A 60,948-nucleotide genomic window follows, 5' to 3' on the forward strand; every position below is an offset into this window, starting at 1 on the left:
CCCTTATGGTAAAAGGGTATACCTCCCCTTCTTCTGAGGGGTGCGTCAGAAGATGCCTCTGGAAGAAACCAAAACATTGGCTGTGGTTGCCTCACCAGTTCTTCTGCAACCCAGCTTTGCATTCGGAAAAGCATTTGAGTCATAAAAGTCAATAGTTACAGAAACTGTGGTGCCTTGTGGGAAGGAGACAACAGTGAAACAGAACCGTGGGTGAGGGTGGGTGGGAGGGAGAAGCAGGATATGATCACTGGGGAACGGACTCTCTGAGTCCTCGCTGAGCACTGTGCAGGTTTTGGTGGATGGACCGTGTTTCTGTCAACACCACAGACTCTAATCTTATTGTCCACCCTGCTTATCAGATCCTGCATGCTAATACAATATAACTATCCTTAGATCGAACACACACAGATGAGTGGCTTTGCTAAAAAGAAAAAGGTCCAGCTGGGGCAGTTTCCTTCTGAGTTATTGCAGTGGTGGCAAACAGCTTCAGACATTTTTAATAAGAAAAGTTGTGAATCTCTACCCTAGCAATCCATCTACAAACAAGGACATAATCGGTCTGTGAAACTACTCGATTAAAATATATCAGCCATATTTATTGAACCGCCTGATCAAGTCACTGGGAATCGCTTGAGAGGCACTGCGCACACTGCTGCGGCTGTCAGCAGCACCTGCAGCCCAGCTCTGCCAAGTGCGAAGCTGGGGGGTCAGATTTCCCAGGTAAAAACAAAGACGTTCCAGATTACCAGACCCCTCGCAGAGCTAATATCCTTTCTTTTTATGTGCACAAACTCACCACTGAAACCTGACCCTTGAAATGTTACTATTTATTAGTACCTGAGGGGCTTGGTGTTAAGCAAATAGAACTAAGTACCTGAGACTGCCTGGTTCCTGCTAATATTTTTCTGGATTGGGTTAAGCTTTGTGAGCGTATCAGCTGCTTTCCCTTCAGGATAAGCATAAAAAAGCCACCAGCTCACATGGAACAGGAGGGACCCCTGCTCCTACTGAAGTGACAGTGGAGCTGGAGTGGGAATGCCCAAGGGGACGCTGATGCAAGACGACAGCACAGGAGATAACCTCAGTTGTGCCTACAGGGAATGCAGCAAGAAAGATCACAGAAATCCTGGAAGGACAGGAAAGGCACAAAGACCACAGGAAAAGCCCTGGATCCTTAAAAACAGCTGAGTAAGCAAGGTTTCCTGACTGACCATCTCAGGGTCGTGGGTGCACTAATAGCCTCACTGGCCCTGCCCAGCCTCACCAGGGACCAAACCTCTACCCATGGACCCCATTTCAGCCGAGGCCTTCAGACCATCACCTGAGCTGTGACGTTGGGGTGCCAGTCTCCAGTGCCACCACAGCTGTGCCCAGCCATGGACCCCCTTGATCCTGGCCTATGGACTGACTTTCTGGCTTGACCTTGGACCCACCTCACCACCACAGAAGTGCCCGATGATCTGGACTCTTGGTTGAACCCAGCTGCCCCCAGCTGCCCTGCTCCCTGCCTGAGGTGAAGTCCTGCCCTGCCTGTCCCCCTGGTGAGCCTCTGCAGCCCCCGGTCCCCAGGGAGGTGCTGGCCCACGCAGCACCCTGGCAAAGTCCTGGCCAGAAGCATGGGACTGCAACTCCCCTGCTTGATTGCAGCTGTGCTCAGGGAAGCATTGCTGGGTAGGATCTTTGTAAACAGGGACCTCTTCCATCTGCAGATGTCTGGTTTTGCCAGTAATTTCTCAGACAATGCACAAGACCCTGAATTTTGTGTAATTCAGAGTTGAGAAAGCAATGCAGAGCACATGGCTCTGGTTTCACCGAGGTGCTGTACGTGCATGCCGACAAGAACGCGAGAGGTGCCTGTTTCGATGGGAGCCCTTATTCTTTGTCTCACAATGCCCTTGCTTTGTACAGGCTCTTTCCCCAAAGGGATTTTCTCTTTTGCAATCTGATCCTTAGCTAGTAGCTTGGCATCAAAACCTCTCCATCACACAACACAGGACTACTAGGCACCAGCACAATGAAGCTTTGTTATTGGTCTGTCCTCACTGAAGAAACAGAGACCCCCAGCTCTTCTGCCTAACGTGACTAATAGCTGGTGAACAGCTCCTGACATAATGAAGTGGCTCCTGTTGCTCGCTATGGCCTTACAGAGTATGAAACACAGGCAGCGGCCAATCTTGAGGCTGGTCCTTCATTGCTCCTTTTCACAATTTGATTAAATTAGCAGGAAGTCCTACCTCCTTTTCTTCACATTTTCCTGTGGAAGTTCATGACATTTTGCCAAACTTTTGTAATTTTTTGTATTACTTTGTAGAAAAAGCTAGGGTTTTTTTGATAAATCAGGTCCTCTTTTTCTTTTTTCCAGTTGGAAGTGACCTTTAGATTTTCATGTATGTTACAAACTCCCACAGTCCTGAGGGTCTTCTTAGAGGGATTTGCTGGTGCCAATTGCATTGGTTCTTTGATGTCTTCCCCTACTACTTTATGTTTAGTAAACAAACTTTATAAAATCACGCTATGGGTGTTTTTAAAAGCTCTTTGGAGCTGGGAAAAAAAAGAGTGGGTCAGCAGTAAGGAGAAGAGGTGGAAATGGCAATGGTTGTCTGCTGTATTGCCAGGTAGTTCTGAGATACAAACCAGCAGATGTTAACAGCTGTCCCCAGGACACTTGGAGCCAAAGAAGCTGAGAGGAGGAGGGACAGGCAGATAGAGGGTGAAAGAGATGGTCAGAGCTGTTCAGTCGATCCATAATAGAAGAGCAAAAGGGGGATGTTGCCACTTTACTGCTGGCATCTAGAGCATTTCCTACCCCCTGACAGGGTGGGTACAAGCGCGAGGGAGCCTGCTGGACTCTCAGCTGCTGCTGCTGGGCAATTCTTGGCAGTTATTTAGTGTGCAGTGTGTTAGCTGGATTAAGGCATTTGGACAGAGATTTGTACGGTGCATTGTGTCAGAAGGCTTTTTTAAAAAACTGGTTGAAATATGTTGATACTAATTCTAGAAGAACTGGTTTCTGCAAATTTTGTCAGGGCAAATGGCCATAACTCTGGGAATTTTGCTTACTGCCTTAGGCTGGGTTTTGAAAGGTATTTAGGTGCTGAAAGATAGAGTTAGACTTCTACTAAGACTTTCAGAAATAGTGTCTGCTTCATAAAATTTTACTTGGCACATGTCTGATTTGTTTGGCACTTACATATCTTGGAAATCTGGCACTGTGCGGGTAATAAATACAGGAAAATAATGAGAGTTCAGATTAAAAAACAGCAATGTTGTTTTTTACAGTATCAGGATTGGCATGCTGTTAAACTGCTATTACAACAAAGTCAGAATCTCTCACAAGGTGCATGGAACTAAGAAGTAGAAAAAAACCCAACCACCTAAAAAAAGAAAGAGAATGAAGAAAATGCCGAAAATCTACTTTATAAAGCCCCCATCATGCAGATTCAGATGATTTACTTTTGTCTTCTCTTTTTTTTGGTAACCATTTCTCTAGAGAATTATATAGATGAATGTAGAATTGTAAACTGAGGATATAGATCTTTCTTTCTACATATTTGCAGAATGAAAGATCTGAAATAACATAACCAATGTTCTTAAAACTGCTAAGGACAGTCACTTGTTCAGGAAGGTTAAATATATCCTGCAACACTGAGCAAATCAAACTGCACAAAGAGGGGTGTCAGGAGATTGTAATGTGTCCTAATCATGAGTATAAGCCTCCAGTTTTTTCTTTTTTTTTTTTTTTTCCAAGGGTGAGAAATAGAATGGTTCTTGAATATGTAGATCAGTATAATTTAATTAGCTTTTATGACCAGGACTCCTCAGAGATAACCATAAAAGTCAATTAGACTGTATTAAAATGCAGCCATTTCCCTGAAGCTTCTGTGAAACAGCCCTTACTTCTTCAGGAAAATGGTAAAAATCTAGATATGTAATCTAATAAAAAGAATAGCCATGTAGAAAGAATGCTGTTGTCTATTTTAATATAAGAGATTTCCTTCTGCTCTTTCCCAGTGCCTGAAATGCATTGTAACGTACAGGTCATACCTTGAGCTTATGCATTTATATGCTGTACTGGCCAGCCAGTGTTACGGTATGATCTCACAGTCCGTTTAAAATTGGATTTGAAGAAGATGGTTAGCAAAGTGTAGTGCCTCAGGGCAAAAGCTGATTATCTGCAGGAATCGGAAAGGACTGTGTCCCAGCTGTACTCCCCCTCCTAATTCCAGATGTTGCACACACACAGCTGGCTGAGCACACAGGAAGATGTGCAAATAACTAACCACACAGCCAGATGATCACGTCTTAATTGATGCCTTCTTTCCTTACCCTTGCCTCTCTGTATTGTAATCAGACCTTCATCTACGCTATGTTTAAGAGCAGCTCTGAGGCGACACTTGGTGACCATCCAGCATTTACCTGCTTGGTCTGTCGCCACCTCCCCTACCACATGGCCACGGTCAGTCCATGCACAATGGCTGGCTGCCTGGAGATGAGGCTGTCTGTGGGCTTGGGCTCCAGCACACCCTGAACTTCAGGTTGCTGCGGAAGCGGAAGCTTTTGAGGGCAGGAATAACAATTACATTTCTGGTGTCTCTAATGAACATTACAGATATATATGACTATATTACAGAATATTAAACATTTAATTTTGGGGTTTGCTCTTTTTCCTTTGAACAACATGTTCTGGCCATTACGAAGAGCAGGACTCTACTTTTAATTGGCCTGCTCAAGTAGGCACTCTCTTAAATATTAGTATGACATGCCTATGAATGCCTGGAATGGCTTATATTATTCCTCTGGGTATAGATTACCCAGAGCACAGGTGGGAAGGGGTAAGCAGCCTAAAGCGATAGTATCTTGCCCACCAGCAGTTTGGTCTTGAGAGACGGAGTGGCAGAGCAGCTGGGCAGCTTCCCCATCACCGCCACACGCATCCGGCCCTGAATTCCAGCAGAGCCTTATTTATTTCAATTAGCTCATTAGACCTTTCAAGCCTCCATGCTTATCTCAAAAATAAATATTTGCTGTACATCACGTCACACTGCCTGGTATTATGTTCTCTGTGTAAAAAAAGTCCTTGCAAAACGTACCATAAAGAGCTTGTTGTAAATTTATTGTGAGAATCTTCATTCTGGCTTTACCTGATTTTTTTATAGGATTAAAGTCTCAGAGATGATGCTGCATTAGTGTGACGTTTCTGTGGAAATTATTGAATTTCATGATAATGTACTCAAGTTCTAAAGGAGAGAGACAAAGGTGAAGCAAACAGAACTCATATCAAACTTGTGGCAGATAATAACAAACCTTGTCTTGAAATCTCAAGTTCTTCTCTTCTTCTTTATGGCATAAGGAGAAATATTTGAGAGTTAGCAACCGTGGCACTGAGGTGATGTCCCTTGCATCGACGTAGTTAATCTGTCAGCAATTCCATCAGCAAACCTGTTTTTCAGACCTGTTAACTGAGGTCTGAAAATCAATTCCAGACTTAATCATGGACAAAGGGGTGTATTCCTCCATTCTGCATGCTGGTGATGCACACATATCATTGGGAGAATAGATTCCAAGGTCTCAGACCATGAGAAATTTTATGCTTACAATATTTATGACAGAATATCACTGTTGTGCTACCGAGTGCAGAAAACTAGACAGAATAAGTGATTCAAATGCAAAATAGTTTGATCCTCTGATGAAAATTGCTTGGCCTTTGGCCTTATCATACAATCCAAGGCATGTAAAAATTGTGCTGGAATTTGCCTCTTGTCATATCTCATTGCTTAATTATTAAACATGTTTGGAATGGTACAGTTGCTCTATAATAAAGTCTGTCATTACAAGAGCAAATAAAATTCCCTGTGCTATTGTCCTCCTAGATAGTCAATACCTGATAAGGACCAGGGCTGCAGCTCCTGGCTGAAGCAGGGCCACACAGCTTTGCAGTGTGAAACAGGATAATCTTGGGGCCGTGCTGGCACTCTGAGAGCAACCGGGTGCTGCATTTTCATATCTTTGCTTTGTTTTTCATGAAGGAGCAAATCCTGCGCCCTTCTCTCCAGCTGGAGGGACCAGGGGGAGAGGACAGGACTGTGACCCTTTGGCACTGGCAAGGGGGTGGAGATAAAACTGCCAGTGGTATCAGGTCAGGGCACCAAAATTACAGAGGTTGCTGCACTTTTCAGTACACAGACGAGAGGCAGACAGATGAGCACAGTTTAGAGAACATACTGCAGCAGCAGAGAAAGGACACCCTTCCTCCTCTGCCCCTGCTAGCCCAAACCCCGTTTCTCAGAAAGGGCCTGAGCAAGATCTGTCCGAGGCACATATGTGAAGCAGTTCTGTACCTGTTGATTTTTAGGCTTTCCACTTAAATATAACCAAGGACCACAAAACCAGCATTAGTGAGACAGGCGATGACAAAAATTTTCATCTCTATAACCTTCAATGCAAAGCACTGGGCTTAGTACCAGCGCAGCCCTCAGCAGACACAGCCTCCTTCAGTTTTGCCGTCACCACTGGCCCCTACTTTTTGGTTCTCAATTTGAATTGTTTGCCTGTTTTTCCAGGTAGGGTTCGTGAGGTGCCACCTTTCCACTGATGCTCATTGGAATAGTGCCAGCTCCTGACCGTGACTAATCGGGCACAGTTCAGCATCTCTGCTTAGGCACCCAAAAACTGAGACACTATACATCCAAGTTAATGGCTTTTCACTCTGTTGGTTTTATTATCATTTTCTGCACAAGAGCAAAACAGTCTCTTGAGTTAGTAAGGGAGTGAAAGAGGTGTGAGGCTCAAATACTGATGAGCCACACGTCCTCCGTCCACCCCCTCGGTCCCACTCCCAAGGTCTGACCCCCCTCACACGAACGCGCAGCCCAGCACCGGGCTGGGCAGCGATACCGGCAGTGGCTCTGAAGCAGCACGAGGCCATGAATACATAGCGACCTCGGGTCCTTGCAGCACCTTTGCCGAGGTGCCCTCCGCTGCAGGGCTAATGATTCTGCGTGGAGCTCTGCTGTGACGCAGGGAAGGTCTTGACCTGGAGAGGTGCTGAGCAGCCAGCAGCATGACTGGGCTAGCTATTGAATGCAGGTCTGCCTAAACAGAAAATTGTAGCTGGGGGCTGCCTTGGGAATATCTATAGGGTGCTTAGTTTTAATTTTGCTCCTCCAGATCTGCACTTGCCTGGGTTCAGCTTGGGCCAGGGTGAGCCTGAGGAGCCAGGCGGGACGGCAGCCCGGGAAGGGCAGCAAAGCATGCTGGTGCCGCAGGTGCTTCTGTGGATGCGATGCTGCTAATTTATCTTCATCTGCGGTTTGCGCCACACGCCAGCCTGCAAACTGGGGCAGCTGAGGCGCAGGCAGACCCTCTGCAGCGACGTGAGCAGCTACCTCTGGCGCAGAGCTGATGCTGGCGGCTGGGAGCGGTGACTGCTCCGGTGCTGCGGCCAGGCCTGCCGCATGGCGGGGGGTCCCGCTCCCCGCAATCGCCTCAGGCCCCTCGGGGCTGCTCCCACTCCCTGCTATCACCTCCAGCCCCTCGGGGCTGCTGTCGGCTGCCATCAGCACAGAGCGAGCTCTCTCCCTGCTGCTTCAGCTCCGAGCACCGCAGTGCGGGCACAGGTCTCTTCCTGACGACCTCTGTTGCAGAGGTGGCAAATTTTGGCAGAGGGCAAGGCAGAGAGCTGGAGGGGGCACTTATGGTCTGGGTCTTTTTTAAGCGGGGTATAGTTTTTCCAAGGCAGTCAAAAACCTCATATGGGTCTTCTACGGTTTACACCTCATCTCTAGTGCATGTTGTGCACAGCGATGCTGTAGCTTTATAGCCATATAGTCTAGCTATATTTTCTAAAAAAACAGACCGAGGCTATTTAAAAAAGAATCCTAGAAGGTCATTTCTTTTGAAGCCAACTAACTCAGCACTTGCAAACCTAACTTTATAAAAAGAGCTCTATGCTGAACCACGGGCCATCCCACCCCACAAAGCTTTTCAATGAATTGGAAATAATTTCTCTTTAATGTCTTGACCTCAGGGCTCAAAGGGGGATCTGGCAGCAGCCCTGTACAAAAGCCTGGGTGGGAAACATTTAATTTCCCAAGATGTTACTCCCACGGTACACATGAAGAGGAATTGGTTCAGACAGTGCAAGGTAAGTTTTATGGATCTCAAAACTCTGCCAAAGTAGGGGTGAAATATCAACAAATAATAAATGTGTCCTCTCTCTCCTTTATAATACAGGAGCTGGAAGGTAGTATGGGCAAAAATAAAGGTCCTATAGGAAAATGCTGATGCGAAAGCCTAGTTGAGGAGGTCCTTTAATTTTATCGCAGGATCTCTTGTCCAAATAGTAGAGGTCTGCGTAAGGCCTGGCTGTGTTTGCCATGCACAGGAGCCCTCTGTTTGCAGGGGGAGGAGAGGCTGCAATCTGTATCGCCTGGAGTGGGAGCACACAGGCTGCTGCAGTCCGCAGCCTAACACACTCTCCTGCCTCTCTGCGCAAATACGTTATCTCTTGGATTCACGTGTGACCTCTCGAGATATTCTGTCTTTACCACTTAGGCTTTCCCCATCCCTATTTCAGGAGGGAACCAGGAGTTTTCCCCATTGTGAATTAAATTAATGAGAAAAGAATCTAGGGAAAATTGGCTATTCTTTGGCTGATTACCTTTAGTTATCCTACTAGCCATTCAGCATTACTGAAAGAATGAACAGTAATCTAACTAATATGCTTACTATACTAGAATAGAATCTAAAGATGTATTCAGCTTGTCGCAGCATGCACTTTTAAATTTTTCACTCGGCAGTAACATTAAAACAGCCAGACTTTCAGCCCTGCAAACTGTGGGTAATGAATTTCTTTCATCCCAAACAATTTACTCCCCTGTGTATTAAAACACTTAACCAGATCGGTTGTATTTGTACCAATGCGTGCTCTGACGTGCAGAGCAATGGAAAAAATGAGCAATCAGTGTGTAGTAATGATTATTTTCTTGGTAAACGCTTTTTCTAAAAATGATAGAAAGAAAATCGCATATTTCTAAGTCAGAAGTGAACGCTGTTTACACAACCAACATGAATAATGAAAACAAGTATATTCCCTCCTGCCCTTGCTCTCTTTGGATGCTATCCAGCATTGACTGAAGTCAGGGAGAGCTCTGCTGTTGACTCTCTGGAGCAAGATGGGATCTGCTGCCTGCAGTCGGCATTCCCCTCAAATGAGCTCTGGAAACGCCGTGCAGATGGAAAAGTCCCACGGAGAAGGCAGATCTCATCGTACGCAGGGTTAGAAGGATCACCCTCCAGGCCTCAAAATAAGGTCAAAGTTGGAAGGAAAGGGAAAAAAGAAGAGGTTTAAAAGAAAGGTTTGCACGCTTTTTTCCTGCCATTCTAGTTTCTGAGGCATTTAGCTATATTTGGTTGTAGTTTTAGGCTCCATTCCAGGAGCAGATTGAAGAACTAAAAACTTTGTGAAATGAAAGTTAGGATTTCTGCATGATCACTTCACTTCAAAAATTAATGTTCTGAAAGAAATACCCCACCCTGCAACACTTGTTAAAATACAAATATCTTGTACAAATGCAATTTTAAGCTAGCCACATGAATCAGGTCTCAAGAATATAATTCTCTACTTTTTAAATTTGATACGACAGCACAGAAATGATGCCGTAAGGAGCCCATCCTTTCATCACGCATGTTTTGGGGTTGATTTCCGTGTTCTTTTACAAACTTGCGTGGGATTAGGCTTTTCAGTTACAATGCATGTGAACATTTTTCAGAGCAACGCCCAGCAATGCAGTTAATCGTTCCAGTAAAATGGAATTTAGGGAAAAGCTTTCTGTGCTTCAGAGAACCGAAAAGGAGCGGGGTTTGGCCTGTGGGGGTGGGATTCACCCTGAGCGCGGGGTGACGTGGACTTGAAACAGGCCCAGGTCATCAGCCACTGACTTCAGCGGCAGCTTTGCCTCAGCAAATACGGGCTCACACGAACTTTTCATTTGTGCATCCGTAAGGGAAGAGATTTGGCTTTGAGCACCAGCCTCTTCAATCTTCCTGGCTCTCTGGGGTGGTTCCTCTAGATTTCAAAGCGTATCGGCTGGGGCTATTCATGCAGTTGTAAAAACAATGCGGATTAATGAGGGTCACTCCCCACTAGGTGACCCCTGGAAATCCTGCTCCGCAGTCACTCAGCAGCAAGAATTTTTATTCCATTTTGGCTGGAGAGAGATGAAATCATTAGACTTTTTCCCATCATCAGCATCCTTGTTGTGGTAACACAGTGGTCAATTTTTATTGCGGTTCGGCAAGGCTGTCCTCAGCGCTGCATATTTCCTGCTCGGCATTCACCTTCCTCGCTTTTAAAATTCATTATGGGTAATCTGCTGCGAAAGAGAGTATCGAGCCTGTATGTCTCGACCACCCAGATCTATACACTCCTACTGTCAGATCTATATACTTCTGCTGTAATAAAAGCACCGGAGAGCAGAGCACATGAGAAAGTGCTCCTAAGGAGATCACTGAATCTTAATCTTTGCCTTACACCCTGTTTAGCACCATTTCTTCCGAAGCTGTGCACATATCTGTGGAGCTGTATATTTTCAGCAGATGTCACTGCAAAATAAATTATTCAGGATTGTTAGATTACTTATAAATGACACCAATCAATTAACACCACAGCCAGCAGTCTTTGGGGCTTTTGTCAGAGGCCAGGATGGTAAAGCTCTCAATTCCACATTTCCCAGTATGAAGGATTATGGTAATGACAGCTTATTTTTATTGAATTTTTAATTGATGAGTAATATCTCTGGACTTGCTGTGCTAACATTACGTCTCGGGAGAACTAATCTCTTGAAGGAGAACATGATACAAGCAGAGCTGCCCTTCCCCAAACAAAATCCCCATTTGAATGTGGCACCAAGCAATCACGGGAGCTTGCTGCTGTCAGTTGTCAGTGTTTCACAAACCTTTGCACTGAAGATTTGTGCTTTTTCCTTACACGGGGCTGCACAGGCCTTTGAGGAGACCATGCATTAACATGCGCTTCACTGCTGTCCTGTAATAAGGTGAAAAAAGTAGGGTGGTTCCAGGTTGCATGAATCAAAGCAAGCAGCAGCCTGTATTGATTCCTGAGCCAAAGACGCCACGTTTCTGTTTGCAGGCTGGAAAAGCCTCAGGTCTCCCTCCTCTGCACTGCTGACATTTCCAGCATTTCCATTGGCATTCCCAGCAAGGCCACCGGGTAGCAGGCTCTCCAGCCCTCTCACAAAGGAACAGATCCTACCGCTGGCTACAAAGCCACAGAGCTACAAAATTAAATATTCATTTCCCTTTCTTGATTGAAGGACAAAAACTGGGATCCCCTCCTTCTTCCAAAGTACCCAGCCCCCAGGCAGATTGCGCTAGTGTGTGCTCATGGTGTGCACAGGGTGAGCCGCGCAGAGAGCTGCGCTTCAATACTGGCAAAGAATAACACGGCTGAGCTGGTGTTTTCCATGTTGCTTTAAGGAGCAGTAAAGCTTCAGGATGATGGATAAACACTGTTATCATGCATTAAACATGTGCGGTTTAAGGACAGCGTGTAGCCTAATACTAAGTTTTTCAATACAAATTGAACATGCCATTCAACCGCTTGAGTGTTTTATATTTAAATCTTCCTTGTGGTCCCACGAACTGAAATCAGACTGTTCAGAGTCCAGCTGAATTCACTTCATAAAGTCACCAAGAACAGTTTAAAAACATATGCATTGTATGCTGACATGGATTGATTCATTAAGGGTGATGGTAGAGTCTGAATTGGAAGGTGCAGTGAAGACGATGATGAATTTTAATGTGGCCGGTGGCTACTGTTCAGCAGATATGAAATTGGAAATCAATGCTAGCTATTAAATACAAATGGATGCTACCTTTACATCTAAAGCAGTCTTCCATTCCCAGTCTTTCAGCGTGCCAGGGGAATGCCCAGCCTTGCAATGGTCTGCCAGTGCTGCTGTCTATACTTTCTGTTCATACCTGGGGTACATCTTACCCTCTGTGAAATGGGTCCACAGCAAATGGTCCCAACTCCCCCCATGCTAGGTGGGGTGCTAGCAGCTGTACTTTAAGTCTAAGCCTTGGTCTCTGGGTCCAGGAGTCGTGTGATTGCATCTGAACATAACGTCATACATATTTCTAGATCTCATGGTCAGGAGGAAAATCTTTGAAGGGTGACAAGCGTCTAATGGATGCAGTGATGCCTGAGCCTGCTGGCACCTGGAAGACTAGCCCAAGGCAAATTAGAGTGCAAACCCTAAAAGCCAAGAGCGACTGCACCCCAGCGGGGAGGTGTTGCTGGAGGAGTGTGACATCGCAGGCCACCCCAGCCAGGTGCAGGAAAATGCCGTCAGATGTCCCCCCGGCTTCTAGCATGGTGCCAGGAGTGGCTGGAAGGCAAGTCTCTGCCTGTCAGAGAAGCAAACTCCCCTGTCAACACTGCTCCACGTAGCGGTGGAGACATGGTGTGTCCTTGGGGGAGCAGCGAAAGCCTCAGGGAGCTCTGTGTTGTATTTTGCCTAGGGCATCAGTTTGCCATCATCCAGCTGTGCTCCCGTATAATGCAGAGACAAGGTGTTTTAGCCTCCCAAGTAGCGTCTGTTGCCTTGCTTTCTACCTCTCTCTCTTTTCAACACACAGCTGTGGATGATGGAAAAAACTTTACTTTGTTGCTTTGTAATAATAAAATATTAAATGGAAAGACAGAGAGCGAAGTGCCCCCTCCCCCAACAGCAAAGCAATGAAGAAATGAGTATCCCAATCTCATTTAAATATTTGCTGGCTCTGTTGACACTGGAACATAGAGCTAAGTTCCTAATTAAATGAGAAAACAATAAACACAGCTAGTAAACTATTGGTTTTCATTAATCCCCATCTAGAATGTTTTCAAACAGTGTCTAACAAAATGAGCACCATGTTTTAAATATTCACCCTCTAGATCTTTCGAGCGTAATGACTGATGTTTATTATGTCCTTTATGAAATGCCGTTTCTCTCTCCCCTTCTCCACTGCAGCAGCAGCAGAAGGAAGGGAAGCTGCTCCTAGGATGCGGGCAAGATGCAATAGGGATTTGTAGCACATGCACTGGAAACAAACACAAATTCTCCTGTGTGACCATGATAGTGGTATTGGTGTAATGAGCTCTTCTTGGGTAAGTAAACCTGATAAACTGATCTAATTCCCAGTGAAGGGTCTGAGTGACGTGCCCACTCAACACAGGAAAGCCAGGGGGGTGGAAACAGGACTATGGGAACCTCCAGCCCAGAGCCTGGCTTTAGCACCAACCAACATGGCCTTTTGCATTAAGTCTACAGGCAAGCCCCAGTCAACACAGCTGGTCCACAGAGCTCGCATGGGGCTGTTCACAAGACAGCAGCTCTAGTTAGGAGGGACAGAAATGCATCATCTTCGCTATCTTATGTTTTTCTTGTTGTCAAAACTTGCCTGACTCCTGAGAAACATCTCCCATTATGTATTTTAATTCGACCTTGCAGTGGCTCCTATATGACAGCACTATTTTTCTGATTTCCATGTTGTCCTTGACCTGCATTGGCAAGTGGGTACTTACCTCTCCTTGGCTAATGTGTATGAATTTAGCTGGTAAGGTTGAAATACTAATGATTTCCAGCCATTTTGGCCAACATTTTGACACTATTAGAGGAAGATTCCTGTTTGAAGTTTATTGGAGCTGGTGATCAAAAGGCGGGGGGAGGGGTGAAGTGTTGCTAAAGCATCTCCAGGAAGCATCCTTTTTGTGAATGTCTGAGATTTTTTTTAACTGATATTTGACATTTCAACCAAGTCTGAAACCTCCAGGATTTAATTGCAGTAAAATCAATGGTACACCAGAAGTAATGAGGTGTGCCTGAATTATCCTGAAATAGATATAATTGCTGTATAACTCCTCCAGCAGGTCCCAGTTTCCCCAGCCACAGTCAGTATCTCATTGTTTGCCAAGAGTAAAGACGTCAGGAGCCAGTGGGACAAAGCATAATTAGCCAGGGTGCTCTTGTTGCCTGTTTTGGTTTTGAATGACATGTAGTGAACAGTGTCTGAGAAGAGGAAAGGGTGCTGGAAGAAGATGTTGGTTTGTCGGCATCCTGAGGGTGCTTCACGCTTGAGCGGTGGGGAAGACAAGCATGGAAGTGTGACGCCACGGTGGAGCAAGCACTGGTGGGCTTTGTTCAGCTGGGAGGTCTGGGTAGAAATGAATAGTGTTCTCATTAGAACTGAGTTTTGACTTTCACTGCAGTATGGAAAAATCCCTGCTACAGGCCAAGATTAAATGCTCTGTAAATTATCAGGTGTCACCTATTAGAGCCACGGCTCTGAGCCATGGCACTGCATGGAGCTAGGGGACAATAAGGTACCTGGCCAGGGGAGCTATAAAAGCCACTGCAGCTAGGGAGTCTGGCCTCCTAAGGGACTCTGCGGTACAAGCGTCTCTGCTCAGGATTTCTTGCTGCATGATCTCTGCTGCCTTTCTTTCTCCTGGAGAGAAACATGCCTAAGATGTGATGAATGCAGGCTGGACATCTTCCACTGCCTGAGGATGCTTGACTCTACACCTCCTCTGCTGGAAACCAGCAAGACACCAGGTTTCAACTTATTTTACTGCACTGCCTCCTCTACCGCATAGGTTCCCTTATACACAGCGTAACTGTGCCTTAATTAAGGGCACTCAGCTGGGGAGGCAGGATGCGCAGGTGGGATTTCATGTGGGTCTTCCTGCTGCTGCAATCGCTGAGCTACAGCGGCAGCCTCCGTGGCCCCTCAGTGTTGTGCTGAATTGTGGATGAAACTTGTTTCTGAAAGAAAGATAACTTGATAAATTTGTATTAAGCTTTTTTTTTTTTTTTTTTTTACAAATAGATCATTTACAAGCCCAGGGAGATGTAATGGGGATACACAGGCATCTGGACTTTTACTAAAAATAATACAAGATAAATTTAGCTAATGAGTTCAGCGTGTATATGTTTTAATAGCTTTCCCCTGCTACAGCCTCATACTGGCTCCTATCATACATCAATGCTTCTTTCAACACATGTAAATAATACACAGGGCACAATTCAAATTCCCACAGAAAGCAACTTGTTTTAGTTACAAAAATAAATAAATGCAGCAGCAATCGCACAGATCCATTCAGGCAGTATATCAAAAATTGGGCCAAATTCTGCACCTTTTGCTCATGAAAATAATCCTTACTGACTTCCTAATGTCACTGTCATAAACAGGGCTAGATTTTCTGAAAGAACTTTACATTGCAATATATTTCATATTAGCTCCTAATGCCAAAGGCACTTTTAAAACCTTCCATATGTCTAGCTAAAGCATAGTGGATGAGCTCCCTACATTAATAGAGAACATAACCAATCAATTAGTATAAAGACTCTCTCCATAATCACCTGACTTAGTCGTACATCATCTAACTCCAGTGCTACTAACGCAAGACTTTTTTAATAGCCTATATTTGTCAATGAGGCCAAGATTTTAATGCAAGTCCCCTGCATCTATCAGTGTAGCTTACAAGAGCAGCTTGTCTAAAGTTCTCAACACTGGATACAAATTTGAGACCTAAGTTTAAATATGCTACATGTCTCTGAGTGGTGAGCTGGGCCCACTCTTTGGACTTATTAGAGAGTCCGGCCATGCCTATGTTGCTCCAAGAAGCAAGGCACAGCGTGTTACACGTGGCCATGTGCAACGTTTGCTCCCTGCAGGGACCATCTTAATTCACAAGAGTCACCGAGCACCACCACGTAACAACAGTCTCTGCTCCACAACAGCTATTGCTAATTTAAACCTAATCTTATTCTGTGGTCATGTTTTTCATTGCACTTGCAAGTTGCACTTGCAAAAATGTGTGAAGTAAATAATATTCTTGAATTAGGCCTTCTTGAATCTTGGTGGCCAAGGTGATGAAGGTACCAATAATAGCGTAACCCTTTGCTTCTGCCTTGGGATCAAAGTGATTGGGCTGTACGACATCTCCTTTCTTCTCACAGGACCATTATTTTGTTTCATTGTGTTCTCTATTTCTATGATGATGCCCCACTTCCTAATCTAGGAATCAGTTAAGAATGAACTGGTAGGGGTAATGGGTGAAGGACAGATGTTTGCTGGCCAAGCCTTTGCAACAACATGGCTTCTTCCAAAGTATTTTTATCTGGACAAAGCACTATATACAGTTTACTAGTGGAAAGGAGCTTTCATTGTGAAACTGTGAAGCAGAAGTAGTGTATGCCTCTCTCCTTCACCTTGGTCTTAATCTCCATCTTCGAGGTTTGAGCTTGTCCACATGAAGATGGCTGCTGTTGACTTCAGTGGGATTAGGTATTAGAAACATGCAGATGGGATGATACAAGAAAGTGCTTTACAGCAAGTCTGCATGGAAAGAACTGGAAATACCAGGTGCAAGTTCAGGGAGAAGAAAGATGCAGATGTTGCATTTTCTTCATTTAGAAATAGGCATCCAAAAATCAATATTCTTTATACATAGCTCTGAAATATGCTGCCTAAGGTGACTTGAACTCTACAGTGATGTGTGTCCTAGAAATCTGATCAATACAACATCTGCTCCAAAGGTCTACCTTAGTCAAAACAGGTATAACTCCTGACTCCTCAGAACATGGGCAGCTCCTGCAGAAAGTAAGCACAGACATAGCCTCCAATCAAGTGTGCTTATTGGGAACAACGCTTCAGGTACAGTTTGTCTGCTAACCCACTTATTGTAGTATGTTCTGCGAAGATCAGTCCTGTCTGGGAGATTTTCTGTAAGAAGTGGAAAATATATGCTGAATGCAGCAAACTGTGATGCCAAATGTATGCTATATTGCTTCATTCAAATGTATATGTTTGTTCTTTTTCTCCTCAAAACCTAAACTCATTGTGTAGGTATATGTAATAAATATACCAATTTAATACGGTATCTTTCCTAGTATCTCTTGCTTTCTAATATGACCTTATAAATTTTTCAAATTGAAGTACAGTGGGAAGCAGTGAGGCAGAGTTTACAGATTAACTGTTATGAGGGCAATGGCAAATTTCTCAGGCATTCCCAAAAATATTTCCATGTTCAAAGGAATTCCTTTTATCTTGAAGCTGATATTGTCCCTGAATATTTGCCATTTTATGCCATTTTTACTCATGTTCATCCAATCACCAGCTTTCCGAGGAAACCCACGCTTAACCCTGGGTGCTAGATTTGCTAGACCTGCAGAAATCATGGAGACGGAACCTGTAGGAGGACACTCACGTGTAAAGCCTTTCTGGCCCCTTGTGTTTTGGGTGAGGTGGACTAATACAGATATTGTCATCTTCCTACACCAAAGAAAGAAAAATATGCTAGAAATTCACATACTTGACACAATCATCAGAGAGAAATAGAAGAGGAATTTCAAAATTCACCACCAATCCCAACTGGAAGTACACAAATCCCAATTATTTCTACAGGACTGCTTCCTTTTTAAAAACCATTTACATCTGAACTCAATTAAAACCAAATCTGATCGGAGCAATCAGTTCAAAGGCAGGATTCCTTTAGCATCAGTTTTATTTATGGACACTGATTAGACATGTTCTGCGTATGCTTGGGATCTCCTTTCAGTTAAATATCTGCTTTCTTTAATTCAGACCTTTAATTCAAGGTCTTGGCACTACCAGCATACTGTGCAGTGACAGTCCCACAACAGCAAACTCCAAACCTCGGTACAGGAGGGAATGTCTGGTAGAAAGGAGACCATTTCTGTTAAAAAATACGGTTTTAGATGGTTTTTTTTTTTGAGGGGGTGAAGAAACAGCCTGTCCAAAAGCACCATTCAAATGCAGCATGGTGTCACCTAATACTTTTATATAATACATCAGCAAGATGGTATAGTTTGAAAGGAGTATCTGTGACTTTAAAGAGCCATTCCGCTCTCAGGAACTAAGGCAAACGCATTCGTTTTTTTAAAAAGGTTACCCTTAATGAGCCTGCGGGGAAGCTGTTTCTGAGAGGGGCATATTTGAGCACAGTGCTATTATTCCTAACAAATTAGTCATATTGCATCATCAACATGAAACAATGAAACTAAAGAGCCAGGGCCCTAATTTGCTCTCACGCATACTGGTGTAACTCCACTGGGCCTGATTTTCTGGCACGCCCGAGCTGGGAAGAGATGCCTTGGAAAAGCCAGTTACTGCCCAAAGACTGCTCCGCTCTCCAGAGGAGTGGGTGTCCCACCGGACAGGATAGCAGCTGGGGATGGGATGGGAGCACAGCGGGCTCGGCTACCCTCCCTCCCCGCCTTTCCTCTTCCCGGCGCCGAGGGGTACGTGGCAGCTTGGTGCTGGCCAGCCGGGAGCTCCCCAGGGAGAGGGCAGCCAGCTCAGGAGACCGGCCGTTTCCCACCTCCCTTTGTACTCCCGGGCTGATGCAAAGCAGGGAAGCAAATATTGAATCAGACGGAATCACTCCCCTTTCCTGGCATAAAGGAGTTGCAGAAGCCCATCGTTTCTTACGCTTGTTGAAAAGTCAGAAAGAAATCAGTATATTTTGGTAGAGTTTGGAGAAAGATGCCTTTCTACTTTGTTCAAATAATACAGTGGTCTGTGTCCTGATTGACCTTTGCAGTATTAACATTTTTAAAACATATTTTTTAATTAAAATGGGCTGGAACAAATTTCCGTTCTCAATTCTGGATTGCGCCAGAGTTCACGAGTGGGTTTCTTTCGCAACCCAAATCAAAACACTGAAGACTAAATACACGCACTTTGATTCAAGCTGTGCTCCCAGTGAGGTTTCCAACAAAACACTACATTTGACAAAGTATGGAGCTACTTCAGATTTCCATGCAGAGAATTAAGATCAAAATCTGCCCTGGACATTTGAGCCTGCCTCCAGTTTAGATCAGGAGTTTTGATTCTGATCCATATTTAAGGCTAGCATTTCATTCTACTTTTCCTATCAAAAAAAACTCTCCTGTGCTCTTTTTAGCATCTTTGCAACTTTGTGCTTGTGGATAAACTGCAGAGTAAAAAAGTAGAACTAGTAACTAAAACAGCAGGAACGTGATCTACTAAGCATCATCATCTGAGCAGTTCCCTCCCCTTCCCCCACGTGCCGGCTTGTTCTCAAGTATTAAATCACATTGTGAAGGCTGCCCTACAAAAAAAGCACCCGAGGAAAGCAGCTGTAGTACGCTAGGGCCGGTTTCATCTTTATGTGTGTATTTGTAACTGTGGCGGATGAGGGTGAGAAAGCTACGTGGACAGGGAAGTAATTGGAAGTAATCACAAAACAGACTTGCATAAGTGAAACAATGCTTACAAGTAGTCTTCAGAGATTAAAGATATTTGGGTTGGGAGAGAAGCTTTAATTGGAATTGACCTTGTAAAATATGCTCCCTTATGTTCAGGCTTATAATCATGGGTGGGCCGGCTGATCTATTTAAAAATGCCTGGTTCACATTAACCACCCAGTTTTTAGAGACAGTTTTTAGATGTTTGGTGGTATCGCAGAGAACAAATGGCCACGTTTGAATATTGATCCAGCGTGCCAGCAGTTAATGGAAACGAGTACAGATGTTTTGTGTAGCACCTCAGACAGCACTATCATGGAATGTTTTGACATAAGAAAACACTTTCCTTCGGGAAAATAAAATACTAATAATTCAACTGCTGCTACTAGGACAACAGATTTCCAGTTGCTGATCTCTCTCTCTATATTTTTAGAAGCAATAGACATTGGAAAAAAAGATCTAATAAGCAGGGAGATTCTCCCAGGAAGATCTGGTCAAGATTAGCTCCTTTGTAACACAGATCCAAATGCAACAGGCCCAGCAATAACAGACAAGCTGTTTTGCTCAGGAAAGGTGTGCAGAAAAGCGATGCTGTATCTTTTTGCACTCTGGGTGAGGGCGTGTGAAGGGCTGGGCTGGAAAGGGCCGAGGCAGATTTTTATGAGCAAGTCCAGGGCTGCGTATTTCGGGCTCTAGTGCATGGATGAGTGCCTCTCCTTGTCTCTTTTGGTGCTCTGAAATAGCACACCCTGATAGTCTGCGAACTAGCCCAAATTCCAGCCTCTCTTTAGAAAGAGAGAGCGGGAATACTGGGTGTTTTGAATTTGCAGAGTTTTGAATTTGCAGAGTTTTGATCGTACATCCCCGATGTGAGGTAGTAGGCTTATTCTTTCTTTTTTATTTGGCAAATACCGAGTCCCAGGAATTCACTGTCTGCCTTTCCAGGTACTGTTTCAAGGTTTTCCTCCGTGGGCTGTTCCCCTGCATTGCCTGCACCCCTGTAACTGCCGTGGGGCCGTGGGAGCCCGGTGCCTTGCAAGGGCCGGGCGCTGCCCATGGGGAATAGGGTGAGACCAAGCTCTGACCATGGAACAGGGGAAAAGGCTGGCGAAGCATCTCTGCCTGAGCGGAAAGCCCGCTCCAAGCAAAGACCCTCGAGCAAGCTTCTGCCCCTGTGCAAGCATCAAGCTTCAGGGCTTCTGTGGCTACTATCACGTGTTTCTAAGCGCTGTCCACAATAAATCTGTAGTGAAATTGCATATAACTGACAAGGGCACGTAAACTGCAGTCCTGCTCAGGCAAGGGACTTACAGTGCAAGAATCCACATACGTGCTTTAGAAATGGTTGAGAATCGTTGACTGAAACTTGTGCTGATGAAAAATCAGGTTTTGGCAAAGCGAAGATTTTTTCAGAATTAGTTTGCTTTCCTCTATGTTATATAAAAAAGAACATTTCCCCCTTTTTTTAACTCATTGGCCAAAATTGAGAACTAACTTTGTTTTCTGCCAAAAATCAAGTTTCCTGTAAGGAAACTCTTTCTTACCCCTGCACGTAGTTTCTGACTGGCTTCATGTGTATAACCTTCGTCACCATAGTGTCTGAGTGTAGCATCACACTTCCAGGAAACCAAACTAAATTCACATTTGACACGAATGACTCAGGAACTTATATAAAAGTAATGTATTAAAACACGCTGTCTGTATAAGAAATGGGAATTGTTAAAAGTATTTTTAAAGAAGTAGTCTCTCATCTTTTGCTTCCTGCAACCTCAGACTCCCTTAAAATCCTTTGACATGCCTCAATTTTTTTTCAGCCAATCTTCTATTGCGAACCTCTGCGCAGGCTTTCAAAGTGGATGCTGTCCAGAAATCCTATTACAATAAATTTACTGTATTAAAAAAATCCGAGGAGGAAATAAGATATGGTCATATTATTAAGTCTGACTGTTCACCATTGCCAGCCTTTCATCCAGCCCTTTGTTTATTGTCATCTTATCCTGCACTTAATCTCATTTAAAGCATAGGTGCTTTAGTACAAGGACCTTCTATTTTCTTTGAGTGTCTTCTGCATATAGGATACCACATTTAAAGCACATATTCTCTCTCTTTAAAGTGCTTTCTACATCTATGATGCTGTAGAAATAAAAAATTGTTACATAAGCTTAACCTAGGGTTATAAGCCTAACCAGAACATGTTTCTGTAGCTCTCAGTCTCCTTTGTCGTAAACAGCAAGGCCAGCTTTCCTGCATTTTAAGAGAGATTGATTATTGTATTTATATAAAAATGGTGCTTAAAGTAATGGATTAGATATTAGCATATCTGAATAAAAAATTGGCAGTATGTTAGAGTGCATATCCCTAAAGAAATCTTGAGGACCACTCGCTTTAACTGTAAGTATCTTGGGATCTCAAATACCTACCTGGAGAGCCATCCAAGGCTTCCAGGTTGACATCCCACTCAGAGGACGCCGTGAGAGCAGCTCTCCCCAGATCTGCAGTGCAGTGTCAGCGCTGGCCCGGAGGCAAAGCAGTGCTGAGACACTTCAATTTACAACCTTCAGGTCTAAAAGCAAGGTTGCACGGAGTGAGCTGTGTGGCCACAGACAGAGGGAATGGGACAGCAACGGCAGCCAGCTAGCCTCATTTTTATGGCGCGGTCCTAGCTGGCCACATCACTGTAGCTCCAAGTGGGAAAAAAAGTATGTGCTTTAAATATCTGCCTGCAGAAACAGAGAAAAAAACTTATTAGTAGCAATGGGTTTTCATTTTGTCCTGGGGGAAGGAGGCAACACAGCAGTTCTGTTCCAAACACATCCTCCTTCCCCCGTTATCTAGAAGACGGATGTGCAAAGCAGAATGAAGTGGGCTTTCCAGACGAGTCCTGTGCTGACGGCTAGCGTGGTGGTGGTAGTTTTTTCACTTACTGGATGGCAGCTGTTCAGCAAAGCATTAAATGTTTCAGCATTTTTTCAGACATGTTTTCTGCTGCATCAGGTTCGTGCCACCTAGTGGTGACTGTCCCACCGTGCCGAGTCCCATCCGTAACGCAGACATGGTTCTCACGTCTCTACATGAAAAACAATAATAATCAGCATATACTTTCAAGTGATAAAGCACAATTAATCCGTACCCTGGATGCTCAGGTAAGTTTTGCCTTTCACTTCCAAACTGCACGTTAGTCCTTAGAAGACTGCAGATGATATCCCAGACCTCGGTGAAAGAAAATGCCAAAGGCGAGCGTTAACATCTGTAAATTTGCCTGCCCACTCCAGCTGGCCTCTGCTTGGGTCTTGAAGCCAGAGGCAATGCAGTAATAAAACAGAAGAACAGAGAAGTGCTTCACTCGGGCAGTTCTCACTCACTGCCACTTCTTCATCTGCCCAAGTCATCATATAGTTGTCAATGGTCCATGCATTGCCTGGAAGCCTTGAAAGGTGTATCTTAAAAAATAAATGTTTCTAAATAGCTTTATTTAACTGATCTTGTATTTCACTTTGATTTATGATTATTGTCTAAACTTAACCTGGAATAGAGCTGCTTAACAACCAGTTGTCAGCAAACCTGCCATAAAATTTAAATTAAAATTCCTCCATTTGTCTTTGTTCAATGACATTTTCAGCCTCGCTTAAGCAAAGCACTTTTGAAGATCTCTCATCTTTTTGGTTGTACGATTTAACTCAGGGAGGGAGAAAAAAAGACATCATCTATTCACATTGCAGCATTGGAGTTGTACCAGGAATGAATCTGGACCAGCAGATTTATTGACCAAAACACAACAGAAGAAATTGTTGACTTCAATCCTTCTGCACTGAGCAAGCCACAGAACAGACTGCAGTTTTAATGACTAGATTGCAGTGGAAAATTTCTAGTATTGTGCATTCATGTACAATTTAATGGATTCAGGCCAATACTGAAAAGAAAGTCAGCACTCAAGTCTTCAGAGAAACCGTCGTGCCATAAAATCTGCATTGTCCCCATTCAGAGATCAAAGATTCGACTTGCCCTGGTGAGGAGGTAGGAAGCAATCAGAAACCCTGAGCTGCTGCACAAGTCACTCCCCAGGAGCACAGAAAAATATTGTGCTTCTCCCGCTTTTTTCTGGAAACTGTTACGAGATTAGCTTTAAATTAATACTGGGATCCCCTATGTGTTCTTCTGACAGAAACTGTCGATAAAAGCTCTTAATACGTAACCTTTACTCCAGCATCTCAGTAGTGGGTCCCGCTCTCTGTGTGATGCGTGGTCCCCGGTCTCTTTTTCTGCCATGCAGCCTTCTTCCAGCAAGTCTTTCTGCCGCTGGGATTAGTCAAAGTACCCAGGAAGCAAATACAACTTCTGAGTCTAATAGAAGTGATATTATGTCAATAAAGGCTTTTAGGCATTTTATCAGTGCTTCTTAAATAATCCAATTCAAAACACAACGAGAAGTATGGCTGAGAGATGAGCCATGGTTCTCAATGAATGTAAAAAATGGATTAGAAAAGCATTATTTATTGAGGATTAAATATTGTATAGACAGAAGAAATCTGAGAAATATGTCTTCTTTAAGCTGGCTTAATACCACGCTTTCAGTGTTCAGTGAGTGTCAGGGGTGGAGCAAGTGCAGATGTAAAAAGATTAGGAGGAAAATCACTTGGAAGAGCTGCTGCATTAGTGTTACATTTTAAAGTTAAAGTAAGGATGGATGCAGCATGTTACAACAGAAACGAATGTAACATCTTCTTTAACAGCAAATTTTTTATTTGAGGATGACTGTGTCCGGGAGGGAGATAATGCTGTGAACAGAAAAAAAAATCAAATATTAACTCTCAAATAATTTTTCTAAGCTTGAAAAGGCAACAACTTCACAGAGACTGCCAGCATGAGCCATGCTTAATGGAGAGACCCAAATTGGAGAGAAAAAAATAATACCCGTTTTCTCAAGCAAGACCAATACACCAGCTGTGATAATGCAATCAAGCTGGATTGCCTTCTTGGATCCTGTTGCTACTGTTCAATTAATATGTCAAATGATTTTCAAACTTCTTCCTGACATTATTTCTACAAAGTCTAATTTCTGATAAGACCAGAGCAGACCGAGATCCTCCTGCTTCTTTTATTTTTTTTCCCCCAACAAAAAAAGTAAAATTTTGGGAAAATTCAAAGCTTTTCAATTGGAAAATTTAGATTTTTTTTCATCAGGTGATTGCATATGAAATATTTAACTTCCAATTATTTCCCCATACTATTGTATCCACCAGAGAAAATACTCCATGGGAGGTTAGTGCCACACTGGACGCTACTTGTGGATACATAGCTAAGTATTTACTACTGTTCAGCAATGCTTTGCCCTGGACACTTTTCTCCAAATGTAAGGTGGGATATAGTTTTCTGCTTGCCTTGGTGGCCCCAATAGTTTTGCAAATGGGTGTTAATTAGTCACAAGTAGCCTGTCTTTACCATGCTGCTACACTGCAGACTGTGCAGTCAGGGAGGTATTCATACATAAAAAAATAATTGAGGACCAATAGGATATTCTGAAAATGTTAACCCTACTTTTTTGTATGTGCAAATCCAAAATGAAATTGAAACTTCCAGCATAAGTAAGTCAGCCAAAAGAATGATTTTTCCTATGCATTTCTATTTTAAAATTGATATTTAAAAATCTACCTACTACTCACATGGCTTCTCTCCTGCAACTTTTCCATCCCAGTGGGGAGGAAGAACTGCTTTGTTCTGCTGAGAGCATTTCAACTCGGTTATGCTACCAGAAGTGGTGGAACATCTGCCTGAACTAACCTTTAAAAACAGTTAAGAACCACCACTGCTTGTTTTAATTCACTATGATACTGCTCTTTACATTAATGCTTTCACCATCCCGTCTTCAGAACAGGCTGGCTCTTCCTCCTCTTGAGGTCATCAGGAATGTTGTTCCTTACATCAGTGGGACTTTCTGGACATGGTAGTTACAACTTTATCTCTTCACTGGATATTGTAATCGAGGGCTGGATTTTGACAGCTCGCTCCAACTGATGATGGTGAGACCCAGAGCATCTGCAGGTGGGGAGGTATACATTTCAATCACAAAACCTTTTGCTGCCATTCCAGATTTCAGATTAAAAAACCACAAAATTTATTCAGATTTTACCTGGGACAGTCTATTTACTGCAGAAAAAGCTTTGCCAGAATTCACAACTACAGACTGCTCCCACGAATGACAGAAGCCACTGCTCACATGGGCCAAGTTCAAGCCACTGACTAGAACATAAAAGGTTATAATACATAACCCTTTTTAGATCTCTTCGCAGAGATGATCAGCCAATGACCCTATGTCTAGATCTGGCCTGCAAGGCAGTTAATCTGGTCTGTGGAAAGAAAAGAGATGCCTTCAGCAGACCGTACTTCTGAGGTCGCTCCATTGATTTCAGTGGGAGCCACTTATGAGAAGGAAATTGCAGGATTTGTTTCCAGGTACTGCCATGGAAAGAAAAACCCTAATGTAATTATCTTTGGAAGTGTACCACTGCAAGTCAGGTATTTTGAAATGAATCCAACATATCATATTTAATTGCATATATTTTCCAAAAGCTGTTAAGTACTGAAGGCTCTGGTTTATCTGAAATTGAAAAGGCATCCAAGACTAAATTGATTGAAACTTGACTTTTGGGCACTGAGACTGAGCAGCTGTGATAAGGACCAGATTGCTGGTTGGGTGGCATTTTCCTTTCCAACAATATTGGGAACTTTAGATTTTGCTACAGATGGAAGGGAAATACTAGAAAGCATCGCGTTTGTGCAGACCAGCTGTAAACACAGCAAGGGCCACTGTGCCCGTTTTGTAAAGGCCCCGAGGAGGTCTGGTCACCGGGAGGTCTGGCTGCCCTGGCTTGGGGACAACGCAGAGTGAGCGCAGCTGGTGGTGGCCCCTTCCCACTGGTGTCCGTGGGGAGAGGCCCCCAGGCAGTGCCGCAGGGAGGCTGCAGCTGGGACCCAGCCCTGGCCCCAGGGAGCTGCCTCCAGCCGAGGCCGGGTGCTTGGTCCCCGCCTGAGCGACAGCTCCTGCCTCAGCCCATCCCCATGCAGTGGCTTTCCTTTAGCTGGGAAAGCGCGGAGTCAGGATCGACTGCACAAGGTTTGGTGAATCCCACTTAGCAAGTCCACAAAGAGCAACAGGGACCACCGGGCCTCTTCCCGGGACCACCAGGGGTAGGGCCAGGCTCAGCCTGTAGCTCCACGCCTGCCTCCCATGCAGCCGACCCAAAGACTAACGCTATCTTCAGCCAGAGATGGATGAGGTCCTCCAGGAACACCCTCAGCTTGCTCAGTTTCTCTGGTGGGCATTTTCTAAAGAAACTCGAGATACTTGGGTCACAGTGATGTCATATCTGCCTTCAGGATTTTTGCCAACCGCCGTTTACACAAAACTCTATCAGAACGGTGTCCCGGGGGGCTGCAGACGGGGAAGGAGGTAGGAAACAGCTGCACTGGTAAATATTAGATTTCTTTGTGCTCATACGTATGCCAGACAGAAGAGAGGCTGAGACAATTAAGTACCTCAGTTTTAGTAAGGACATGCTGACAAGACTACTAAGATTTGATTTGTGTGGCACCGGATCACCTACCAGTCCAAATGGATGGGGCAGGAGCACATGATGGCACTTCTGGTGAACTATCCAGAGTACACAATTTGGTATTTATACTGGCTTGCTATCGTCTGGGGGGAACTGGCAATATCTAGGCTGGCATAAAACTGGCGTGGTATGGACAGAATATACTCAAACCAATATAAACCAGCACATTTTTTTAGTGCATTCAAATCACGTGCCTGCGGCACTTTGCACCATAAGGCTGCAGTGTTTTGGTCCAATATTTAGTGCCCTAAAACATTCTTGTGTATTGCCTAACATAATCCCAACTGAAAAGCCGAGTTGCAGTAACCAAAGGCTTATACAGTGTTCAGAAGCTCTTGTCCTTGTGAACAGCCCGTCAGAAACAGGTAGACAGTAAAACAGATTCCTTGCAATACCCAAATACAGCTAAGAGAGACATATTTATATCAGCTGCTGTGTGTACCTAGTGCAGACAAACGCCAGGAGAACAAGGAGCTGTTCAGGCTGGCGGCAGTCCAGGACTACGAGATCCTGCCTACGCGCAGATTTGTGTCGGGCTATCTACTGAGGGCAGCTAAAGCAGGGCTCATTCAGATGTCCCGCCGTCGGGGTTTAACCCCAACGAAGCCCCACCCAGCTGCTCGCTCACTCCCCCCGGTGGGATGGGGGAGAGAATCAGAAGAGTAAAAATGAGAAAACTCGTGGGTTGAGATAAAGCCAGTTTAATAGGTAAAGCAAAAGCCGTGCACGCAAGCAAAGTAAACCAAGGAATTAATTCACCACTTCCCATCGGCAGGCAGGTGTTCAGCCATCTCCAGGAAAGCAGGGCTCCATGACGTGTAACGGTTACTGGGGAAGACAAACGCCATCACTCCAAACATCCCCCCCTTCCTTCTTCTTCCCCAGCTTTATATGCTGAGCATGACGTCATATGGTGTGGAATAGCCCTTTGGCCAGCTGGGGTCAGCTGTCCCGGCTGTGTCCCCTCCCAGCTTCTTGTGCACTCCCAGCCTCCTCGCTGCTGGGGTGGGGTGAGAGGCAGAAAAGGCCTTGACTCTGTGTGAGCACTGCTCAGCAATAACGAAAACATCCCTGTATTATCAACACTGTTTTCAGCACAAATCCAAAGCATAGCTCCATGCTAGCTACTACGAAAAAAATTATTTCTATCCCAGCCAAAACCAGCACACCTGCTTACTATATTTACTGGCAGTCTTTGAGAGGAGACAAGTTTCTAAATCTGGCTTTCACAAACTTTTAAAGCCAGGTACTGTCACTGGCAGGGACATTGGTGGCAGCAGTGGTGGTGGCCACTGCTAGGGCCTATGCCTGGCTGCAAAGTATACATACTTGAAGAGAATGCATGGACACAATTTGGGATCCTCTCTGCTACGCTACTATAATCAGTGCCTTCAAATCAGCTTATAATCACCTCAGGCACTGGAGCTAGTCAAGTAATTGTGTGCATCAAATCTAGTTTTCCTAGACATGATGTAGCTGGCACAGTAATATCTAAGAATTTTTGTAGTTTGTGGATAAATGTAGGTTTGTATATGTAACAGCTTTGGAGCATTATTCTTCATCCTGTGGGCTGGCAGGAGTCAGGAGGGAAGAGGCACCCATTGAAGAAGCCTGAAGAATCAAAGTCTGGTCTGTGTTTAGTGTAGGTATCTTATCAAGCTGTACCAGTGAAGGCTTGCCACCTGATGATATTTTGTTGAACAAAAACTGAAAACAAGAAACGCAAGGACATTTGCATTGCAGTTACTGGAGGGTTAATGGATAAAACGGCAGGTAAAAAAGTTGATATGACTCGGAATCTTGAGAACTACTACCACTTCATAAAAATAATTCTAGGCATCTCTGTGACAGAAAGCCATCACCATTAACTGCTGCGGTGACCTAAGAAATTGGCAAAGGCCAGATGCATACTACAGAGGAATACGCAACTTCTTCTCCAGACCCCACCAGCAAGGGAGAAAGGGGGTAACAAGCTATCTGTCTGGAGCCAGCTACCCCTGGTATCTACAGCAAATGAGTTCATGATAATGCGGGGGAATATATGATCTATGTGAATGCCACTAGTGGCTTTTCCTGCAGCTGGGTGCCAAAGTTGTTTCCCCTTTGAGCATATTGTCCCCTTCCCAGTCTGTCCTCAATACTGTTACAGCTACTGGTACAGTGTATTTCAAGCTATTAATAATGTCTCTTTCAATATTTATACTATAAAACACAGCGGTTTTACATACTTTTTTTCGAAACATGACTCTACTGCATTGTCATCTTTTTTATAGAGAACAGCTAAGTCAGAGATACAGCACAGATGACAGACGCTGTGGCAAACTGCACTGATAGATCATTGTTACCAGAGCAAGGGCAATTTTTAGAGGTTCCTTTACCACAATGTTGCCAGATGAAAAAAATCCGCCTCTGTGTTGACCTAGACATACAAAACCTCAACTTGCTTGAACATTTTCACTCTGTCCTACAGGGCTGCTAAAATAGACTTCTGTCTGTCCACCTCCTGAAGGACACCGCCAGGCGTGCCAGGGAAGAGGGAGAGCTGCTCACGTTTGGATTCCAAAAGGTAAAGGACAATCTCCTTTGGACAGTGTGGCTAATTCCCACTCCCTCAACGAGCCTTCACTTCTAAATGGCTACGTGTCTGTTAGAGTCGGCATCACAGAAGTGTGATTTGTTACTGATGTATGCATATAGCACCAACAGTGTGATAGCAGATTATTGTTACAGATGGCATGCAGAGCAAAGTAAGAAATGAAAAGAAAAATGACAAAAAGTTTCATTTAACAGAAAGTTCAACATGACTCTTACAAAACCTTGTCTTGAAACATCATAGAGAGTTTTGCCCATCTAGCAGATGGCCCTCTACAGCGACTATTAGCCTTTTCTCCTTCCCTTTTGAAGTTGAACTCCATTACCTTGCCAACACAGCTGAGCCCGCCAACCCGAGCCGTGAGATACCCGAGGCCAAGCTCATCTTTCCATTGTTACGGCGCAGTTACCAATGCACCAGACCATCCCGGGATGACACGCATCCTGCCAACAGGAGCAACTCCCTGAGGGGCTGTCACAACAGATTATTTATGCCAGCATTGCACAGTTTTGCTACTGCAGCGTGTAAATCTTACACACTTTTAAAGCAGATTATTTCTACATTATGAACAGTCATGTAGACTGGTAATAATGACCGAGTGTGTAGAGCTGCACAGCTATCACAAAGTAACACCCTGTGCTTCCTACAGAAACGGAGATCACTGTTGTTTACAGCTACAGTTGGGTGTATGCTTCTTTGCTAAAGGATGAGCAGCTGTGGCTTCACTGTGCTCTCCAGGCAAACATTAGATCAAAATTAGATCAAAATGATACATGCTTTCCTACTTTCCTTTTTCTTCTAATGTAAGAAATGAAGTTAGCCATTGTCACCCGTGCATCAGCTACATAAATTTGAGATACTTTGTTCTGTTTCTGAACCTAAACTCTACACTTTTTAAAAAATATCATGTGCTTTTATAATCAAAATAAGCTCATGATTAGCAGACACCAAACTATGGTTAGGAATCTCTTCTTATTCTCACGCTAGAAAGGGAGGAATGACAGAAAGGCCAAGGACGCTGATTTCAAAAGTGGTCTGATCTGAGACACTTCGGAGTTTCAAGATCACCCTGGGCTGCCACGAAGGCCTGTAGCCCTTGGTTATGGAAAGCTCGCAGTATCTGGCCTTGGGTGGGTAAAAGATTAAGTTCTCAAAGGCAGCAGTCACTTTCGACAGTGTTTTGCCCTAAGAGAGAGCGCGCACTGCACAAAAAGTGGATGGTGGGCTGAGTGTTGGACCTGTCTATTCACATTTCATGTTCATGTCATGACCTCTTTTACGGCTAGAAAGATGAACTACATAGGCTTCTCTCCAGTTCAGAATGAAATTGTATCAGAGGGATAGCCTAGTTTAAGATGGTAACAGTTAATGCTTTTGCCAAGCTGAAGAACCATTACTGAGGCATAAAGCCAGGATATCTTTGAATTCAGATCCCTGTAAGCAACAAAACGCTGCCCTTTAATGACTGCTGGATCAGCTCTGCAACTTGAAAAAGGGAATGAAATGAGTACTAAAATTGAAGTAGTTTTAACATTGCAGTTTCTAAATGAGTTGTAAAATAACCTGGGACAAGTTTGCACGAGAAACATTTGCTATTTAGAGTAAAACCATGGGACTTGAGCCAGGCCAGCTGTGCTACTGCTCCTCTGCTCCTGTACCAGTAGATGCCAGAGGCTACAGACTCTGGAGGTAAAAAACACGTTTCATTACTCTCATTTGATTCCCTCAGGCTGACACATGGAGTGGAGTTGACAGGCTCCATGGCAAGCTGTGTCTAGCCTTCTTTGGCTGGAGGGAGGATTGCTGATACATCGTGCTTGGAGTTTTGGCAGGAGAGACCATCAATGTTAAAGCAAAAGAAAAGAAAGAGACTTTAGGTTACCGACTTTAAGGCAGCGTTGCCTGTGGTATACAAGTTTACAAGCAGTGTGAGAAACGGGTCATAAAAAGCTCCCCATTTAGTTAGATGTAATAGACAGTTAGCTATTCACAGGCTGATGTTCAAGTGAAAAGTGCTCAGGGAAAATCTAACTTAATCAAGCACTTGAAGTCAGGACTCAAGAGGGCTGGGGTCAAGAGACAGAGAAGGTCAAAGATAAGGGTCAGGATATGCAGCAAGATGTAGCGAAGCTAACAGGCAAAGAAACGATGTGAAAAGAAAAAGATATGGGTCACAAATTATCCATTTGAAATTATACACATAAAAAATTAAAAGAGTTTTCATATGCGGTTTAGCAAGAGAAACCGCATCTGTTGATTCATTTGAAGAACAGCAACAAGAAGATCTAAATCTGGAGTAAGTATCAGTGAAGCAAAATAAAATACTTATATTTGCTTTACAGGAAATAAAGGAGGAAGATGGTCAACCTCTCAAGTGTTATAGAAATGTGAAGTGACTTGAACTCAAAACTATTTACATGTGTTATGTAGCAACACAACCTTTAAATGCTTATTTTTTTAAACAATGGGATCCAATAAGTAATACAGACCAGTTACCGAGGGATGCACATTTACATCAGTCCCAGCTAGTTTATTTTCCAGAAAACTGGAAACAATCTTTTCCTTCTTTTCAGGACCATGAGTTTGTAACTGTAACATTTTCTACACATGGATCCATTTTTATGATTTCATTATTTATTCAGCACTCATATGAAAATATTCTCACCAGCCTAAGCATTTTAGCATTCATACATCATATTACCTTGAATAACTGTGTTCAGTAATGTATATACATTGAACTTGAAGTAGCTAGTATACATCAGCAGTGATAAAGAGCATGAGGTAAAGATGCTAGTAGCTCAGTGGTTGACATATTTCCTAAAGTGCTTCCTCCACATCAGCTATTCCTATCTCTTAGCTATAAGGAGAAGATCTAAAATGCAATTTAAATCAATCAGCGCATATAGAGGAATGTGAATTCTATTGTTTCAGGGTAATTTATTTTGCTTTATCTTAAAATAAGGGGAAGACATTGTTAAGAAATGTAATACCCTGCATTTCAGGATGGTGTGGTGTCATGTTATGTTTCTGCGTTAAAGAATCAAACCCATCTCTGAATCCAGACAGCCCCAAACCATTTATAAATACATTATTATAGTTTGGTTAATTGGAAAACACCCTAAAAACATACTGAAATTATGTTTGGCCTGGTTTCCATACGTATCAAAGAGGAGAGATTCCTGGCAAACCTGGAATCTGTATTTTGAACAAGGAGTTTGCCAGCTGGCTTTTCACATTCTGTAACAAGTTTACGCATTACTTTACAAAATGTACTGAACTAGACCTGATTGAACATTACGAAATAAACCATTTTAATAACAAAACAAACTATTTGGTGGACTCAGTTTCAAGTGTAATCACCAAGCAAATCATAACAAAATTATTGTCTTGATCTTCAAATTCATTAATAAAGATGTGTGAAACTTGGAAACGCTATCAGTGCAGCACATTTCTTCCTTTTTTTCCCTGCAGTTTACGTTGCCAAAGAACACTTTACTTTGCTCGCAAGCCTTTCATTACAGATTGGTGCTCTCTCCTCCCTCGCATCGACGGTAAAAAATTGTTGCTCACCTTTTATACAGGGTCCAACTGGACCTAAACGCTGCTTAAGTCAGTGGGACTGTCACCGAAACATTCCTCCCATGCCTGGCAGGGTGCTTTGCAGACACAGAGGTGACAAAGCCCTTGCTCAAGAAGCTTACGCTGCACTAGAGGCATCAGCGACCAGCAACAGGCCCTACTAAGAAGAAAGACAGGAAAGGTCAGCAGCCACGGGGAGAGGGAGTGCGCACAGATTGCCTGAGCCATTTTGTTTAGCCATCTTACCCCTTTTTTTACCACCCTCTCACTTCTTTTTAATTTGATACAGCCAAAGCGAGTCAGGATGGAGATTAGCAGTGGGAAGGCAGTCAAAAAAGTGAGCCCTGAGGGAAGATCTGAACACGAAGGTGGATTAAGATCTCCTGACCGTGCAGCGAGGTCGGGTGAGGTGGCAAAGGAGGATCGGCAGCTGGCACGCCATCACATGGGCTCCAGAAGGGTAAGGGAACTCATTTTTCCTTTCTCTAAGCACTGTTTTTGTACCAACACAATGCTGCGAGCATGGGCGTGTGTTTTTTTTTTTTAACCAGGCGTCCAGTATTGCCCTGGCCTTGTGCCGCATTAGCGCCAAGCGCCCCAGGCTACTGACTGAGAGGCTGGTGGGCTCACACGCCTCCCCGTCGTCCTTCTCCAGATACGCAGCACTGGCCAAATAGCGCCGTTATCCTGCCGCAGGTAGGGGAAAAGGCTTTTAATGTGGATAATAAATGGATAATGGATAATACGGGGCCCGCACCCGGCCGGGACGGCCACTGAGGGCAGCGCCGTGAGGGGAGGGGGCGCCCGCAGCCGGCCAACATGGCCCCCGAAGGCAGCGCCGTCAGAGGAGGCGGCGATGGCCGGGCCCGGGCCGCTCCCCGCCCCTGCTGGGCGGCCGCCGCGCAGGCGCCCGGCGAGGCGAGGCGAAGCGAAGCGGGGCAGGGCGCGCCGGCCCGGCGGCTTTGCCAGGGGAACGGCGGTGTTGACGGCCGCGGCCCGGCAGCCGGCGCTCCGCCATGCCCGTGCGCTTCAGGGTGAGGCGGCGGCGGGGCCGCCGGGCGGCGGCCGTGGCGGCGGGGGGGGGCTGTGGCGGCGGCCGTGCGCTGCGCGGGCGGGCGGGGCCCCGGGCCCGGGGGGCGGCGGGCCCCGGCAGAAGGAGGGGGTGCGGCCATTTCTGGGGTGCCGCCGGCGCAGCGGGGAAGGGGAGACCCTCACGCTGAGGAGCGCTGGCTAATAAAGACAGAAGGAGTTCAGTCGTGTGGGTGACAGAGGGTTCAGGCTGTGTTTGTTCCTGAAATTTTACTCACTTAAAGATACAAACAAGTTTTTGCATACTTCTCGGTGCATGAAATTATTTCATGCCGTTTCCTGCAAGTAGTTTTTGTTGTTCGATGGGGGTGGGTTTGGGAGATGCAGAGCAACCTGCCAGCTTAGCTGAACCCTGCAGCGGCCTTGTTGCGGTTGTTCCCCTTGGAGATCTGTCACCAAGAGAGGCAGCGAAGCGGGATGCGCACCGGGCACTCGACAGACACCCCTCTGTTTGCGGCAGGGTCTGAGTGAATATAAGAGAAACTTCAAATGGAAAACCCCAGAGTTTTGTAGCCCGTCCCAGCAGCAGAAATCCTTGTGGGCAGGACTTCGGTCGGATCAGTTCGGTAAGCGCCCCTGAAAGCTGCCCCCTCCATCGCAGGACCCCGGCGCTGCCCAGGCCGGCTCTGGTAAGGATGAGCCTGGGCTGCAGGAGGTCTAGAGGGGTTTGCTGTGATTGAGTGCATGACCGCAGTGAACTGGTAGTGTTTGCAGTTTGTACAGTTTATACAGTTAAAAGTATATTCCTGGTCATCGTTTAGAATATGTTTTTGAATGCCATATTCTTTGTGGCTACACTGAAACTTTCTTTTGATGTTAGTGCTATTTATATAAAACATGAAAAAAACGTCATTTCTGACATGCAGCATAAGCTGAGTCCCAAACATGAAGCACAGATGGAGTGTTAACCCATATAAGGTGTGTAAAAGGAGGCATTGGGTTACCTGTGGTTCACGGAAACAGTAAGTAAAATTCCATATTTAAGAGGAGACTAATTTAGGGCAAAGTTTGATACAAAGTAAAATTTTTACGAAGACCTACAGGGGCAGCTAACTAGGGGAAGAAAAAGAACAGATGGGCATTAAATGGAAAAGCTTGTGATGCTGTAGTCTAGGAGTTAGGAGTTATAGACGTTATCATGGCAGGAAAATGTGGGATTGGAAAGTAGAAGACAAAGGAAATAGCAGCTGCATTGAAAGGCCCGTAGAGAGTTGAGGAAAAGGAGTAAGCTGCGGAGTGATGACAAGTACAGTGCTCTGAGAAGGAGCAGTAAAAAATAGGAATTATTGGAGTGGCACAAGACAGATTAACAAAATTGTGCAATTCAGTGTAACCACACTATGCAGTCTGTGTAATTAGAGTCCACTATATTAATTCCTACAATAGGGTAAGTGTTCTAAATTATGGCCTAGTAATTAAGAACCAACTACTGGGAGTATGGTTTGTTTTCAGTTGAGATACTAGACATTTTAATAAATAATTTAATCTTGCCAATGGTGATGCTTTATATATATTACTGCTTTCTTCCATTGCTGCCAACAAAAATATATATTTTTTTAACCTTGCTTTCCCTAGCACATGGCTCTGTGTTTGGGCACCTGTATTGAAGAGAATAACTTCCACGAATTCTGAAACACCCGAACATCCAAACACATTAACTTCTTTTTAAAATTGTAAGCTCTGCTTTTTTTCCAGTTGAACTAAACTGCAAATATTACAAGACTTGCAATAAAGTCGTGAGTTAGCAATATAGCAGTTTCTGCTCCTCCTCACGTTGTAGTGGTGTTTTTGTGCGTGCTTGGTGTAGTTTTCCTCCACCTTTGCGTTCATTTTCACTCCCACCTCTTCTCTGGCCATTTAACCGTGTGCATCTTCAAATGTCCCTCTTGACACCTCATAGGATTTGCAGATTGGTTTTGATAATTAATGTCAACTTATGGTTCTTCCTGTTGAAACACATAGTTGGCAGTTTTAAGAATGACTTGGAACATCACCACAAAAAGTTAACAGCTGCAGGTGCTCTGAGTTCTTTCCTGCTACTTTTCCAGTGTTTTTCCACTGGAATTATTTCCTGCCACCTGTGAGTATATTTGGACATGCAGACATTCTGTATACCTTTCACTGTAGGTTGTTCTCTCTTTCTGCCTTGCTTTTTCATGAGATAGGAGTTTCTCTCTCTCCTAGAAAGTATTTCTTTCAGCCAGTTAGGGGCCTTCACTTATTTGTCCATTGCAGTTGAGCACTTTGCAGTTGGATTATGATTTCCTGCTTTAAATGTGTTCAGTCATTCAATCCTTTTCTTAAAATAGTAGGGTAATTTTATTTTCATCTGCATGTGTAACGGCCAGCAATTATTTAAAATAACTTGATGCCTGGTTTTGTTACATAGGGTTTTTTAGAATTTTGGATATGTTTTGTGTTTGTACTGTAAAAAGTCACCAGCTATCTGAGATGGGTTTTAAATCATAGTTGTATTAGATGGATAGGGGTCTGTCACTGTCCTGTCACAGTAGGTGAGAACCTGTTCAGCAAGGTACTTTGTGCATGTGCAATGCGAAGTGTTTGTGCCATTTTTTATCACTGCAAGTCAGTTATTCTGTATCTGTGTTAACCACATTCTTTTCACTGGCTGTGTTAATTTTGTTGCTGTTGTTCAACTCCCAGAATCAACTTGCAAAAGATTGTCCTGTGGTCATTTTTGCTTTATAGGGTCCTGGAGCACCATGTTCCCGTCTCTCTTTAGTGGAAAGGAAAGGCTTTTGCAAATAGGAAAGAGACAGAATTTCTCAGCTGTGCCCGTAATTCATAGGTTGTCATTGCTCAAGGATACTACAATAGTTTTTTGTAATAATCAGTTGTATGATAAACTTCCAGTTTGTTCTTGTAGTACAGTGATATTATGTCTTCAACAGAATGTTTTTGTTAAACCTAATGTGTCTTTTTCAGGAATCACAAGAGAACCAAACTTCATTTCCAAGAGAAGGGTACCTTACCATAATCCACAGATTTCAAAGTCCTTTGAATGGACAGCAGATTGTGATTTGAATGACCCACTTGAAACTGAGCCTCTTAGGACTGCAGAGTTGCACTCAGACCACAACAACAATGATGTGAATCAGGAAAAAATTGGAACGCCAGAAGGTCCCAGACTCGCCCCAAAAGTTCGATCACATTCGGTAGATTCTAGAGGTGAAACAGTTCTTGCCCTTGCAGAAAACAACATGAAGAGATCACCCTCTGCAGCTCCGCCAAATCAAAATGAAGCATTTGCATCTCCAAAAAAGGAATTCGAAAAAATGAGTAATGGGGTAAGGGAAGATTTTTTTTTTTTTTTCAATTGACCAGTATAAAAATTAGTAATCTGGTATTTACAGTAATACACACACACCAGCTTCTGTTGTCTAACTCTCTCCTTAGTTCTGTATTTTGATGTTCTTCTATGTTGTAGCTTCTGTGTTGGGAGAGCAGTACTTTTGAGACCAGATTTTGGTTCCACTTAGGCCAATAGGAATTTTGCCCTTCATATGCTGTCCCTATTGATTTCAGTTAAACAAGGATTTAGCCAATGATATATAGACTTTTTTGGGTTGTTGGCTGTAATGAGAAAATGTACTTTGTATTCATTTAATTCATACAACCAAAAACCAAACCATTGGTTTGAAAGTGTGCATTGAAAGATACTTGACTTGCAAAACATTGTAGGAAAGGGAACAATTGGTGTTGTTTTTTTTTTTTTTTTCTTTTTTACGTTTTCAGCTTCACAGGGTCCTTCAGAGGAAATCAGGCATGAATATTTCACGTTTAAATACTTTCCCCAGAAATTCTGAATATCAAAGCCAATTTGTCTGGAAGAGTCCTCATGAAAAGTCACCGATACTTGCAGCTGAACAGGTAACTTTAAAGAACCCAAAAAGTAAAAGAATACTTTCTTTTATGTATCAGCAAAGTTGCTTACTTTCCAAGATTTCCTTTCCTCCTCTTTGGGGGGGGGGGCGTGTCCAAACGTGAATGCTGTTACATGTTTGTTTTTTTTTTTTCTTCCAATATACAAAAGTGCACTATAATTAGATTTGTTTCCCTGTCATTCTTTATTGTAGTCAGGTCTAATTACTTGTTCTTGTTCTCCCTGGTTGTGTTCTGTCCGGGACCATTTTCATCTGTTTGCATTAATTTACCTTAGGAGCTCTAAGATCCTACTCAATGTTACCCTTCATTTTTATCTTTTTTATGTTACCTAATATATAGCTAATCAACAGATGAATGTTCAGGTGTTCTGTATCATAATAACATGTCTTGCCACTGAAATCATTCAGGTTTCACTATTTATTCTCATGGTCTTTTATGGGTTACCACAGTTTCTTATTCTCAGTCTCCATCTCTGTGCACATATACTTCCAGGCCCTAAAGTGCATCTTTGTAGTGTTTTTTCTTTTATGAGAACTGCTTATATTTAAAAGTGGAATCTTCTGATTTTAAGACACTCTTGTGGCATTTTGGTATATATCACGAGTTTTTGGACTTCGTAGGATTGGAAATGCTGCTATTTCTTATCAGACCACAAAGAGTAACTCTGTAAGACTGCTTTGTGTTTTCAGTTCATTGTTACTGGGATCAGGACTTAGGAGACTCAGTCCATCTTTTGGTCATTTTACAGTATAAAATAGGCACTTCTGCTTTTGTCTTCTGTTTCTTCACTAGGAGCATATACATTAATGGGATTATTACAGATGGTGCTCTCTCTGTTTTTACCCACAGGTAGCAGATTTGTTCAGTAACAGCTTTCAGAGGCAATAAATGTTGGTAACTAGGACCAATCAATATAAAAACTGTTCCTGTCTTTTTCTTGTTGGAATGCCCAGCAGGTGGACTTCCTTTGAGATATCTGTTTCCCAGCAGTCCCTTATAGAAGGAAAACTCACTGAAATGCGTGACAATAGTAGAGAAGCCAAAGGGCCATTTGAGGAAGAGAGAGGTCCCAGAACGTCACCTTATGGAAAATTTCATAGAGAATTCCATTTGATTCTATTAGAAATCAGTTTGATAGTGTCAGCATTGAGGCTTGTGAACAATGTGCTATTTCAGAAGAAAAACTGTGGAATGTAAAATAGCAAACTTTTTTTTGCAGAGCTTATACAGAATGAGAAGCCATAAGAATTAAGTCTGTAGGCACTATAAATCCTTAGATAAATAAAACTTAGAGAATGTCTAAATATGTACAAATGTTTGCAGGTTCTAAACTTAAGATTAGAGTTTCATGATAAAAATTAGATGTATTAACAAACTGATTTTCTTTTGATTGCTGTTGATATGACGGAGAGTATACCTGAGCACTGAATAATGACAATACCATTCCCTTGAAGAGATTCTGTGAAAATATCAAAGTTATCCAAATTAGGTTATAAGTCAGACCTAAACTCTCATACCAAAGCTGGGGAAAATGTATGCTTGTGACATATGGCACGGTCTTTTAATTCAGCACCCCACGAGGAAATGATATCTGACCACCTATTAGGCAAATTCTCTACCTTGGTTTATAATACAGTCTTGATGGGAAAATAGTGGATAGCTCAAATTACCAAGCCCTAAGCATCCAGTTCTAAAACACACAACAGTTGTCTGTTACTTATGGACTGGATGTGTACTGAAGACCCATAGGGAAGTTTTATGGCATACATTTTAAAAATATGATCCTACATACAACTCTGAAGGTGAACTGTCTTCCCAAATAAAGAAAAACCTCTGTTAGTGAACTTCAGTAAGAACAGGTTTAACTGTGACTTCGTCACTTTTAAATGTGTTTTTATCAGACTAAGTTTCTCTTCAGTTTGTCCTAGAAGTTAATTAGTCTGCACATGCTTTATTTGTACACGTGACCGTCTCTCTGCTCCTATGTGAGTGTATTTGCATGAACTGGTTAACTGATTTTGAAAATTTAGCCTTAAGGTATGAAAATCACATGCTTTTTTTGTTGTTGTTTTCTTTCCCCAAAGATTATTTGCAACACAAGTAAATCCGTACCTCCGTTTAAATCTCCTGCAATTACTTCTGAAACTGCACATGAGAGAAATTTCAGAGAGTCTCCTCCTGTTGAGGGTCCACAAGAGAGAGCTGGTTCAGAAGAGAAAGAATTTCCAGTTTGTGAACAAGTAAATATTTCTCTAAAAGAAAGGCATTACGATACTTCTGTAATTTTGATTGTTCTTTTCTATAATGCACGAGTGGGTTTATTTTGAAATGTTTTAGTTACATTTTGGGGCTGTTGCTAATGACACTGGACTCAGTAGTGATTTTGCTATAAAAGACTGAAAATAACACTGTGCAGCTCTGTTTGCTCTTAGGGGTTTCTGTAGTGGCTTCTGTAGTTTCTGTAGTGCATTTGTTCAGTTTACAATGACATTTTAAGTGTGTTTTTCCTGTCACCTTAATTTATGAGTTTTCAAGTGGGTTCTTTTTTTTTTTAAATTGAAACTTTGTTTTTAGTCATTAGGATAGTTTCTGAAATCTAAGTCTCTGATTTATACTCTCATTGGTACTAGTTTACTCTCTGGGTATGCAGGAGGGTTGGAAGGGAGGTCTGGAACTTTTTGGATCTCATAAGTCAGACATAGCGTGAATTAAAAAAAAAAATATATTGATATACAGTTGGAACTGGTTTTCACCCAATAGTTGTAATTTGAAGAAACATGGATGAAGGGTTACAATTCATTTGCCTTTGCCTTGATAAGTTGGAAGGTAAGTAATTGTGTTTAGCACAGGGCTATAACAGGACATCGTGTAGCCTACGTAGGCTCTGTTACTCAGTTCAAAACATTAAAATATCTTTTATGAAAGTAATTCAGCTGTCTGAGGCCTTGCATTTCATTGTCCTGCTGTTGGCTTGGACAACCTTAAATGGACTTTTAGGAAACATGGCTATGGCCTTTTTACCAGATAGATTTAATGAAAAGGAATTGTTTCAGACTGAGACCTTCTGAAAATAGGTGAGAGCAATTTAGACTGCATGACAGCTAACCTATTTTGCAAGGTGGACATATGAACATCTATTTTTGTAGCAAGCTGCCAAGTGTAGTGTTGTCTAAATTCCTGCAGGTTAGCTAACCATCCTTCAGATAGAAGGACCACATATGAGTCTCTTCCGTACCCATCTCTGTTCCTTGATAAAACAGAAAGAGCCATTGTCAGACAACATGTTCACTAGGACCATTACTGAGCAAAACGCATACTTAACATGGAGTGCCTGTGGCTCAGCTTAAGCTCTCAGTACTTTTGAGGTTCTTAAAGATGATTGTTGGCTTGGAGGCTTTACCATTTAAAACTCAGACCTGCCCAGTGCTTTAAATCTCATCTGGGAATGAGGAATTTTATGTCCCCTTTTGCCTCTTTTAGCAGATGTGAAGAAAGCTTGAAAGGCATGAGCCTTTCAGGAAGCATTTCTTTGTTTTTCATATTGGAAATTCAGGTTAGGTTTTCCCAAGAGAGCTAATAAAGTGAAGGGAGAGAAGGCATGAGAAGGGAATTTTGGTGAAAGTGTCTAAAATGCTTTTTGTTTATACCGGTATCTGTTCTCTGATGAATATCTTGAAAAAGTTTTGGGAGCTTTTGGTGGGCTCTTTTTTTTTTGCTTTCCTTTTTTTATTTTTCCTTGAATTTGAACAATATCTGTGAAGATCTCTAGCAGAATCAGAAATCATTCATGAGATTTCTGAGAGGATAGAATAAGCAGGAAAAAAATATCTTTGATGTGAAAACTGAACAAGTCAATCTGACCCTTTATAAGACAGAATGGCAGCAAATTAAAAATTTGCCTTTTGGTTTATTATAAATTGGTTTATCTTGCTTGACTATAAAGCTAAGAGTTTCTGTTTTTTTATTTATTAGAAATTCCAGAAATATACATGTTAAGTCTTACACAACTCAGGTTAGAATGCGCAAGTATCGTATTATTTCTGTGTTTCATGTTAAATTCATGTTGTAAAGTGTACAAAATAGATCATCTAACTAACTGAATGTTGCACTCAGAATCTTAGCTTTCGCATTTTGCTATTTTATTTTTGTATTAACAAAGGAATGTAATATTCTTGTTTGTATTAAATATGCAAAACAGCTAATACTAAAATAAAATTAACTTTTTGCAAAACTTGATGTCAAAAGGAATATGAGGGTTTTCAGATTGCTAGCTAATGTGGTATTTTTAAAATTATCTTTGCCTTAGAGTAAGAGGGAAGAACCGTTTCAAAAGCCAGCAGAAGATGCAGCAAAACAAGGGAAATCAGAACAGAAACATCCTAAACCAAAAAATAAGCAACATATCAGTCCAAAGCCCCTCTCTTTACATACAAGTCGTGGGTATGTATAAAATAGGAAAACCTAGCCTAGTGAATAGGTGTACAGCAGCCTAATACTTAGAATGATGGATGATGGACCTTTAACCACGCCATGCTACAGTTGCAGGGGCAGATGTCCCCTTGCAGCGCTGGGATTGAGCTTTCTGGGGGTACATCTAAACCTGGTGTTGATTTCCATCCCCTTCTCTGGGCAGCGGAAGTGGAAGTTTTGTAACCACACTTGTTCAGTTGAACCTTCTGACGCAATAATAATAATATTATTAATAAATTTAACAAGAATGAAATTAAATTGGTGCAGTGCTGCTACTAAACTTGCAGTGAGTGCTTTGGAAGTTGTAGTCACCTTTCAAACTGCTCTCCTGTGCTTGCTGCACGCCTTACAACTGTGATGATTGTACTTGATGTCTGCTTTTTCTAGTCCATACTACCTTCTGTCCCAGAGTAACAAAAGCAAACACGTGAGGTAAAGGGAAGTAAAGAAATCTGTCCATTTAGGGTAATCTGACAAGCACGGAAATAAGATGAAAATTGTATATTACTGAGCGCTATCAAAGTATCTTTTTCTTCTGCTACATACCTACATTGCAGGAACTGAACTCGTTTCCATTTTCTGCACAGCTGAGATATGCCAAGAGAAAAGCCCAGAATGGATGTAGGTTTTAAAATGCATAAATTAATCCATCTCTGCTGTTTTTGTGCTTAATGTATGTTCCAGTGATTGGTTTCATTCACATGACTTTCTGGCAGTGTTAAGGCATTAGATTAAAGATGGGAGAGGAGACTTACCTAGGTCTGAATGCTGTTGGATATTGGGAGATAATTACAAAATGACCACCCAAAATTCTATGAAATAAAATTGCTTTATGAAAAAGTGAGTGGATATAGTGTAGTTAAAACCTTTAACTCTTCCGTTTTCGTAGCTGTTTGATGTGGTAGATTGTAGTCAATTTTGCAGTGAGTAGTGTGTAAAATTCTTCATCATTTGCTATGACTTTTTTCATTGAAGGACAAATTTCTGCCTCTTATCCCTTCAGTGCGGTAGCACAAGACAAAAGTTTCCAAAACAGTCACTGGGCAAATAGCTGTTAATGTGCAGTTCTCAATATGCAGACAGGACTGTTACTTTATATGGAAGCTGCACTGCGTGGCCTGCTTTTGCAGCAGAATGACTGGGATCAAGGCACAGCAGTGATGTGTTTTTTGAGCTAATCCATTAGTTTTGCAACCAAAACCGAAGGAATTCTGTCAGTTTCAAAGAAAGTGACATATGGAAAGAAATTTTGAATAGAAAGGGTTTTTTTTGCCTTGGTATTTTTCTTTTTACAAGATGCATTTTATTCTCTGACTTCAGGCTTTTATGGTCTGTTTCTGAAGAAGGACTGAAAAAAAGGGGTTTTTCACCCAATGCTGAATACATTAAAGTTAGTAATGTTCTGAAGCAAGATTAAAAGCAAAAACCTCTTTAGATTTAAGCTGATAAATCCACAGTTCAGTGCCTAAGGACTTGAAGTATTGCTTATTGCCTGCTATAGGTTAGATGATGTTAATTTTTCTGTGTATGTATGTGTGTAGCAGAAGGGAAGATGAATCCATCTTTTCAAGCAGTGAGGCCTTTTGAAGATCAACGCGAGCAGGACATAGTTAGATGAATTATACTGACCGTTGTCCTGGTAGTCAGATGTTTCTAGCCCCAACAGTTCACCTCACCCATGTGCAGAGTGCTTTCAGAGTAGAGTTCATAGAAGGAAATGTCTCAGACACATTAGTGCCAAACCAGGCATTTTTACTTAAATGCACCTTCATCAGTGACTTTAAACCAAGATGCTGCACTTTGCATTGAAGTAAGTGAGGCTTATGTGTGTATTACGTTCTGCTGATTTGGCTGTCAGGGCAAAATCTTCTGGCAGAAGGGTTGTGAGGAAAAACCAACAGGAGTAACTACTTGAAGAGCCACCAACTGTGAATGAGCTTTTTCACAGCTTTCCTTGGTGTGTTGGTATGGATGAGCTGTGTTTCAAAGCATGTGTTTTTCACATCTCAGCCCTGGCATTTAAGTGCAAGTATACTTATGATTGTTGATATAACTTTAGAAGTGCTCTTAAAGAGTATTCTGGATATCGAGCTTTACTCTTTCTATCTTTTTTTCCTCTTCTCATTCTTGATTTCTTAGGAAGATGAACACTGAATACAGGTCAAAATTTTTGTCTCCGGCCCAGTATATCTACAAAGATGGAGCTTGGTCTCGTATTAGGAGTAAAGTTCCCAACCAGGTGAGTATTCTTAAAAAATCTGAAGCCTGAGTATGCTTTGTATTTTGATTTTTAGATGCAAAAAACTTTGAATTGTGGTGTTTATAAGATACGGTTTTGAGATTGTAATGCTAACGACTCAAGCTCCCAAAGGTGACTATACAAAGGCGATTAGGTTCTGACAAGTCAGTATAATACATAGCAAGAAAAAATAAGAGATGGTATGACTTAAAGAATACATTAATGTGACATCCAAAGTGAGGGAGGAATTTTGTTTCCCTTACAATCAGAATCATTCAGAACAGAGTCTCTTGGAGCAGATAATCTCAGCATTGATGTTCAGCCCAGTTTTAACAAGCAGAAGTTTTCAAAATGCAGAATTGGATGATAGGAGATTCCAAGGGAATAAAAGGAAGAGGCCAACATATGTATCAGCCTAGGTCAGCTTGATAGTCAGGCTCAGTTTGTTAGCTTGCCATGCTGAATGCATTCAAAGCGGTCAGCTGAATTCAGTCATACACAACATAAAAGTGAGAATTTCTCTTGCAAGTTTCAGCCAATCTAAGTATTTTCTTGTAGTTTATTCAGTAACTGCGATCAGTATTATACTGTATAGGAACTCGTTTCACCGAACTCTGAAAATGCTGAAGAGCTTCAGGATCATAGGATTTCTTAGCAAGAGATGATTGAGTATAATCTCCTGAATTAGTCAAGTAAATCAAAACCGTTAGCAGTGTGCTAAGAAACTGCTAGACCTAGTTCTGCAACTGTCAGATCTCACTGAATTAACTTAGGCTTCTCCCAGCTGATAGAGGGAACCGTTGTAAGACACTGTGCGCTACTAAATGTGTGGCAAGTACTTGGAAATGTGAGTTTCCTCATCAGTTGGATCCAAGCTGATGTGGAAGGTAGAACTGGAGTGGATGGCTCTAGGTTGTTGGGCTTTGAGATTTTGAAAATAACGTTTTCTAAGAATTGCAGTAGTAGTGTGGTAGCATTCAGTTCTGTGTTTTCTCACTGGACTTAATCTAGCAAGTAATTTTCTTCTTAGGCAAAAAGAAATATATATTGAATATATACAAAATACCTAATGAGAAATAGGTCTCAAAGTTTAAAGTATATTGTAGTATGCAATGATTCATAATAAAATTTTGTGTATGCATGCATGAGATAATCCATTCTGTGAAAAGAGACTCAAGAGGATGTTAGAGTACTAAAAACAAGAAATATTTTTATTTTTGATATGTGTTGATATATGCATTAGATTTACTGTAACTAAGACTGTAGAATATTCTGAACTATTGCATGCCGCCTGACTAAGTGGTATACGGAATGTTTCTGTAGAATATTATGTCATTTTTCTGGCATGTAAGACTTTCATTTGGAGACTGGGTGTTGCATCACTAACATTCAAAACAGTCAGGAGACGTGCTCAGCTTCAAGAGCAACTGACTGGTAGGGAAGTAAAGGGGAAGGGATGTGTTTCCTTGGAGTGTATGGTGTTTGCGGCACAGCCAGCTGGGAGGAGTCACTGCAGTACAGTCAAGGAAAAGAATGAGGAGCCTGCAGGTGGTGGATGGATGTTCTACTGTACCAGGCAGGATCCTTTATGGGTTGTGTTTCAGAGATGTAGGAAGTAAATATATGCAGCATTTAGTTAGAGTGTATGAGAAACCAAGAAGTTCCCACACTGTACATAAGTGTTTTGGATGTCTCTAACTTTTCCGTGGAGATTTTCTTGCTGACAAGAGATTTGCAGGAAACTAGAAAGAAGTCACTTGGCAGTAGAAGAAGTAAAGAAAGAATTATTTGGATTTTTAGGGCACTCTAAATTAAGGAGTTGTGCTCGGTAGCTGGAAGAACCAAATTCATTTTAAGACTGTAATAACAAATATTTTATTGATGACAAATGTTCTTAGATTACATACACATTTTTATGTATGCATACCTACATTAGATTCTAGTATGAGTTCATATAGAAAAGACTTCTTTAATTGGAATTACCTGAATTTCTCCTGTCTCTCTTAGACTTTAAATCACATGCCTGTGAGCATATGTTGTGGTTTAACACCAGTAGGCAGCTGACCCCTGCACAGCCACTTGTTCACTCCCCTGCAGTGGGATGGAGGAGAGAATCAGAAGGGGAAAAGTGAGAAAACTTGTGGGTTGAGATAAAGACAGGTAAAGCAAAAGCTGTGCATGCAAGGACAGCCAACCAAGGAATTCATTCACTACTTCCCATCGGCAGGCAGGTGTTCAGCCATCTCCAGGAAAGCAGGGCTCCACCACGCATAACGGTTACTTGGGAAGACAAATGCCATCACTCCAAATCTCCCCCCCGTTCCTCCTTCTTCCCCCAGCTTTATATGCTGAGCATGACATCATATGGTATGGAATAGCCCTTTGGTCAGTTGGGGTCAGCTGTCCCAGCTGTGTCCTCTCCCAACTTCTTGTGCACCTCCAGCCTCCTCGCTGGTGGGGTAGTGCGAGAAGCAGGAAAGGCCTTGATGCTGTGTAAGCACCTTTCAGCAATAGCTAAAACATCCCTGGAGCTACTATAAAGAAATTTAACTCTATCCCAGCCAAAACAAGTACAGCATATCAAACTAGTTTTAGTAGTAGGCAAAGAATAATATCTATCTTGTGTAAATGTGTTACTGTGTGGGATTTTTTCTATATGGAGTTTTTTTTAATTCGCTATTGTCTTGTTAATATTTCTATATGTATCATTGAGGGTTGTAATTCTTAATAAGAAGCTTTTTGTGGCTGTAGTGAAAGCAAAGAGCAAGGTTAAAGCTTGGAATTTTCCGGTCTTCAAGACAGGTTGGAAGAAAACCAAGGTTAATTCTTAAAACCTCTGTTAATGCAAGAATAAAAATCCTGACAGACCTGATTCTTGGCCAGGCTTTTTTTTTTTTTTTTTTTTTTTTTTGTAGCATCCTTCAATGTTTTTGTTCTAAGAACTGCAAGATGGGATCCAGCATGGCTAAAATAATAGGACTGAATAAAATATTTCATTCATGGTTGAGACGTAAGAAAGAACCTAGCCGTTTGAGAAATATGTTAACAGCAGATTAATGAAAGCATGCATAACTTGAAAAAAGTGTCAAGCGCATCGGTTTTATTGTAAAGCAGTAAAGGTGCTTTGGCCATTCACAGTATAGGCTGCTCAGCAGTCCTTCTGGTTTCTACATGATTCCATACCTGTTCCCATGTAATGCACTGACATGAAGAGACATGTTCTTCAGAGGTGTATCTAACCTCTATATCTGGTGGGTTGTTGAGACTCACCCCTGTGAAAGGTTCCTACAGAACATCTCTCGCTTAGCATAAGTGATTAGATGATAAGCTCTGACTGATCCAGTCTGGTTTCTCCCTTAGTTGGGATTGCACATGGGTAACTTTGGGTCCAAAGCAGACTTTCTGAAGGTCTGAGCCCAAACAGGCAAATACCATAATAGAATCCTGGTATGACCTTAGCCATAGTGATTACTCCTAGACTGCTACTCTGCAATGTATTATTAAGGGTTGCTTTTCAGCAGTTGAATGAAAAAATTGCTTTGAATTATGCTTTTGAAAAATTAATGCAGTCAATTCATAATCACAGTAGGACTCTCTGGGGCCTGTGTCCTGCTGAGATAATGCTGCCCGCTGAGTCACTGAAGGAGACGGTTGTCCTTTGTGCTTCTTCACAATTCACTGGAGACATAGTATTCTTCCACCCCCTGCAGTGTCCTGTTGCTCTGAATTTATATTCCTTCTGTTGTGGCTATCATAATTAAGTTTTCATTCTTCTACTTAATGTGAATAATCCAGTAAATCACTTGCACCTCAAACTTTAAACTCTCCTCTTAAAATGACAAGCACATATTTTTAATGGGCTATTCTTTGGAAGTTTAGTGGGTCAAATTGTGGGATGTTAGCTGGTATGGGCTAAGTGGATTTCAGTCTGCTGCATCTAGTTACTTTTTGTGAGTTCAGTGGAATTTGGCCCACAAACTCTGTTCCTTCCAGGAAGAACTACACGAAGCCTATCATGAAAGAAGAATAAATAAGAAAAGCTATGAAAATGTGCTTGAGGAAGTGTCAGTGTTACTTTCCTGCTCTTTGACAAAATGCTTATTTCCTGTGAACCATTTTTTAGTGAGCCAGAATTCACACAACAATATCACAAAGTTATTTTTAATAATTTAAACATAAAAGTTTTGTTGTTGCTTTTTCTTCCTGCACTTTAATTGTGTTTGGGTGAAGGACACAAGGCAGTGTGAGTGTTTAAATAGTTTTAACCATAAAAATGATAGTGTATAATCAGCAGTATCACGTCTAAAGAGAGGGCTTTTCACTTCTAATTTTAAGACTAAACCTGACATCTGATTAGTTTTGTATCTCATTCTTACAGTTACTGATAGCCTAGAAGGAATGATTTTGATATTATGTCTTACATACAATAGCGCCAAGAGTTCTCATGTAATCATCAGCTCCTCACTGAGATAAGATTAATGTAGCTAGAGACAGTTGCAGTGTTCACAGCATACAAACTCAGTATTACACATGCACATAGATCTGTTGACTTGAAATAATCATAAATTGGTGGTGAATGTATTTTTTGAGTGTTAATGCTTAGAAATCTAAATTAATTTCCTCAAAAACTGGTGAAATACCAGTGCTGATGTAGTTGTTTTACAGCTTTTTACTGAATCTCAGGGAGGCAGCATAGAGCTACGTTGACAGGTTTTTAGCATTTAATTTCTTACTTAGACTGAAATAAAGTTACAAGGGTGATAATAACAATACAGTGTTGAGAAAAAATAAGAAATTTTAAAATAATTCTGTATTCCTCTCCTTAGGCATCTCAAAACACCCTAAATTCCATGTGGTATATGGAGGTTGGTTGCATCTAAGTTCCTGTTTCAGTGTTTGGAGCGCTGTGTCTGACCGCTGATGGAAAACCTAGAATCCAGCACTAAACTTATCCATAGTTGCTGCATAACTTTTTGTGCTCATTGAATGAATAATTGACAATTTTGCTTTGGCTTCATGGCTCAAACATGCTTACTAAATATACACTTTTGTTATTTTTGCTTTCCTTTTCTTGCATTTACTGTGGCATGCAATGTTTGTGCTGTGGGTGGCCATGTATTATGAGTAACTTGCCTTTCTCCTCTAGCTACCATTAGCTAATGCAAATACTTTATAATAGCCTATTAGTGAACTTCAAACAGACGTGCAACTTATGAAACCTTGATGTGTAGGTGAGAGAACTTCGAGAAAGAGCAAAGGCTTACAGGCAACGAGTAGAGGGAACGCATTTCTCCCGATACCATCTCAATCAGATCCTGTCCGATAATAACAGTCTTTGGGATGTGTCCTCAAATTCCAGTTCAGAAGAAGGCATCAGCAACAACATCAGAGCACTAGATCTTGCTGGGTAAGGTTGTCATTCCTGCCTGTTATTCTGCAGCTTTGAAACAGAGCAAAATGCTGAATATAGGCTTAGCATAGCTGTGAGATCTTGGATGTTCGACTGTATTCAAGATGCGATTGGACAGGGTGCTCAATAATCTCATCGAGGCTCCCTTTCCCCACGAAAGGTTGGACCAGATGGTCTTTCGAGGACCCTTCCAACCTGGTCTGTTCTACGATTCTGTGATATGTAAATCCTCTAGAACAGATGAGGGCATTTACCTTCTCACAGATACATCACTTGATACATGCTCAAATTGAAAAGGAAGTACAGTCCAGTCTTTTGAAAGAAGAGAAAGTTACTCCTTTATAATTCTGCACAAATACATATTTAGTGTGGCAACCCTAGTCTCATCAAGTCTGGAGGAATTTCACACTGAGTCATACTGAAGTAATATTCTTCTTTCCACTGGAATGATATGAAATATGTTTTGCCTACTCAGATGTTATCAGTGCTCTTGTCAGGATTAATTAATCTCGTGGTTGAGTCTTGGACGCTGTTTAGTTCTGAGATGAAGACTTAGGAACTGGAAGGGTGTACATCCATTTTCTCCTTTCTTTGATGGAGATCAAAATTGGCAGATATTAAATCCCTTGCTAGGAAAATTCGGAATTAGTATTTTAGTGAAATGTACAGACAGCTATTGCTGAAGCAAGGAGGAAAAAAAAGGCCATTTCTGTCTTCTCTGAGATCTGATATTTAAAAACAGTGCCTTCAATGCCTCTGCCTGTAGTCCACTTAGGCTGCTGTATGGGCACTACTTGTCTTGTGTGTGTGAGGGAGATCTACCCATTTGCATGACCGTAGCTCTAATAAGCATTGGAGGATGACAGGTAAAAGAGTATTTATTACACTATAATATGTTACATTAAGTATGGTGTAGATCTTTTGGTTTCCTGGTTTGTTTTTTTGCCTCTGAAATACAGATCCTCTTATTGATCTCATTTTTGTGCCCTGGGCTAATTTGCACTGATTTCTGTGAGCAGCTGAGATCTTAAGACTTTCAAAAGTTGTGCCTAAAGAGGAGTCTTCTAAACTGCTTGGCTTTCAAAATTGTGCCATCAGACATGGGACTAGTTATTTTTTGAGCACTTCTGATAATCTAACTTGTTCTTTAAATTGGAAATAGAGCCCTAATTTTACATTACATTTTTGGAAATGGTAATCCAGAAAGAGTTTTCATAGTATTTAAGCACAACCCATTTTCAAACTAAACATCAGTTAAAACTTCAGTGGAAATTTAACCATTTGTCATGTCAGCTGTACCACTTTTTAATATCTGAGCTGTACTTTTGGCAAAGGACTGAACTGGATGAATGTGTTCTACATAGACATGTGTATATCATGCAAATCAATGATATGAAACACTGCTTTCTTTGTTATCTAGAGTTTCTGAAAAAGAGACTGCACCAAGCCCCAAAATGCTGCAGCAACCTGACTCCAGAGAACAGCCACACCAGGACAGCACTGAGAAGAAAGACTTGGCAGATGCTTTAACTCTTCCAGTCAAAAGGCGTTTAGTTTGGGGTGAACAAGAAGATACTGAAGAAAGGGAGAATCGGCAATCAGCGGAAGAGGAAGAAAACCAAGATGAACAGGCTGCAGTCGTGGCTCAGCAGTTAGAAGAAAACAATAAGGATGCCAATGAAGATAAGAAAATGGAAGGGTAAGACTGAACATTCTTGTGGTGTATATATGTCATTTTTTCCTCTAACATCTCAGAAATTTGTATGTTTACTAATTTTTGTTTTTAAATCAGATTTCCTTAAGAGAATATAAGTTGGTGTGACACTATTTTTGTTTTTAACAGTATGATAAGGAATGAGAAGGTTCAAGACATTGAGCTGGTTGATGGAAATGGGTCCATCATTAAAAATACTGGATTTCTAACTTGCAGGACAGAAGTTTGTAAAAGCATGAACAATTCTAATGTTTTTTTCCAAAACTATAAAATTTGCAGTATGGGCCTCTGAGAACAGACTGTTCATTACACAGCAGCCAAGTGTAGTGAAAATTAAAGCTCACAATTTGCTTCGAATTGACAGTGTAGGATTGATAGGACTGAAAGGATAGAATAAATGCTAATCTTTTACTTAAGCATCTATTTTTCTTAAAAAAATTAATGGGCAAAGATAAAGGACTTGGGAGAAAAAAATAACTAGCATCCAGTAATCACTGGTGATTATGTTCCTGAGCACAGGTGGGAAAAAGGTGGAGGGGTATTTAGAAATAATGAGATCAATTCAGTATATGCATAGTACAATGCATAGTACTGTATTTGACAGTTGAAAGATACAAATTATGTTTAGTTACAGAAGTCTCTGGCTTTTTACTGTGCAAGTTTTGCATACTTTTTTTGGTAGAACAATATTCTAGTTTGATAGATGTTTAAATCTGAATAACTTTGGCCCATTTGTTACCATACCATCTAAGTGTTTTGTATTCCTCATTGGGTTTTATCTTTGGTGTTGCAGCACAAATCAAAGGTAAGGAATTTTAATTGTCTCCTTTGGGGATAATATCCTGTATGCAAAACCCAGGCAAAGAAAGATTGAGATGCTAGACTCAAATAGAAATTGAATGCAGGCTTTCAAAACCATCATCCTGAAAACCTTCTTATGTTTATATCTAATTTTAGAGGTTATCTAGTTCATACATGTGTCTCTGATTGACATTGAAGGTTTTCTGTTGTCCTGCAATGTGGTTGTGTGTGTGCTGAGATGTGCTCTGGACTTGGCCATGCAGAGCAGCTTAATGCTTGTATGTTATCTAAGCCTGCTTGAGAGCTAGAAATGGGGCATTCTTTGCCTAGATGTCCTCAGAGGATGTCTAGCGTGCACAGTGTGGGTATGCTACCACCTCCTTTAGAAATGCATCTGGAGGAAAAAGACAGAAGTAGTAGTACTGATTTATTTAATAACCTGGGGGCTAGAGCGGTTACGTAAGTGTGGGATACTTGGTTTCAGTTCCACCACGTTGACTGAAAAGAGTCAAACCCACATTCCCACCTCTATGGTGGCAACCACGTTCAAAGTTTTTCCGGGTGAGTGCTGTTTCCAGCCCTCCTGTTGAGTCTCTGCTACTGTGCAGCAATACATTCAAGGTTTATTGGGACAGAGGGAGCCTGAATTTGCAGCTTGAGACTGTTTATGTATTTTATCCAGTTCCATAAAAAAAAAATAAAATACAGAAACTGAGGCTCAAGGGCTGGAATCCAGGACTCCCCATTGCAAGCAGATGTTCTGGCTACAGGCTGTTGGTGTGTTATTGCCCTAACTGTCTTGCCTTAGGCTTCATTGTAGGAATATATTAGAAACAAAAAGCTTGAGTGCAAGACTCTTGAGTCCTTAGCTAATCCTTTAATCATTTCTCATTTTTTGCAGTGAGAATGTCTTAGTATTGAATTCTTCTGCAGCTGTGTCAGATTCTTCTTCTGTATCCTCGAGGACAGGTGGCAGGCTTCCTACCCCGAAGCTGAGAGCTCTTGGTGGAGCTCAGAGGACTCATCATGATCTCACTACCCCAGCTGTTGGTAAAAAAGACTTTTAAATGCAAAGCACTATTTCAAGAACTAAAGAAAAAAAAAGACAAATATGAATTAATTTATTAGGTTATTTAAGGTAATGAAGCATTTTTCATCTTCTCCACTACAATAGGAGGTGCGGTTCTAGTGTCTCCTCCTAAATTCAAGTCTTCATCTTCACAGCAGAGAACACGAGGTTTAGGAACAGACCCTTCTTCAGCTAAGCAAGGTGCAAGAGAAGCTGCAAAACGAAGGTCCTTCCGGGTGAGCCAGAAAAGAGACTTACCATTATGCATTTTAGGAATGTGCTTTTTAAGTAACTGTGAATAATTTATTTAATAAATATTTTTCTTGAGTTGTCTTTTACTGTTCTAAAATTCTCAGCGTCTGTGACTAAAAAGGCTGATGTCTGAATAAATAATTTTTTGGGGGGTATCAAGCAAAGGAGTTGAGACTATTGGAGTGAGATTGGATGTGCTCCATTTTGGCTTTTTCTGCTCAATGCACAGGATCTGTTTAAAAAAAAACAAACAAACAAACTTGCTATTAGGAACTGTTGATTTCCCCATTAATGTTACTGTAGCTTGCCACTGACATAGGCTCCAGATTCCTTGACTTGAAAGAAACTCAAGAAGGAGAGGTTGGGTGCCTATGTACAAGATAGGTAAATGTGCCGTAATAGTTTCATTCTCCCTTTCCTTTACTGTTGTGCTTCTTTTACTTTGCAGCTTGCATAGTTACTAAAAGAAAAATAGAAACGTTTAGGAGTTGTTTAACTGTCTTCCTCTCAAAATTGTGGGGTTTTTTTGTCAAGTTGTGCTTAGTCTGAGTTCTACAAAGACAGATAGCATTTCACTGCAATACGTCCTCTGTAGTAAGTTCTGTAATAGAATCAGACACAAGTGCATGAGAAGTTGGTTATGTTGGTTTAAGAACATATTTTTTTTGCCGTGAAGAAAATAAGCTTTTGGTTTGACCTGACTAGATTACTTTCAGACCATGTTAAACACTGGTTATTAGGAATAGATTTTCTTTAAGCTGTCTCACAAGCTTGAAATACTTATTCTTCCAGTACCCTCATGAGAAGCATAACAGTGTAAAGCAAACATTTGCTGCATATATGAACATCTGTACTGGAAGGCTGTATATGAGATGTTGGGTTTTTGTGTTGGTTTTTTTTTTTTTTTTCCCCTTTCTTTCTGTTGTGTTTTAGCCTGATGTGGAAGTGGAAGCTGTTTCACTCCTTACCTCTCCACCTGCTGGGCTGCGAACTTTGGATCCTCTGCCACTTAGGCAGGATCAGTGGCCTCCTAACAGTGTTTCTGATGAGCAAGTTCCTCTTGCTTCAGCCCATCAAGAGCATTCCTCTGCACCTCCTGTGCTGAAGTCAGCCAAAAGCTGCTCTGTGCCTTGCTGGAGTCCCTCTCGTCGTATTCAAGGGACTCTGAAGGATCCAGAATTCCAGCATAATGGTGGGTTTTGTGTATTAACTGTCTGTGTTAGAGTGCTGCAGGATGGAAATGGCTACCGTGTGGTGTTCAGGCCAAGCTTGCTGCCTTACAGACTCTACAAAGAAGGTGTTATTTGTAAACAAAAGCTTTTCTACTGTAGGTTTAGTCTTACTTAGAAAATGGGCACAACTCTCCACCTTAGTTTCAGATTCCACTAATATCATTGTATTCTAGTGGTCTGTTGTCTAATTTTGCCTTGTTAATTTCAATAAGTACTTACTCATTATGAAAAATGTTTGGTTTAGCATGAACAGTTGTAATTTTTAATCTTTAGGTTACCACTGGATGCTGTGACACTTTTCCAGCTGCAGTTACCAAAAGCTGTGTGTAACTGGCGACCTTTATAGTGTGGTATTATTTTGCAGGAGCTGTGGATTTCTGAGAGATAAGCTCCTTACATATTTCTGCAGGATATGGAAGCAAAAAAGCCATCTATAAAAGATTTATTGGATATTGAGAAAAGCCATTTCTTGACTGAGGAGGAATTTGTGCTGGAGCATTTCAAAGATTTTTAACAATGTTTAGGGGTACTGGGGGCATAAATTTGATAAAAGAATCCTTCACCCCTTAGACAAAATGAAGTTTATGATGTGCTTAAGTCACCATTCCAGAAACACTTTCTGTAGCTGCTTAAGGTCCTACAATTCTTGGTCCTTTTATTGTAAAGATTAGCTAAACTAAAGTAGTATTTCCATTCTAGAACGGAACAAGTAGTTGTCAGGTTAAGTGGGATGGTGAAATCCAGAGAATTTCCTCAGAAAGAGGTTAGAATTGGTGCTGTGTTCTAGCTCTGCACCTCGAGTGCAGTTCACTAAGTAACTTGTAGCATCTACCAAAGATAGGAGCCTTGAGAAGAATACAGTGGAGTAAGTTTATTTTACCTCAGCTTAAAGGAGCCTCATGGAATTTTGAGTATGTTTGCTATTTATAAGACTCATGTTTTGGAAATAATGTTGTAACGTTTTAAAATGTTCTAAGATGAAATATTATCCTTTGTCTATTTTGAAATGATTCAAAACTGTGCCTTTGACTTTTAGGGATTGTTGGCAATCCAAAAACGAGGTCTTTCCAGGTACCCCTTCAGGAAAGGAGCTATAATGATGAAGGTATTTCTTGTCCCAAAGTATTATTGTACATCATGTGTATATTACCTAGATGAATTTTAACATTTGCACTAATGTGAGAGGTTTATGAATGCAGTAAGTAATACTGGTTTATGTGTTTGCATGAATAACTACTGCATTGTTTCATCAAAATAATTTGAAAATGTTCATTCTAGTAATCTGAAGTATGAATATGAAGATATATTCTAGTATGAATAAACCATTAAATGCAGTTGAAAATTAAATGGATCATTGTGGCTCAATATGGTTACGATAGCTTGCTCGGTTCCATACCTAAAATCATTTCCTTGCCACACATTTTTTAAGCCTTTGTGTTGATAGCAACAGAAGCAAACTGCAAAATGATCACAGCTCAGGTTGCAGCTGCAGTACCTTTGGATGCAACTTAGAAGGTACCAAAAATCTTAAGATAAAGATTTTTCTTGTGAGACTTCAGCACCAGATATGCAGCATAAAATGATTCCTCTGACTTCAATTTTCACACCCGTTCCTCTGCTCAGTGTATTAGGGCTACTTACGGCATTGTGTTATTCCGATTGCTGTTTTGGTCTTTCTTTCTGTTTACTGTAAAGTTAATCTGGGGGAGCAGCCAGTGCACAGCCCACCAGTGCATCTTCTTGGCCCTTTTGTGGGCAGACACAAATAAACTTTCAGTAGTGTAAGTCAGCCAAAGGCACTGTAGCCTCATAAGCTTGAGGTGCTACACATTGTTTCTTAGCATGGTGTATGAGGTTGAGCTTGGTGTGGTACCATGCTAGTTGCAATCACCTGTGTTCGGTTCAGATTAGAGTATGGGCAGAGCAAGCTTATATCTGATTGCAGTTTATTTATAGATGTACCCCAGAGCAACCAAAAGCTTTTTTCTGTACCCCTTACGCTTGTTTGCTCCTTGGTTTTAACCAAGGTTCAGGCCGATTCTCTGTTTTACTCATTGCAGTTGGCTGGAAAATGTGTGGGTTGTGCAGATGGCTCAGCCAAGCATCTGTGTATCTACATAAAACATGCAAAATCCTATAGTACTCTGCAGCTTCCCACAAGCTTGCTGCACACAGATTAAATGCTGTAACTGCTGTTTCTTTTTCTTTTTTTTTCCTATGAGCTGAGTGATGATGTATGAGCTTTCAGAAACAGGTGCAATGTGCCAGCTCACAGATATTTCATATGCCCATATTTGTTCATGTACATACAAACCCGGCAATTATTCCAGTGATGTGTCTGTTTGCAGAAATGCAGTTAGCAGTTTGCTCATACATGGCAATATAGTTGTTATGCATAGTGTGTGAGCCTGTGACGGGCTGTTTGGATCACTGTATTTCAAGAATTTAGAAATGCTGCTGAAAAGTTAATTGAAACACTGGCAAAGTACAGGTCCTGTTAGGATTGAGTTGTGGAATTTTTTGTTGTTTTTTGTTGGCAAGGGGCTGGAGAGTAGTGATACGGTTCTTTTTAATCCATTACGGGAGAATGGGTGTAATTAAGGTCATTTTTCATAGAGACCATCGTGACAGAACTGTAGCAACATTTTAATAATGATGTTAAAGAAGTATAATGTTGTGCTTTATCAGAGAAGCAGCATCCAGGGTGCTTAATTTTAAGAGTTCTGCTGAGTGTGAAGTGGACCCTGCATTCAAAAAGACCTTTCGAAAATACATTTTTAAAGTATGCTTCTTGTTGTCTTTGTGTTAAACTTCCTGTTTTTTTCAGAAGACACATTTCTTTTAACAGCTTGTGGCACACTAGCTGGTTTTGGCACAGAAGGGCTCTTGGCAACATAGGTTCTGATATTTTAGTCGTGTTATTCTAAGGTTGTCTGCTTTGCTTGAAGCGGTGGGTTGCTTTTGTGAATATGTCATTATCAGAGTCTAGTCTATACAGACTTCAGTGGTAGAGGAATGATTTCTGAGAGTAAATGTAAAGATGACTTGGAGAATTGGGCAATTCCCAGGTGACAGTAGGGATCTCATTCTGGAGTTTGTCAAGAGCTGGGCACGTAGCTCTCTTAAACTTAGCTAGCATACTAGCAGCTTTCTAGTGAGGGTCTTCTCCAGCATGTCAGTTACCAAGTAATAGAACTAAAGTGTATTGTGGTACTATTTCAGCATCCATTGTGAAAGAGGGCATAAAAATATTTTCACTTTTAAAGTCTGCCAGGAATGTCAGCTGTGTTTTAATATGTATATTTAATCTTCCTATTTACTTTTTCCCTTGTTGGTTTCCCCACAGATGACAGATTGTCTCAGATTTCTGCTCGCTCGGCAGCATCTAGCTCGCTTGCATCTCAGATACTGGAACGAGCTCAGAAGAGGAAGGATTTCTGGGGCAAGAAATAATCTCTCCCACCTGTTGTATAGAAACTATTCTGTAAAATGATTTATTTTTTATAGTTTGTAGTGTACATTTTGAAAAATTGTGATTGTAGATATGCAGCATTCTTTCGCTTAACACTAATACGGCCCCACTTTTAGGACTTGCCATCCCAATTTAAAATTTCAGTATTCCAACCAGTGTTGAAAATGTAGGTCCTTTATGTCTGAGAGTTATGTCTTAATTCACTATGTCACAACAGCTATGTGTTTTGTTTTGTTTTGGTTTTTTTTTTACAGTGGCACCTCTTGAAACTGAGATAGTTATTTTTTTATGCAACCTGTGTGTTAGTATTCAAGGTATTCTGCTGCAGTCATGCAGTATGACCTGGGACAGTATTCTGTTGCAACACCATCATTCACCAAACACCTCAGTTGCTTGATTTTAACCAGCTATCTTAAAGGCATCCCTGGTATATTTATGTTACTGTATGAATTGTCAGTACAACACAGTGCTGTAACAAAAAGTTACTTTTACTACTTACTGCTTTTAACATGTTACCAAAAAATTCTTATTATTTCTTAGTGAAGCTAACGTGGAACATACAGGAGTTTGAGAAAAGGACACGAAGCATTAGCGTTTGTTCATTGCCCACATTTTTTTGGCCAGGATGACTGTTAGAGTTCAATGTGTAAAGTACTGCAGTTTGTCAGATGTACTGATGTGAAGGTTTGTCTTTTGTGGGCAAGACTTGTGTTTAGTGTTAATTTCAACTTCTCTAGAAAAAGCAACCTCAGCCACCTTAAACAGTGGCCTTCCTCAGCCCCACTTCAAACTCAGGTATTTAGGAGTAGTTGATCTCTTAAAGTAAACTCAGAAGAATGTTTTTTCTTGACTTTGACATTTTAATTGCCTCTCCTCCTAGTTGCCTGTTGCTGGGAGACTGGCATACTGTTATGATTGTCACAGTGAAAAATGTTTGTGATTTATGCTGACAAGTTTGTTTTATCTTTCCAAGTGATGCAAACAAGTTACCATGAAGTAGAGGAAATAGGTGGCTAGCAGGCAGTTTGGTTCTTCTTGTGTGGCTTCAGGTTTTAATATTACTTCATTTGGAAATTTTATACAAGAACAATTTGAATTTTGTACACGTTTGCTTACATTTCGATTTTATACACAATTATGTATGCATATGACTGAAAATAAAAAAGGTTGCTTGATCTGTTTCTATCCAAGTTATGCCAGATAAATTGGTAGAGCCTATTATGTTGGCACTTCTCTGTTTAGTTCTCTGTTTCACCTGTTCAGCTGGAACATCCATGCACTTTTGAAAGACAAGATGTTACCTTGGAACTGATCTTCAGAAAGAATAAGTTATTAAAGCTAGATATGTTGGTACTTGGAATCGTGACTGGCTACAGATAGTTGGAATCATGACCCAGAGCAGATGGGTGCTACACAGGCTGGAAGGCTGCAATGCCCAAAGGGCCAGCCCCCAACAAATGAGGTGTTGATTTAAAGAGTGAGTGGTATCCAGTACTGATCACGTTAGAAAACAGTGTCCATGTCTTCCAGAAATTGTGCATTGCAGTAGCTTCCTACCAGTGGAGTTTTTTTGAAACAAATCAAGGTATTTTATTTTATCTCCAGGACTTCTGGGATTATTCTGTTGCGTGCACTTAATATGTAAGTTATAAATGGTCAGAAAGTTTCTGCTGAAAGGGAAACTGTGTTTGTGTGCAACAGCCTTTATGAAAATTGCCAGTTTTCCTCTAAAATGATAGTTCTGTAGTGGAAAACTTCATGGCTAAAAAATGGAAATATTTTTGTTTAGGAGGGAATATTGCTGCAGTGTGTTGTGGGTGGGTTAATTTGGGTATCTTCTGTCTACGTTTTTCATATTCAACACATTCTCATGGTTCTCATGGCCGAGAGCTCTCATCATCCACTACTTCTCCTCTGTGGTACCTGTAATTTGAGTTTTATGAACTCTCCTCTTTTTAAATCTTTTATTTTTGTTTTTCTAAGTTTTCCTGGGATTCCTGGCTATCTGACAGCTCTGTCAGAGTTCTTGTGCAGGCCTGATTTTGAGGCCTGCAAGTCATAGATATTATAAGAGCGTATGTGCCAATTTTGCTTACAGTATTGCACTATGAGTCTAGTGCATCTGGGTAGGACTGAGTGTGTTAGATGTATATTGATTTCTGCCAGGGAGAAGTGGTAAAGGAGGGAGACATTTTTGTTGCATGGGGGTACAAA

The 60,948-nt window shown here is 41.7% G+C and overlaps 1 protein-coding gene across 1 annotated transcript; it reads left to right on the plus strand.

Annotated features, from left to right (window-relative positions):
* Window positions 1-34,054: 34,054 nt before the first annotated feature.
* MDM1 (Mdm1 nuclear protein) lies at window positions 34,055-60,428 on the plus strand. The gene is made up of 15 exons (XM_082309696.1): window positions 34,055-34,114; window positions 34,630-34,735; window positions 37,116-37,477; window positions 37,926-38,060; window positions 40,160-40,315; window positions 42,382-42,515; window positions 44,685-44,784; window positions 49,611-49,649; window positions 50,016-50,191; window positions 51,615-51,893; window positions 53,611-53,759; window positions 53,884-54,014; window positions 54,964-55,222; window positions 56,299-56,367; window positions 58,609-60,428. Exons 1-15 carry the CDS (start codon window positions 34,097-34,099, stop codon window positions 58,713-58,715), a joined length of 2,220 nt encoding a protein of 739 aa, XP_082165822.1. The 5' UTR covers window positions 34,055-34,096; the 3' UTR covers window positions 58,716-60,428.
* Window positions 60,429-60,948: the final 520 nt, after the last annotated feature.

The sequence above is a fragment of the Platalea leucorodia genome, assembly GCF_965183815.1.
Source record: "Platalea leucorodia genome assembly, chromosome: 4".
Classification (NCBI taxonomy): Eukaryota; Metazoa; Chordata; class Aves; order Pelecaniformes; family Threskiornithidae; genus Platalea; species Platalea leucorodia.

Bases quoted from the DNA above. Each gene is read 5' to 3' on its own strand.
- MDM1 (XM_082309696.1), top strand. The intron at 49,650-50,015 runs GTTGGTTGCATC...CTTGATGTGTAG, and splicing joins ATTCCATGTGGTATATGGAG to GTGAGAGAACTTCGAGAAAG. The intron at 54,015-54,963 runs GTGAGCCAGAAA...GTTGTGTTTTAG, and splicing joins CAAAACGAAGGTCCTTCCGG to CCTGATGTGGAAGTGGAAGC.